Source organism: Lutra lutra, chromosome 10 (assembly GCF_902655055.1).
Source record: "Lutra lutra chromosome 10, mLutLut1.2, whole genome shotgun sequence".
Lineage (NCBI taxonomy): Eukaryota > Metazoa > Chordata > Mammalia > Carnivora > Mustelidae > Lutra > Lutra lutra.
In genome coordinates, this window is record NC_062287.1 from 100,100,532 (window position 1) to 100,164,663 (window position 64,132).

General features: G+C 36.7%; 5 protein-coding genes and 2 pseudogenes across 5 annotated transcripts; all 7 read left to right on the forward strand.

Moving 5' to 3' along the window:
• The first annotated feature begins 569 nt into the window (after positions 1 to 569).
• LOC125079313 (olfactory receptor 5D13-like) lies at positions 570 to 1,514 on the forward strand (annotated as a pseudogene).
• Positions 1,515 to 9,867: 8,353 nt separating this feature from the next.
• On the forward strand, positions 9,868 to 10,818 carry LOC125079378 (olfactory receptor 5D18-like). The gene has a single exon (XM_047692954.1). It carries the CDS (start codon positions 9,868 to 9,870, stop codon positions 10,816 to 10,818), a length of 951 nt encoding a protein of 316 aa, XP_047548910.1.
• An 11,188-nt stretch (positions 10,819 to 22,006) lies between these two features.
• LOC125079388 (olfactory receptor 5D13-like) lies at positions 22,007 to 22,951 on the forward strand (annotated as a pseudogene).
• A 10,259-nt stretch (positions 22,952 to 33,210) lies between these two features.
• On the forward strand, positions 33,211 to 34,182 carry LOC125079839 (olfactory receptor 5D13-like). The gene has a single exon (XM_047693568.1). It carries the CDS (start codon positions 33,211 to 33,213, stop codon positions 34,180 to 34,182), a length of 972 nt encoding a protein of 323 aa, XP_047549524.1.
• Positions 34,183 to 38,398: 4,216 nt separating this feature from the next.
• On the forward strand, positions 38,399 to 41,530 carry LOC125079840 (olfactory receptor 5D14-like). The gene is given in 4 exon segments (XM_047693569.1): positions 38,399 to 38,459; positions 40,534 to 40,769; positions 40,771 to 40,989; positions 40,991 to 41,530. Coding segments are annotated over 4 exon segments (1,056 nt in total).
• Positions 41,531 to 52,631: 11,101 nt separating this feature from the next.
• Positions 52,632 to 53,573, forward strand: LOC125078900 (olfactory receptor 5D18). The gene has a single exon (XM_047692145.1). The coding sequence runs from the start codon at positions 52,632 to 52,634 to the stop codon at positions 53,571 to 53,573; it is 942 nt and encodes a 313-aa protein (XP_047548101.1).
• A 4,504-nt stretch (positions 53,574 to 58,077) lies between these two features.
• Positions 58,078 to 59,013, forward strand: LOC125078901 (olfactory receptor 5L1-like). Its single transcript, XM_047692146.1, has one exon. It carries the CDS (start codon positions 58,078 to 58,080, stop codon positions 59,011 to 59,013), a length of 936 nt encoding a protein of 311 aa, XP_047548102.1.
• The last annotated feature ends 5,119 nt before the right edge of the window (positions 59,014 to 64,132 follow it).

Consider the following 64,132-nt stretch of genomic DNA (forward strand, 5'->3'; position numbering starts at 1 on the left):
CTTCAAATTAGTATTTATGAATCCCTTGGGTAAATACCTAGTGGTGCAATCACTGGATCAGAGTTTAGTTTTATTTTTTTAAATCTTTGAGGAACCTCCATATTGTTTTCCAGAGTGGCTACACTGGTCAGCATTCCCATCAACGATGCAAGAGGTTTCCCCTTCTCTGTTGTTTCCTGCATTGTTAATTTTAGCCATTCTGATTGGTATATATTATTGTAGTTTTGATTTTTATTTCCCTGATGATGAGTGATGTTGAGGATATTTTCATGAGTCTGTTGGTCATCTGTATGTCTTCCTTGGAGAAATGTCCATGTCTTCTACCCTTTTTAAAATTAGATTGTTTGTTTGTGGGGGGCAGTGAGTTTTATCAGTTCTTTATGTTTTTTGGATACTAACAATTTATTGGATATGTCATTTCTAGCTTTAAAAATAAAGGTTGAAATCAAGTATTTTCTACAATACTATTTATGGATAATCACTAAGTTTCTCATCATTTCCTCATTTTAATCTGTCTTATCCAGATTTTGCTTCTCATTTCTCTGAATCAGGTTTCTTGTTTTGTCCACAGGAACCAAGAAAACGAGAGTGTTGAAGCCACTTTCATTCTCTTGGGCTTCTCAGAATACCCAGAACTCCAGATGCCACTTTTCCTGATATTCCTGACAATCTATACAGTCACTGTGCTGGGAAATCTGGGCATGATCATGATTATCCAGATCAGTCCCAAACTTCACACCCCCATGTACTACTTCCTCAGCCATCTGTCCTTTGTTGATTTCTGTTACTCTACAGTAGTTACATTCAAACTATTAGAAAACTTGGTTGTGGAAGACAGAACCATCTCTTTCACAGGATGCATCATGCAATTCTTCTTTGCATGTGTATTTGTGGTGACAGAAACATTCATGTTGGCTGTGATGGCCTATGACTGATTTGTGGCCATTTGTAACCCTCTTCTCTACATGATTGTCATGTCTCAGAAGCTTTGTTCCTTGTTGGTGGGCACATCATACTTCTGGGGTATTGCCTGCTCCTTAACATACACATATTTTTTGTTGACCTTATCCTTTTGTAGGACTAACTTCATAAATAACTTTGTCTGTGAGCATGCTGTGATTGTTTCTGTGTCCTGCTCTGACCCCTACATGAGCCAGAAGATCATTTTAGTCTCTGCCACATTCAATGAAATAAGCAGCTTGATGATCATTCTTACTTCCTATGTCTTCATTTTTGTCACTGTCATGAGGATGACTTCAACAGGGGGACACCACAAAGCCTTCTCCATGTGTGCCTCCCACCTGACTGCTATTACAATCTTCCATGGGACCATCCTCTTCCTCTATTGTGTTCCTGATTCCAAAAGTTCATGGCTCATGGTCAAGGTGGCTTCTGTGTTTTACACTGTGGTCATCCACATGCTGAACCCACTGATCTACAGCCTCAGGAACAAAGATGTGAAGGAGACAGTCAAGAAGTTAATCAATGTTAAATTGTTCTGTGATACAATATAAAGCCAGAAATGTTCATTAGTTCTTTTTTAGAGTACTGATAAGAGTTGTTCAATAGTAGTATCACATATAAGTCTATGATAATCTTTCAATTGGCAGTCTGCAATCTGTTCACTCTAATGTTTAATAAAATAACTTGAAAATTGCATATATTTGGGATAAAAGATCAAACTATTTAAACCAAGCTTTTGATTCATAAATTGGAATACAAAGGTTTCTGTGTCAATATACATGACCACATGATTGCGCAGTCCAAATTTCAGTTCACTTTAAGTCATGTGAAATCTGAAATTTTTGAGATGGTTTGAAGAGTTATGGCTTATCACAATGGAGCTTAATTCTTCTTATAAAAGTAGAACATTAAAAGCTGTTCAACATAAAAATCTAAATTTCTAAAAACAAAAGTTATATTTAATTCCACAAGAACTATCTTGGTATTGGAAGATTCCAAGGAAAACAAACATAAATAGGAGCTATAGCTCCCTTAAAATATACATAATACAATGTAAATTATACTGGTAACATAACCAATTAGAAAATATTTTCTATGTACCAGCACAAGAAAATAATATACGTTTTGGAAATGTATTTTTGAAATGTAGCCTATAATGCTACTTTTTCTAGTTATGTCATTGTGGTTGTACATACTAATTTTTTCAAAATTATGATGGAATAGTTTTAGATTCATTTTAAGTTGTAAGAAATGATATGGAGAGATCCCAAGATTTTTTTACCCAGCTTCCCCTATGATCATATAGAACAACAACCAGGTTATGAGAAATGATATAATGTATATATCCTACCCAGGCACCAATTAGTTATTGATGAAAAGAAACAATCATAAATTCCAGAGGGTTGTAACAATAGCAATCCTTTAGAAGCAGTGACTTGAGTAAAGTAACTCTGCTAAGACCAGTGATACTAAGTGAGGGTCACTAGAGCATCAACATTGAGTTAACCAGGTCAGCCAAACTTGAGTCTACAGACCTATATGTAGGTCATTTTTGTTGGACTAGGTGGCTAATGGTCAATGTTGTAAGTAGAGTCACAATAAAGTATGCAAAAAGAAAGCATATTTTAAGTACCTATTGAGTCTCACCTGTTGAAATTTTATGAGGTAAACAAATCACAAGGCTAAGCCCAAAGTCAAGGTGAGAGAACGGTATCTGCCTCTTGTGAGACTATTAGATGATAAGTCAACAGTCAGGGTATGGGGAGAAATGAAGAATCTGGTCAAAATCTACAAAGATTGATTAAAACATTTACCTCAATGAACACATTCTTCCTTGATAATGCCAGTAACTTGATGGCTTCTAACAGATAACCCATGACGGGGGTATATTTCACCCAAGTTTTCTAACAATTGAGAAGTTGAGTCACTAGATTGTTTTAAGCAAATAACTGATGGAGAATAAATAAAAGAACTTCCCTTTTTTGTGTGTGTCTTACTAATCATGATTAAGGTTTACAAGCGAAGAGAAGGGAGATGTCCATGTGTGGTTGGACTCATTCAACCATTTAAACATTACTTGTTTCCCTCCATTTTTTAGAGTTTTATTTTCACTTGGAAATTACATACTCTATACCATAATGTTTTGTGCTGAATCAGGTATCTTATGTAATCAAAGATATATAACAAAATTATCAATACTCATGGTTTAGCACAACAGTAAAAAAGGATTTACTTTACTTTTTAACTGTCAATCTGGGATCATAAGTAAATAATCCCATCTGGTACTTTTAAAGTGTGTGTGTGTGATTTAAGAAAGATCTTTTTAAGAATACAAAAATAAATTAGGAAGCTTAAGGGGGTATCACGGAATATTTGGTATATTCAGCAAGGTCTCTAAGATTAAAAATTAGAATATATTATTTTAAAATGCTGATTTTGAGGTTCTGTAACTTGGAGTTTGGTATTTTAATTAGTTTTCTGTCTTTTAGTAGAAAATAAAACGAAAACAAGAAAAAGGGAAGAGTTGCAAAATCCTTTTAGAACAGGATCTTCTTTTATTTTGCAAACAATCTTGCATATGCAGTTTATTTACATAAATATAATGCAAAGTCCTTTTCAAAAAGCCTCAGGTTGTACTTTGAGCCTGAAAGTTGACATTCTAACCATGAAGCTAAAGGTATGTTAGGTAATATGCTAGTTCACTAATCGTTGTGTTAAGTGATGGTTATGGGCTATTTTTTTTTCTTCCAGTGGATTTATATGTTATTCTTCTTTAAAATTTTGGATGCAGTAGGAGGCATAAGTGTGACTTCCTCTTCTCCAATGTCTGTAGTAGAACAGGTTAACATTTAATGCTAGTTCCCTCTTTTCTTAATATGTGGCTTAGAAAAAGAGCTACAGGAATGACATAGACGGACTTAGAATATCAGCACTATGAATTTTGTGACGAACTAAAGAATACAGCTGGACTTATAGCCAAGATCAGGATAAGTAACATATCCCACTCTCCCAAACCTCTGCTGAGGCAAGCATATCAGCATATCACAAACAATAAGTCTTTTTTTTTTTTTTCTTTTTCTAAGCAGGCTCCCTGCTGAGCAGAGAGCCTGATGCGGGGCTCGATCCCAGGACCCTGGGATCATGACCTGAGCCGAAGGCAGAGGCTTTAACCCACTGAGCCACCCAGGCGCCCCACAAACAATAAGTCTTAATGGTTGAATGTAAAAACATGCATAGTATAATGCTAAGTATGCTTATATATAAACCCATGTAGGAGAAAATACATAGAACTAAGAGACTAAAAAACCATATCATAGCAACTATAATTATTCTGGGATTATTGGGATAGATAGGACTATAATTTTTTCATGATTCTAATAAGTATAACATCTATGGGATGAATTATTATTATTATTATTATTATTATTATTATTATATTTTACTTTTGAGAGAGAGTGCAAGTAGGGAGGGGCAGAGGGAGAGGGAGAGAGACAATCTTAAGCATACTCCATGCAAAGCACAGAGCCCAATTAGGGTTCCATCTTAGAATCCTGAGATCATAACCCTGAGTGGAAATCCAGAGCTGTACACATAACTGACTGAGCCACCTAGGTGGTCCCAGCACAAATTATTTTTTAAGATATGAAGATCAACATGTCAATGATTTATAAGAAATTATAGCCCAAGTTGCAGAAAAGTTCCCTCTGATTATTTTGCTTGTAGCTCATGACAACACATGTCATCAGGATTCTCTGGGGTCTGGGTCCCCAAGGTTCAGTACTTAGAATAAAACAAACACCATCATGGAGTATAGTTTCCAGGTCTGTCTAGTCCTGAAGGATATCTCTATACTCCCTCTAAAATTTCTTGACCATAGCAAAAATGAAATTTCTTGATATCTTTATTGAATGATATTTCGTAAGAATCATCAACCCTTTGATCAAAGAACTGAAACATTTAAAAAGAAATTTCAATTTTGAGACATAAAGTATATGCAGCTTATTCATACAAGCAAGGAAAACTTCAATCAAAATACATCAGGAAAATCTGGCTTTTGGTGAGTTGATTCAACTTACACCAACATCATTCTGATGTGAGGGACACTGGAATCCAGCACATTGTGGGCAGGAACAACCTACCTGAGCTGAGTAACAGCAATGTCTACTTGGTTTATGTTTCTGTTCAGCTGGCTGCATTCTGCTTGCATTATCCCTAGGACCATTGTCCTGAACTTGAAAATGTGTCTCCAATTGCTAAACTAACCACGTTAGAGGATCATAGAAGAAATGTTAAATATAAGTGTTCTCCTAAAGTAGTGATATTCTTCAGGGAAAAAGCTAATGCATACACACACACACACACACATGCACACAGATGCACATATATGTAGCAAATGTGCAAATGTTTATTTAGCATTGCACAAATATTGTTGTGATGTAATTGGAAAGAACATAGAATAAGAGAAAAACATGCAGATTTACTAGCAGTTTTCTTGGAAGAGCTCCGTGGTACCTCATGAAATGGTGACACAATATAACACGAGGGTAAAGGCGCCATTTCAGAGGGATGAATGGTGGAAGATTAGAAGACACAATTGCTTGTTTTTGTACAATAAAGATTTAAAACCTTACAGTGAATGAAGTGGTATTATAGTGGAAGAAAGATGTAGTTATACAGTGCCTGGAGATATTAAATACATCCGGGCATCAGTGTTTCAATTTGATTCATTTAGTATAAAATGCCCCCAAAATATTTACAGTGTTGCATCCCAGGCTAAGTGAGAGTCAACAAAAATTAATCTTACAGATTGGACTGCAGTTTGACAGCACAGTTAGAAATCTTATATCCAGAGGAATAGATAGTGAATATAGTAGAAATGAAGAGGGAGATATGCTTTGACTATTTCTTTCCACCTTCCTCTGATTGCCTTTCCCACAGTTACAGATATGAGATAGCAGAAGAGTCAGAAAGAGCAGACAGTGTTAGGAAGGCAAAGGCAAATTAAGATTATATGTTGCTGGGTTACAAATAGACACAATTGGGAATCCCAGATTCAATGAAAAATCTAAAATTAATAAGACCCCAGGACATACAATTATTTTCCAAATATGCACTGCAAAAGAACTTAAGAACTCAAAATACATACTATTCTCGTGGAGATTAATTAACAGCATTAGATAATTAAGATGGAAAGAAGCTGGTTTTTGTGGATGCCTTAACCAAGTGCAGAATTTGTTCCCAGATACTTTAAAGTCAGACCTCAGTCAAGACATTCACACTAAACACTAAAGGAACTAACCTAGTATTATTACCCACATTTTATAAATGATAGAATTGAGGCTCATAAAATTAGACAATTTGCTAAAGTTGCTTGTCTGATATGTGACATAGGCTGAATCTGAACTAATGAGACTGCCTTTTTCTCCACTCATTCAAATTAGCTCCTTCTTCTGAATGAGGAGAACAAAAAAGGTGGATAATAGAGTTTTGTAAGAAAAGTTACTGATAAGAAATGGTAAGTATGCCTTGATCAGTCAGTTGGGCAACTGCCTTCAGCTCAGGTCATGATCCAGGGTCCTGGGATAGAGCCCTGTATCCACCTCCCTGCTTAGCGGGGAGTCTGCTTCTCCTTCTGCCTCTTCCCCTACCCCACCTCCTGTTCTCTTTCCAAAAAAAAAAAAAAAAAAAAGTAAGTGGGACATTTTATTTTCCCTTTTTTGTGCTGTGAACAAGGATATAGTTTTTTTATTCAACACCAATCACACTCTCAGATACCAGGCTAAGTTACTTAGAAACAATACCCAGACTGCTTTGATAAAATCATGGCCATAACATTATCTCAACAATTATTATCTTGTTTATGCATTTTTTGTACCTATATACTTTGTGAACAAACAAATATACAATGTGAGCCTGACCCTCAAAAGGATTGTGGAATGGGTGAAGAAGTCTCACATTCATTGTAAGTGACCTTGAACTCTTCTAGGTCATTAAGACATCTTGTGATTCTTTCACTTAAAATTTACGTGGGGTATGTGTTTTGTTTTTTTTTTTTTTTAAGATTTTATTTATTTATTTGACAGAGAGATCACAAGCAGGCAGAGAGGCAGGCAGAGAGAGAGGAGGAAGCAGGCTCCCTGCTGAGCAGAGAGCCCGATGCGGGACTCGATCCCAGGACTCTGAGATCATGACCTGAGCTGAAGGCAGCGGCTTAACCCACTGAGCCACCCAGGCGCCCCTGGGGTATGTGTTTTAATACAACATGTACACTCTTCAGAAGTGGAGGTGAAAGAATATTTACCAAAAATTTAACAAATAGCCCCAATAATAACATGAATGGGATGGGCACTGGTGATTGATAATAAGAACAGAACAGGAGGGCATGCTGGGCAGACAGTGGCCTGAGGAAAGGCAAGAAGTAAGTGTCATCTTTAGCACAGTCTGTCATCTTTCAGTTCAGCTGAAAGTCCATGCCAGCAGTGGAAAGAAGAAAGGACTCAACAGTGCATGAAATTTAATAATAAAGGCACAATCCTCAACTTTGAATATTCCAAGTCTGAGATTTGTTGTTTACTAGTAAATCCTGGACAAAGCTTGGCAGGGCAGTAAATTGACCTAACACAGTTCAACTATGTGACTACAGGACTCCAACATTATTATTAGATATATAGCAAATGAAAGAAGATTGCAAAGTTCATTACCTTTTGGCATGACAAGATATCCCTGAAAAGATTAGCTTAGTTCTTAGTTTCAATAATGGCTCAGATGGGTCAATGCTATACCCAGAATATTGAGTAAGTCCTCCGGAATATGTAGCAATCAGTGAAGAAGAAAATGAAAAACAAACAAAGCACAACAAAACAAAAGACCAACACTAAAAATGTTTACCTAGAGAACACAAGAACAAAAGATCTATTTTAATGTCTTCAGATACTTGAAAGTCTCTTTATATAGAGGGTTAGCCTTAATTTCTGTGAATTCCAGAAAGAGTCAGATCCATCTGGACCTTGACAGTACAAGAAAATATACTAGGAAGAATACTACTCATGATAAACTTTAAAACATAGAATTGACTAGGATGGTTATTGCTTTGGTAAGTTCCACTGACAGACTTGGAAGAGAGATCATGAGATGAGGATAGGAGCTTTAATATGAGGAAGGGGCAGTGGAAGTTATCACTAAAGACAGCACATAATAACACATGGAAATAATCAGGCATCCTCTGCCTTTCAAATGCACCAAGTCCTGTCCTAATCTTGGTTTCGAGTCCTCAGGAAGATGATGTGATGATATCCTCTAATGTTCTAGCAGTAACAGCAGTTCATATCACAGAATTCTTAATGTGCATGAATGTGACTTAATAAAAGCCATCTAAGTTCCTGAATAGAGAAGCCTTTTTTTTTTTTTAAATCAATATATATAACTAAATACATGATGCTCACAACAGGTCGACCCAGTCTTCTATGTAACAGAAAATGTGGTCACATGACTGATGCACTATTCCTGGATTAGTGGTAGCTTTAATGATAAGCTATTGCTCGTTACAGACAAAGCTAAAATTGTGTGGGTTCATGGATGTGTTCAAGATGACACTAGCATATTTACTGTGTCTCCACTTCCACTTCTAGATTTAATCATGTGAAGACATTTTTTTAGATTTAATCATGTGAGATTTGTATTATTTGAACTTCTGCTGGCTTACAGAAACAAAATGTTTATTTTTTAAAATATTTTATTTAACAGAGAGAGAGAGAGAGACAGAGATCACAAGTAGGCAGAGAGGCAGGCAGAGAGAGAGAGAGAGAGAAGCAGGCTCACTGCTGAGCAGAGAACCTGATGTGGGGCTCGATCCCAGACCCTGAGATCATGACCTGAGCTGAAGGCAGAGGTTTGACCCACTGAGCCACTCAGGCGCCCCAAAATGTTTATATTTCTCAATCTAACTCATTGTTTCCATTTTTCATGGACCACCACCCATAGGCTTGCCACATCAGAAAAAGGTGTTTGGTTGTTTTTCTAAAAGGTATTTCTCTTTCAGTACTGTATTTGTGGGTGTGCGTGTGTGTGTGTCTGTCTGTTTTAATCACTGATAAATAAGCAGGCTTCTTTTTCCATGTCAATATAATATGCACTGCAGATTGCATAAGCGACAGATGATACTTGATGTGAAACGTGCAAAACTACTTTCAAAACACTCCCTCAGAAAACAGTTTTAAATCATAGAGTATTTTGAGCCTTAAAAATGACGATATGGTGTGGATGTAATTGACAGAACGTAGTTATCTGTGGAATTTTTGACCACACCACTTAGAGAGCCTCTTAAGTAGACATTTTATGCAATCCTGGTAATGGGATATATCTAGAATAGTAAATAATCTATATATCAAAACAGATTTGTGAGAGTCTGATGATATATTTTCCCCCAAAAAAATTTCCTATTATGTTTTTCTTTATGTATTAAAAGTGTTTAATCTTCCCAAAGCCACTTCTGCCATGGTCATATGACTACTAAGATATGCTCTATGTTTTTTGATTATGCTCTGTGTCTCCTTTGTTCTTATTGAATTCTATTCTATCTTGAGAGCATTGAACACCCTAAGAATCATGTGTATTTACAGATCTTTTGTAGCACATACTACTGGTAAGTTCTATTTTTTTTTCTTATTTTCCAGATGAGGAAACTAAAGTACTGAAGGATACAGCTAATTGCACATAATCAAAAAGTCAGTAAAGTCGTGAAGTAAGATTCCAAAGTGAAGCAGAAGGCTCATGAGTACCCACTGACCGCATTGCCTTTACGGGCTTACACTGACCTGTCCTGATTGTCTTTTACTCTTCCTTCTCAAGTTCTGCTGCTCAATTCTCTTTGCTTCTCCTTTGCTTATTTTTTTAAAATCAAGAGCCATGGCCCTGGGTGAGGGCAATCAGAGCTCTGTGGCCACATTCGTCCTCCTGGGTTTCTCAGAATACCCAAACCTCCAGATACCCCTCTTCCTGGTGTTCTTGATCATCTACACAGTCACTCTGGTGGGAAACCTGGGCATAATTGTGGTCATAAGATTCAATCCCAAACTCCACACGCCTATGTACTTTTTCCTCAGCCATCTGTCCTTTTTGGATATTTGTTATTCCAGTGTCTTCACACCTAAACTGCTAGAAATCTTGGTCGTGGAAGACAGAACCATCTCCTTCAAAGGATGCATGGTTCAATTTTACTTTGTTTGTGCATTTGTGATAACAGAAATGTTCATGTTAGCAGTTATGGCCTATGACCGGTTTGTGGCTGTTTGTAACCCTCTGCTCTACACAGTTGCTATGTCTCAAAAACTCTGTGCCCTCTTGGTGGCTGGAACTTACGCGTGGGGTGGAATATGTTCCTTGACACTCACATATTCTCTTTTGGAACTATCCTACTGTGGTCCCAACATTATAAATCACTTTGGCTGTGAATATTCTGCGATCCTCTCTTTATCCTGCTCTGACCCCTACTTCAGTCAGATGACATGTTTGGTCATTTCTACATTCAATGAGGCTTGTAGCCTCCTGATTATCCTGGCTTCCTATTTATTTATAGTTGTCACCATCGTCAAGATGCCTTCTACTGGTGGACTCCAGAAAGCCTTCTCCACCTGTGCCTCCCACCTGACGGCCATCACCATCTTCCATGGGATCATCCTTCTTCTCTATTGTGTGCCCAACTCCAAAAGCTCATGGCTCCTGGTCAAAGTGGCTACTGTGTTTTTTACGGTCATGATCCCCATGTTGAACCCCCTTATTTACAGCCTGAGGAACAAAGATGTGAAAGACACAGCCAGGAAGTTAATCCATACCAAACTGCTTTCTCACTCAATGTAATTTTGATTTTTACAAACACACACACACACTTGTAAATACTTTTTATACATTGCATTGATGGTTATTCATTTTTTTCTTCAAATAATTGGAAAAAAATTTATTCAGAAAATTAGTTAATTTACATACAACTGTGATTACTAAGTCTCACTGTACTTTAAGAAATCACTTGCAGGGACACCTGGGTGGCTCAGTCTGTTAAGTGTATACCTTCAGCTCAGGTCATGATCCCAGAATCCTGGGATCAAACCCCACAGCAGGTTCCTTGCTCCATAGGGAGCATGCTTCTCCCTCTGCCTCTGCCTCTCCTCTTGTTTGTGCTCTGTTTCTCTCTCTGACAAATAAATAAATAGAATCTAAAAGAGAGAGATAGAAAGAGAAGAAATCTCTTGCAGATTAAAAGAAAAGAAAGAAGGAAAATTCTACTCAAGTTCTACTCTCATGAGTATAGTATGTTAAATAATGGTCCTCTACAGAAGCCTTCATCCTAACTCCCAGAATCTATGAATATGTTACCCTTCCATGTTCCCTTCCTCCCCTTTCTCCTTATTCTTCTCTTCCTCTTTCTCAAATCATGAAATATGACAAACACATAAAGAAGTAATTTTGAATAATTTTTCCTTTCTATGTGTTCCCTTTTCCAAGAAAGTAAAGACAAAACATTATTAGCACTTTTCAAAATATCCATAAGTAGTCTCTAATTACTGCCTCTCTAGCACCACTAGGAGCAGACTTCGTTGTGGTGTTCAGAACTCTTTCTGTTTAGCTACAACTCCTAAGAATTGGTTATGAGATATAAATGCTAACCTTGCCTCCTTTTGGAGTGCATATAAGTGTAATCTTAGAGTATATATTCCATTTTATCTGGCTTTGGCTCAACATTTGTTTTGAATGGATGTTGAAATTATTAGCTGTAACAGTAGTTCATTTTCATTAGTGAAGAATGTTCCATAAAAAAGTCATAGTTTATTTATTTATACTATTAATAAACCTTTGGTTATTTCATCTTCTTGATCTTTATGAAAATGCTGCTATGAACACTTTTGCACAGACATCTGCTTTTCTGCACATAAGCAAGCTCTCATTCTGTGAGATGTGTCCTGTATCTGAAAGTTCTGGATCACAAGGAGCTGATTTCTTCTCTTTTACCAGATGCCATCAAACAATATTCCAAAGTCAGTGGATTAATTTAAATTCTCCCTATATCGTGTGTGACTTCTAATTATTGCCCATTCTTACCAACATTTAATATTGTCACACTAGATATGTTAATATTTTCAATGTTGATAGGTGAGTAGTGGTTATCTCACTTTGGTTATAATTTGAATTCCTCTTATTATCAATGTGGTTAAATTTCCTTTATTTTATTTATTTATTTATTTATTTGAGAGAGAGCGAGAGTAGAAGGAGGGACAGAGGGAGAGAATCTTCAAGGAAACACCCCACTGAGTGCAGAGCTGGACACAGGGCTCATTCTCATGACCCATAAGATCATGACCTGAGCCAAAATCAGGAGTCCGATGCTTAAGGAGGGCACATGTGGTGATGAGCACTGGATGTTATACACAACTAATGAATCATTGAACACTACATCAAAAACTAATGATAATCTATATGCTGGCTAACTGAACATAATAATAGGAAGAGTTCAATGCTTAACGGACTGAGCCTCCCCGGTGAAACTTGAATTTCTTTTAATATGATTATTAGTAGTCATTTGGCTCTTTTTCCTTTGTGACATACCTATTTTGTTTTTTTGCCCATTTTTCTATAGGTTGTTTGTCTTCTGTCATAAATATATAGTTCATTATACATTTTATTTTATTTTATTTATTTTATTATTTTTTTTATAAAGATTTTTGTTTGGGGCGCCTGGGTGGCTCAGTGTGTTAAGCCGCTGCCTTCGGCTCAGGTCATGATCTCAGGGTCCTGGGATCGAGCCCCGCATCGGGCTCTCTGCTCAGCAAGGAGTCTGCTTCCCTCTCTCTCTCTGCCTGCCTCTCTGCCTACTTGTGATCTCTCTCTGTCAAATAAATAAATAAAAATCTTAAAAAAAAAAACTTTAAAGATTTTTGTTTATTTATTTGACAGACAGAGATCACAAGCAGGCAGAGAGGCAGGCAGAGAGAGAGAGGGAAGCAGACTCCTTGCTGAGCAGAGAGCCCGATGCGGGGCTCGATCCCAGGACCCTGAGATCATGACCTGAGCCGAAGGCAGCGGCTTAACACACTGAGCCACCCAGGCGCCCCTCATTATACATTTTAAATAAAAGTCCTTTGTTTGATAAATGTACCATGACTGTATTTTCTCCTAGACTGTGGCTGTCTATCCACTCTCTTGATGATGTATTTAGTGACACAGATTTCTTAATGTTTACTGAAGCAGGGTTTATCAGAGTGTTCCTTTACAGTGATGTGTTTCTAATGTCCTATTCAGGATATATTTATTTCCTCTAAATAAATGAAGATATTCCCATATTTTATGTGCCAACTTGTCCCAAATTTCATACATTATTATCTTTGATATTATATTCTGTTTTCTCTTGGATTCTAGATTTTATTTTATTCCTTTTACACTGATTTTTAAATTTATTCTAAGATCAAACTGGAATTAAATTTTGGTGTGATATGAAAATTGGCTGATCTTATGTTTTAACCTATGAATGTATATTTTCCCAGAAATATTTATTGCAAAATCACTCCATTAGACTGACCTATAGTGCAGTTTTTTTCACATGTAAATGTCACTATATGTATAGCATGCAAACTTTCTATATGCTTCTCTCTGTTTCATAGTCAGAACTTACATAACTAATAAGATACAATATCCAGTAAAGTCACTCCTGAAAAGTTACTCCCTTTCTTGCAGGATAATTGAGATGTCTTTTGATCCTTACCTTTTCAAACAAATTTAAGAATCATTCTTCTTTGGTTTTAAGACTGAATTACAGCAGAAGTATAGATCCATTTTGAAGGAAATGACAATTTGCATCCTTAAGTCTTCCAAATCATGAGAATGTTATATCTATCTGTTTAGATTTGCTTCAATTTTATCATGAAATAATATCAGACATTTTATCACATTGTTTTTTTGTAAAGTTCTTGCAAATATTTTGTGAAATTAATCTCTGAGTGTGTGATCTTTTTCATACTATTTTAAATTTCATTTATAAGATGTGTATCATTTTTAGATCAGAATCTAATTTATTGCTATATTAACTTTACTTTGGGACACTCTACTAAATCTCATGAAAATTTTATAATTTTTTGTAGATTAGTTTGGATTTGCAACATGTACATCATATAATCTCTGATTAAATTTATTCTGATTTTGCTTTTTCCAATATTATTCCTTTTCATTATTTTTTTGTTTTTGTCTAACTAAGAAGTTCAGTGTAATTTTGAATAAACATAGTAAAAGTGGCCATCCTTGATTTTCTCACGTCATAAGGAAAGCATTTAATATTTCATATTTAAGATGTTTTCTAGGGACACTTGGGTGGCTCAGTCAGTTAAGTGCTTTCGTCTCAGGTTGTGAATCCCAGGGTCCTGGGATAGAGCCTTGCATCCAGCTGGCTCCCTGCTTAGTGGGGAGTCTGCTTACCCCTCTCCCTTTGCCCTTCTTCCCTGCTCCTGCACATTCTCTCTCAAGTAAAAAAATAAATAAGTAAATTTTTTTTTTAAGATTTTATTTATTTATTTATTTGACAGAGAGAGATCACAAGTAGACGGAGAGGAAGGCAGAGAGAGAAAGAGAGAGAGAGAGGGAAGCAGGCTTCTTGCTGAGCAGAGAGCCCGATGTGGGACTCGATCCCAGGACCCTGAGATCATGACCTGAGCCGAAGGCAGTGGCTTAACCCACTGAGCCACCCAGGCGCCCCAATAAGTAAAATCTTAAAAAAAGAAATAGAATGCTGTTTCTGATAGGTTTTTTTGTACATTCCTCTTTTTTCCAGATTAACAAAGTTATCTGCTTTATTTGTCCATGTTTTTGCAAATGTTTTGGAGAGTAGATGTGGAATTTCATTAAGCTGCTTTCTCTTCATCTGAGTTACTTTAATATTTTCATATGGAAACTTATATCTTTTGGATTCTTTAATGTTAAATCAAATGGTTATTTTCCTGAGAACATGAATTTTAAATGTTATATAATAAATTATTCTATTAGTTAATTAGTTTGTTCCCATATTCTTACATTGTTGGTAAGGATAGAAATTGGCAGAATTACTTTAGAGAGCAATTTGGTAATAGCTATCCTAAGAAAATACATATAGCAATACCACTTCTGAGAATTCTTCCTAGAGTTACTTTGAAAAGCAAAGGAAAGAGATACACAGTTGGATATTTTTGAAGTATTATTTATAGTAGAAAAAGAATATAGAATTTGAAATACTCATTATTACGTGTTTGGCTTATAAATTGTAGTATTTTTTTAAAAAAGAACATACCATGTAGCCATTAAAAATGTTAAGTCATTTTATATGTATTCATTTGAACCAAATAAAGTGTTCCAGAAAAATTGAGCAAGAACCCCACAGTAGTCCTAATTTAACATCATTTATGTAAGAAGTGCATATGTATGTCTCTCTATATATGAATATATATATGCAATATTATTTCTTGAGGATTCAAAAGAGTCAAACAAACAAGCAAAAACAGGTGGCAAGTGGAAAAGTTGATGGGATGACAGGCAGAAGGGAGGGAAGGAGGGAGATTTTCTTTTTAAACTGTCTTTGGAATCACATTAGGTAAATGTGTCATGTAAAGAAAGACCATTACATTTAATTTATCATAAATGGTTTTAATATAGAAATTGATGACTCAAAATGTTGGCATGGTCTCTCAGTTTTATAATTTTATAATCACCAAGGTATCTGTTTCTATCGTTCTCTTTTTTATATATTGATTGGTATAGATACAAATGCATGTTATACAGATAACAGATATAAATATATATTAATATTTTTTGTGTTTTGAGTATTTCAATATTTATATATTTAATCTATGTATTTCAGATTGTAAATATGTTATATTACAAATATCAGTATATTATTTTGAGAGCCAGATTATACTGAATTTATGAAAATTAATTAAAATTTCATTGAGAATTCATCATCACCCTTTTATTCCATAATTTTAGAAGTGCTATTGCCTTCTTTGAACTGTAATATGATGCAACACTTTGGCTTCAACAATTATTTTAACCATTTCTGACAATGTTCATATTTTACACTCAGCTTACTTCATGAAATTATAAACTTTTGACCTGTTTCCAGGTTTTAGTTATTTTGTTGCTTATAATTAGGTTAGACTTTCAGAAATTTTTCATTGTACTGTATTGTGTGAAGAGTTAAAGGGAGTTTTAAATACTACAGAGAATTAATGGTCTGGGGAATGGTCCAATTCCTTCTTCTAATTAGCAACACAGGCTTGGAGTACTTAAAATAACTCCCAGATTGTTAATATCCAGAATACAATTATCTTTATGAAAATCACATTCTATGACAAAGTAGACATTAGAATCTCATGCTAATTCCATTTTTATTTCAAGAAACAACTGAGATAATATGTGTAGAATTGCTTTGTAAGTTGTAATTGTAATTTGCAAATATAAATGGCTAAAACTATACTATGAGATATTTATTTTCTTCTTTTCATTTCACAAATATTGAATATATAGCTAAGCTAGACACCAAATAAAATACAGATACACAAGGAAAACAACCAAACTGAAGCACCACCTGAAGAAAATTGATATAATGAAATGTCTTTAGTCTGTTGTGACTTTAGTATCTCTTTACATGAAGGGCTGAAATTTGAATCCTGATTATTCTACATACCAATTTTGTGACCTAGAAAATTAGATTTTTTTATGTTTAGTTTATTTCTTTGTGAAGCATGTGCAGTTTTAGAAAATGGTATGTAGGTTTGGATTCACTAAATAAATTCTATTTTTTTAGTAATTAAGTGTTTGGAAATGATAATTATTACCTGTTACATCTCCCACCTCTCCCTCCACATCCACAGCCACAGACATTAAAAAAACAAGTGACAAGAGGTGTAGCAAAACGACTCAAAGTGAAAGCAAATGTGGATGTTGAAAGGCTAATTGTTACATTTATACTATTTCAGGTGATAGTGCCTTGGCAGCAATGGTTGTGATGGTGGAAAGTCCATGAAATGAGCCTATTAATATGAATGTTGATATTTTTTAAAATAAGTTTTAAATTATTAAATAATTTCCACTTTACAAAATAAATTGTAAAAATACTTCAGAGTTTCCGTACACACCTTACTCAATTATCCATATTGTTAACATCTTATACAATTAACATGATGCATTTGTCAAAGCTTCTGCACAGGATAGGAGACAATAAATAATAAAAAGGAAACCTGTAAAATGGTAGAAAACATGTATGAACCATGTATCTGATAAAGGATTAATTTCCAATACTACAATAAGGAACTCATACAATTCAATAGCAAAAACAAACAAGCAAACAAAAAACAACTTATAATCCAATTAGAAAGTTGGCTAAGGACTGAATTTAGACATCCTTTCTAAGATATACAAACAGCCAAAAGGAGGGCCAAAAGAAAAAGAAAAAAAAGTTTGATGTCACTTAATTATCAGGGAAATAAATACAAATCAAAACAATGACTCACCTCAAACTTGTATTTATATATATATATATGTAATGATATATATGTTACATATATATATTGTTATATATATAACAAATGTTGATAAGGCTATGAAGAAATAGGAACCCTTATGCATTGTTGATGGGAATGCAAAATAGCGCAGTTGCTATGGAAAACCATATAGAGGTTTTTCACAAAGTTAAAAATTTAAATAACATGTGATCCAATAACCCTGCATATTGATATTTATCCAAAAGAATTGAACTCAAGATTTCAAAAATATTTTAGCATTCTCATGTTCATTGAAGAACCATTCACAATATTCAAGATGCAGAAATAGCCTAAAATGTCCATGGACAGATCAATGGATAAAGAAAATGTGGTATAGATATACAATTGGATACAATTCAGCCTTAAAAATAAAGGAAATTCTGTAATATGTGACGACAAGGATAAACTCTGAGGACATTATATAAATGAAATAAGTGAGTCACAGAAAATAAATTCCACTTAAACAAGATATATAAAATAACCAGATTGTTGGAATCAGAGAAGGGAATGATAGTTGCTAGGGACTGGGGGAAGGGAAGAAAAGTAGTTACAAATTTGTGGGTATAAAGTTTCAGTTTAAAGGATGAGTAAGTTCCAGAGATCTGCTATATAAAATTATATTTGCAGTCAACGATACTATATTCTATACTTAAAAATCTCTTAAGAAGGGGCACCTGGTTGGCTCAGTGAGTTAAAGCCTCTGCCTTTGGCTTGGGTCATGATCCCAGGCTCCTGGGATTGAGCCCCACATTGGGGGTCTCTGCTCGGCAGGGAGTCTGCTTCCTCCTCTCTCTCTGCCTGCCTCTCTGCCTACTTGTGATTTCTGTCAAATAAATAAATAAAATCTTTTAAAAAAATCTCTTAAGAAGGTAGATGTCACATTAAGTGTTATTACCATGCTAAAATGAAAAATTTGAAAAGAAGCATTAGTACATTACAAGGCAGCTTGGGTGGCCCAGTTGGTTGAACTTCTGACTCTTGATTTTAGCTCAGGTCATGATCTCAGGGATATGAGATTGAGCCCTGTGTCGGGCTCCATATTCAACACTGAATCTGAGATTCTCTCTTCCTCTCCCTTTGTTTCTCCACTAGCTGCTGTAATCTCTCTGTCTATAAATCAAATAAATAAATAAATAAATAAATAAATAAATTTTCTTTTTAAAAAGAAGCATTATGGTTTGTCTCCCTCCCAATCCCATCTTAATCTCACAAAACAAACTGAGGGTTGATGGGGGGAGTGGGGTTGGGAGAGGGGGGGTGGGATTATAGACATTGGGGAGGGTATGTGCTATGGTGAGTGCTGTGAAGTGTGTAAACCTGGCGATTCACAGACCTGTACCCCTGGGGATAAAAATATATTATATGTTTATAAAAAATAAAATAAAATAAAAAAATAAAAAATAAAAAGAAGCATTAGTAGTACATTATGATCACTAAAATCTTAACTTTATATAGATTCTTAATTTTTTTAATTTTTTCCCATCAGTGCTTGCTTTCTTGTCTGAGGTCCAATCCAGGCTTGGATTACAACCACATTGCACGTAATTGCCGTGTGTCTTCAGTCTACTCTGGTCTGTGAGAGGTTTTCATTCTTTTCTTGTTCTTGACTCTGACAATCCTAAGGAATAGTGGCTAGGTATCCTGTGAAATGCTTCCAAATATGAGTTTGCATAATGATTTTCTAATTTTAGGCTGGGATTATGGGTTTGGGGAAAGAATATCAGAGATAAAACCTTTCTCCTTATATCATATCAGGAGGTAAGTGATATCCTCATTATATCACTGATGATGGTCATCTTCATCCTTTTGCTTAAGGTAGTGTTGAACAAGTGTGGAATTTGAAATGCAGTTGAGTTAATAACAACTACTTTTGGATTGTTCTTCTTCTCTTTTCTTATTTTGAACTCAACAGTTCATGTGTTCTTCAATTAATACATATTATTTCAGGGGCACCAGGGTAGCTCAGTCTGTTAAGCATCTGCCTTTGGATCAGGTCATGGTTCCAGGGTCTTGAAATATAGCCCCTCAGTGGGCTCCCTGCTCAGCAGGGAGTCTGCCCCCATCTTTCCCTCTGCCTCCCCTCTCATGCTTTCGCTCGTGCTCTCTCTCTCAAATAGATAAAACCTTTAAAAATAAAAAATGCATATTATTTCAATAATCAGTATCTAAAAGCAATTAGTGGAATAGATGTGGTGATGTAATTATCCCCAGTGCTTTAAAAGGAAATGCACATACTGCAATGACACAAGAGACAGTGTTTCAATTGTATGATTTGTGGTTCACTGAGGAACACTCCAATTATAATTCTTTACAGCTATATCTTCATGGTCTTGGAGGCAGATATAAGACCCAGAGTTTGGCAGAGTTTAGATTGTGGATTCAACTCTCAGGTTTTTTTCTTTGTATTTCCTAAGATTTCTCATGTCCTGGAAATAAAATGCCATTTTACTGGCATACTTATTGAAATATACTGCTACTTTATTTCAAATCTCAAGCCTGTTGCTATTTGAAAGAATGTTTTATTACTAAGAAAAAAAATGCCTGAGATTTATTAATCATAAGAAGAAATTCTCAGTAAATTAAGAACTTCTGGTTTCAGGTCAGTTCATTTCTCTTTTGGTAGCTTTCAATTTAGGTGGGAAACATGGAACACCAGCTCAAATAGATTATTCCAAAAATTATATACAACCCATTTTGAGGTCAGAGATATTTTTACTCATGAAGCATGAAGTGTTTCTGAGAATTAAATTTTGTACTACAGAAACTGGCAGCAGTGAGCAATGCGGAAGTCACAGAAAATTATGGGTTATTTATTAATTTTGTAATCCCGTATGCCTAGTGTCAGTATGAATACAAACCTAATCCTAATCCATTAATTTTCACTGAAATCACTTGAAATTGGTAGGGTTGGGATACCAAGTCTTTTTCTGAGTATTCATTGACCTCATAAGTGTTCCACTAAGCCAGAACAGTGTAGCGATCTCCCTAATAAGCCAAAATTTTGCTAATAGTTTTGAATGTTGGAGGAAGCTCATTTATTAAAATATCCTGAATAATAATGTATATTTACAGTGTATCTGCCTGGTCTCACTTGCTGTTGGAAAGAATATGCTGATGATGGATGCTCTAGGCGTGGGGTTGCTTGTAGTACATGTTTAGGCTCACATTGAGGCTGACACTAGTTCCAGGCAAAGCTAGGAAGATGGGACAGATAACTCATCTAATTCTGTTGCAGCTCATGTCTGAATCTCGAGACTATTCATTTTATGTGCCTATGCCCTTATTTCCTAGTATTGCCCAGGTTTTCCTCATCATAGGAAAGGGCTTACTTCTATTGGTCCAGAAAATGTGTTATTTTCATTGTATCATAGAACGTATTTTGTATGGAGCCATTGTTGGTGATTATGAGATACTTCTGTTCCTCTGTGTATATTCAAATCAGTTACATATTTATAATTTTATAATATATAATGGAATGATGTAAGACACATTAATAAATAGCTAATGAAATGTTAATTAATTAAATTTAATTGGTAAAATAATATATGTTGGGAAAAATGTCAATAAAAGACCTACAAAACTATTCCTGAAGGCAGTATACCCTTCGTGGAAGTTTGATGGAAGCTAGATGATTATTTCAGAAATAAGAGTCTGTAATGCATTCTCAAGCATTAGGTATATGGGATAGACTAGATACATTATAAGGTTTATTTCCACTCTTTTTTTTTGTAATTTATTTTCAGCGTAACAGTATTCATTGTTTTTGCACTACACCCAGTGCTCCATGCAATATGTGCCCTCCTTAATACCCACCACTTAGCTCCCCCAACCTCCCAACCCCCACTCTTTCAAAACCCTCAGGTTGTTTTTCAGAGTCCATAGTCACTTGTGGCTCACCTCCCCTTCCAATTTACCTCAACTCCCTTCTCCTCTTAAATTTCATGGGTATTTAATTCTGTATAATGCCTAGAAAACTTTGAATATATAAAAAATTAATATGAAGATTTATGCGGCACCATTTGCAATGCCAAGTGATCTTGATCCTTTGTATAATTCTTAAAACCATAACAAAGTTCTCTGTGTTTCTTTTCTGCCTCTTTTCCTCCTGCTTTACACAATTACTTTTGGTCTCTAAATTTATATTTCAGTTCAATAGTAATAATACTAATGAGGGTTAAATTTTAAACAGTAGAATGATTAATATGTTTTATATACCAGTGGTTCCAATAATTTAGCAGGCATCAAAATCACCTGGAGAACTGGTTAAGTCAAGAACTGTGAGCCCCATCCTAGAGTTTCTGATTCCGAAAGTTGGTGATGGGGTTAGAGAATTTGCATCCCTAACAACTTCTCAGTCGCTCATGCTGTTGCTGGTTTGGGGACCATACTTTGAGATTCACCATTCACAGCAGCCTATGAAGCCTCTTCTCTCTTCCTCTTTTCCATTCAGTTCTACTTTTCAGAACTAACTGTTGGGTCTTTATTCAACAGGAATCATGATGTAATCTGAAGGAAATCAAAGTCTCATACCCACTTTTATTCTCTTGGGATTTTCAGAATATCCAGCACTGCAGGTTCTACTCTTCCTGGTTTTCTTGTCTATTTATATGGTCATCACTGTGAGAAATTTGGGCATGATAATAATCATCAAGATCAATCCAAAACTCCACAAGATCATGTATTTTTTCCTCAGTCATTTGTCCTTTGTGGATTTTGGTTTTTCCACCATAGTTACACCTACATTGTTGGAGAACTTGATTGTGGAGGACAGAACAATCTCCTTCTTTGGTTGCATTATGCAATTTTGCTTTGCTTGCATATCTGGAGTAACAGAAACTTTTAAGTTAGCAGCGATGGCCTACGACAATTTTGTGGCATTTGTAACCCCTTGCTGTATACTACCATTGTGTCTCAGAAGCTGTGAGCTCTGCTGGTGGCTGGATCTTACTCGTGGAGTATAGTGTGTTCCCTGACACTCACGTATTTCCTTCTTGCATTATACTGTTGTGAGTCTAGCATCATTAATAATTTTATCTGTGACCACTCTGTAATTGTTTCTGCCTCCTGTTCAGACCCCTATATCAGCCAGATGCTGTGCTTTATTATTGCCATATTCAATGAGGTGAGCAGCCTGATGATTATTCTGATGTCCTATATACTCATTTTTTCACTGTTCTGAGGATGTCTTCTGTAAGTGGGTGCTGGAAAACCTTTTCCACCTGTGCCTCCTACCTGATAACCATCACCATCTTCCACAGGACCATTCTTTTCCTCTACTCTATCCCTAATCCTAAAAAGTCTTGGCTCATAAAGTGACTTCTGTGTTTTACACAGTGGTGATTCCCATGCTGAATCCCTTGAGTTACAGCCTTAGGACCAAAGACATGAAAGATACATTCAGAAGATCAGTTGTCCCAAAATAGCTTTGTCACTCAATATAATATTGTTAGATTCATTATTTTATTTCTGAAAAAAACCTGATTTACTATACTAGAGATTGTTCAATTCTTATTGGGCAGTTGATGATTTAAATCACTTTTCAACAGGCTATTAGTTAATATACTTATAGCAGTACATTTTATGACTATTGATATTCTGTGCATTAATTTTAGTGAAATATCTCCAGGCATGTAAACCAAAATTAAAAAATAAAATTATTCGATTGTATTATGTAATATTTGTAAGTTATTTTAGAATATTTTATCACTTAGTGTCATTGTATATGTATGTTTCTAAAATAAAGCTAATTGCCCACTCATCAAATACGTGCAGATCTAGAAAGTTTCCTCTAGAATTGCAATCAGGCTGCTCCTGTTCTGGAGATCGCTTTAACAAGCGTTCCAGCTCACTGCACCTTATACAGCATCAACATTTTGCTATTCTTAGATCGAATGGCAGAAGATGACTTTTATTCAGGAAAAATTTATTTATTTATTTATTATTTTTATTTTTTAAAATATTTTATTTATTTATTTGACAGACAGGGATCACAAGTAGGCAGAGAGGCAGGCAGAGAGAGAGGGGGAAGCAGGCTTCCTGTTGAGGGGAGCCCGATGTGGGGCTGAGGCTCGATCCCAGGACCCTGGGATCATGACCTGAGCTGAAGGCAGGGGCTTTAACCCACTGAGCCACCCAGAAAAATTTAAATGGACCCAAGCACATCTGGTTATTCACATTTCAGCAAACATGTCAACATAATTCAACGGAAAAAGGATGCTTTTCAACAAGCATTGCAGAGACTGGATATCCAGATGGATAAAGAAGGCTTAACTCTTATCTCACACCACACACAGTTATTAACTTGAATTCAATGAAATGGATCACAGTTCTAAGCATAAAAATTAAACCTAAAGAATTTTAGAATAAAACACAGAAAAAATATAGTTTGAAATTTGAGGTGCAATTTTTTTTTTTAGATAAAACACAAAAAGGATGGATTCTCAGAAAACTGATAAAAAGAACTTCATCAACATAAAATTTGTTATAAAAGTGTTTTAGTGGTAAAGGATCTTGATAAAAAAATAAAACTGTAAACCACAAGCTGGGAATAAATATTTTATATATATGTATGTGTGTGTGTGTGTTTGCCACATATATGTGTGTATACACATTTGATAAAGAATTTGTTTGTAGAACATTTTATAAAAAACTCTTTACGCTCAAAACTGATAGACAAGGGGTGCCTGGGTAGCTCAGTGGATTAAGCTGCTGCCTTCGGCTCAGGTCATGATCCCAGGGTTCTGGGATCAAGCCCCGCATGGGGCTCTCTGCTCAGCAGGGAGCTTGCTCCCCCCCACCCCGCCTACTTGTGATCTCTCTCTCTCTGTCAAATAAATAAATAAAATCCTTAAAAAAAAACCCAGATAGACAAATAATCTAGATAAAGGTGAAATCTTTAAGCAGACACTTGACAAAACCAGACATACAAATCATCTATAAACATATGAAAATACAATAAACATTATTAATCATCAGTGAAATTCTTCTTTTTTTTTTTAGATTTTATTTATTTATTTGTCAGAGAGATAGAGTACAGGCAGGCAGAGTGGCAGGCAGAGTCAGAGGGAGAAGCAGGCTCCCCTCGGAGCAAGAAGCCCAATGTGGGACTCGATCCCAGGATGCTGGGATCATGAGCTGAGCCGAAGGCAGCCACTTAACACACTGAGCCACCCAGGTGTCCCAATCATCAGTGAAATTCTGACTAAAATCACAGTGAGCTACCACTGAACATCAATATGAATGACCAAAATAAATGACTGAAATGCCACATATCAGCGAGAATGTGGAGCAAAGAGAATGCTCACACATTTCAGATGGGGATAAAAGGTAAAATGAGTTTGAAAACAGTTTAACAGGGTCTTCTGAAGTTATGTGGACACTTCCCACACACCTGGACAATTCCCTCTTTAGGGGTTCATCCATGAGAAATGAAATCCAACGTACTTTAACTTAAGAGAAATTGTTCTTTATTGCATATGAAATAATACAGGGAATGGAAGAATAAGAAAAGCAGTGTGTAGAGGATATTTTTGCTCTTTTATGAACTTTTTTTTTACTTTGTTCCTTTAAAAGCTGATTTTTAGGGGCACCTGTGTGGCTTAGTCAGTTAAGCTTCTACCTTTGGCTTGGGTCATGATTCCAGAGTCCTGGGATTGAGTCCCACAGCGGGCTCCCTGCTTACCACAGAGACATCTTTTCCCTCTCCCTTTGCCTGCTGCTCCCCCTGCTGGGCTCCCTGTCAAATAAACAAATACAATCTTCAAAATAAATAATAAAATAAAATAAAAAGTGATTTTTCTAGAAGGAGTAGCTTTGCTTTCATAATAAGTTTTTTCTATCAGCCACTAAAAGGTAAACAGGAGATGGCAGGAAAGATATGGGAAGTCTTTGTCACTTTAACATAGAGGAATTTATATTTATATATATAAATGAAGTATGGTACTATATAGATATACTAGTTAATGCATGTAAATCTTGTCTTGCATTGTGCCTTTGATGATCTTCTCATTGTCCCTTTGATGACTTTCTTATACCAAGACTTTGAAAAATGTACTGATGAGGTATAAGTGTTCTGATGTAATTGTCCTTTTGAGAATCAAGGTAAGGGTACAATTTGTTTATAACAGAATGGTTTTCATATTGTTATTAATTCTGAGAAAAGACAGACATGCATATATGAGTAAATTGTCAGGTCAGCCCAAGAAAACAGTTATTTTTGGCTTTAAACAGGGGAAAATTAGAAGAATGATTTGTCATAATGGTCCTAGAAAGCTTACTGATATAAAAGGGAAAAGAGAGGTATTTCAGAAATTAGCAAAGAAACCATTAAAATCAGCCATCCTGTGATTCATCCCTGTTACTCAAGAGTGGTTGGCTTTTGACTGAGACCTAACCACAATGTGCCTCCCTCAGATCTCAAAGTGTGCAATGCTTGTGCTCCCCCTGCCTCCCCAGTTTTGGACTTTAGTTCTTTCTTCTCCTTCCCAATGCACCCTAATAGCCAGACAAACATTGTGAGAGGGGAGATGGGAGATGGTCAAGCCTTTGTGAGAGGTCTCAACTCTGGTGAGATTTTTAATTATTTTTCTTTAAGCACCATGAAATTTCTTTTTTTTTTCCTTTCTTTTTTTTTTTTTTTTTTTTAATTTGACAAATAGAGATCACAAGTAGGCAGAGAGGCAGGCAGAGAGAGAGAGAGGAGGAAGCAGGCTCCCCGCTGAGCAGAGAGCCTGATGCAGGGCTCCATCCCAGGGCCCTGGGATCATGACCTGAGCCAAAGGCAGAGGCTTTAATGCACTGAGCCACCCAAGTGCCCCAGCACCATGAAATTTCTATAGGGCATTTCAATCTGCCTCTCTGGTTTAGATACCCAGCCTCCCACAGCACTCTAGAGCACAACAAATGCCCAATAGGGAAAATGGGTCATGAGTTTAGGGTTTCTTTAGTTTTCAATTTATCACTAAATTCTTAAATTGATCAAATAAATGTCTCTTGTGTCCACAAAGCACTGCTAGATTGTTTTCTCCATATTGTCCCTCTGCAAGGGCCAAACGTGCTCAGCCTGTGCCCAAAACCAACAAAAATGTGATTGTGAAGGAAAAAGCTGGTGACTGCCAAGAAAAGAAGCCATAAGAAGATTTCTTCAAGCAGAGGGAAAACAAGTAGATCTTGGGAAATAACCACAGACCATGGAAAACTCAACCACATAGTTGCCCTTGGCAGAGGAATATGGCTTAAAGCACATAGTAGGGGGCGCCTGGGTGGCTCAGTGGGTTAAGCCGCTGCCTTCGGCTCAGGTCATGATCTCCGGGTCCTGGGATCGAGTCCCACATCGGGCTCTCTGCTCAGCAGGGAGCCTGCTTCCCTTCCTCTCTCTCTCTGCCTGCCTCTCTGCCTACTTGTGATCTCTCTCTGTCAAATAAATAAATAAATAAAAATCTTTAAAAACCTTTAAAAAAAAAAGCACATAGTAGGCAATCATTGATTTGGCAAATGTATTATTTTCCTTTCTAATAAGATTTATTTATTTTTGAGGGAAAGACAAAAAGTAGGGGGAGGGGCAAAGGGGGAGAGGGAGAGAGAGAGAGAGAATCTCAAGCAGACTCCCCACTGAGCAGAGAGCCCAGGGTGGGTCTTCATCTCATGAACCTGAGATCATGACCTGAACCTGAGATCATGACCTGAACCAAAACTAAGAGTTGTATGCTTAACTGACTGAGCCACCCAGGTGCCCCCCCTTTCTAATTTTCAAAGGAAATCAGGAACAATTCACATTTCCTAAGTGCAGAGATGCCAATGGTGAGGAGCAGGGAGAGTATGGAACAGATGCTAGTACAAGTGGGAGAAAATGCAGACCCCTGTGATTCTGGAGAAAGGCCACATCATCTAAAATAAATAATTCTACTCTTTGTGATAAAATAGCCTCGTTTTGTTAGGGATTCCTGGTAGTGTCTGGCAAGAGTTCTTCAGGTTGTCAGGGGCCCAGGGGAAGTGTTGAATGAATCTAACTGGGTGGTATTTGGGCAAAGTAGAACCAATGGATTGCTTGACATCCACTGGTTTTAGAAAGAAACATACTTCCAAAATACGTTTGTCAGTTTTCAGAATGTATGGACACAAAGAGATTATAATATTCAATTATGTTAATATAACCTTGGAAGAATAGATTGACCATATTTGGAAAAAAAACACAAATTAGTTTCAATGAAGTAAATCAGTGTTTCCACAGAACAAAAAAAAAAAGATCATTTTGTGTTAAATGAAAAGGCTAGAATCCAAATTATGTTGTTTATACATCTCAAGAAAACACATTTTGCAGAGAAAAAGAGGAAAATCACACGGCAAGTGCTAACAGCAGTTATCTCTGAATGGTTGTGTATGAGATAATTTATCCTTCCTGTGTTTACTGTAGTCACCATATTTTCTAAGTCAAATTGTATATTTTCTATAATTACATTTTAGAGGAAATTCATGAGGTAGGTTTGATGAAACATTGTCTCTAGTGATTTGGAAGAAATTACATTCCTGTAAAATGCAACCCAGGCTAGAATTCAATCTAATTTCTGAGTGTTTTGATGTCAAAAAAAAAAAAAAAAAGGTTCACTACAAATTCTCTAGGGCCTAAGTCCCTGAGGTCATGGAGTCATACATAAACCCAACACTTTGTTCCTAGGGCTCAGATTCTCCCTCAGATTCTCACTCACCTAGGACTCAGATTCTCACCCTCCCTCTCACGCATGTCTGAGTTTTTCTAGATACTAAGAAAGAAATATATTCCTGTCACATTAATTAAAAATTATAGTTTACTGCTGCAATATTTACAAACATCTTAAGATTTGAATTCTAAAGGGGAACTTCCTTGGATACATTAATAAGAGGAACAAGATCTTCAGGTGAGTTGGTCTCAGACTGGCTGATCTCTTTCGTGTCATCTTTCATTTATATGGGGGACATTGAAGTCCTACAGTCTTTGAGATAGGGAACACTCTTCGTTAGTCTAAATGCCACAATATCTCTGGAGACCATCTTTTGGCAAGCTCACATTGTTGAGCTTTGATTTCTTCCCCCTTCCCTAGGTAGCGTATCATCCTGATTTTAAACTTGAGGATATCAACCATGTGTCTAGCGTAGTGTAGTCACACTGAAAATTTAAGAGGAATCTTATAATATCTGAGATTGTCCTCAACATCTCAAGATCTTATAGAAGGATAAGAATAGTATGTATAAAGTAACAGTAAACACAACAGATTGTGAAACTTTGATTTCCTGAGAGTAATATCTGTAGGTATACCAAGAATGTGGAAAATATTGCTGGAGTGAAAAGAGACAGTTTCTTTGTGATAATAGTTTTCATTTAATTCTTCATATATTGCAAGTGTGGCATCAGCACACCATAAAAAAAAAGGAGGTTATTTCAGGTCAAAGAAAAGAAAAACCAAATAAGCCACAATAAATGAGCATGTGCTGTTGATTATCAGTCAGGAATCCTGGCTTTAAAGAAGGTTGGATGCTAGGAAATGGCTAGGGTCAGGCTTTAGGTAAAGCTAAGCAGAGACACTGAGATTTGATAAATTACTCCAAATTTGATAAAAGAACTCCAAGTTTTCAGAGCTAATGACTGTCCCAATAGCCACAGTAATCACAGGAAGAAGAATTTGATGTTCTCCCAGTGCAAGCTAGCAGCGCTAAGGGAATTTGGCTGTGCCTTGGCTGCTATCGTCCGCCAGAGTAATGATTGCAGTTTGCTAGGTCTCTGCATGTGCCAACCTGAGATTAGATAAGGAAGACAAGAAAGAGTCAGACAATAATGAGAAAGTGAAGGGGGAAACAGAGAGAATTTACTGAAGGACAGTAATTGTCAAAATAAGATGAAGAGTGTCAGAAGAAGATTCAGGAAAGAAAACTGGGCTTCCCCATGTGCCCCAAATGGCACCCACATGTCTATTGCTGCCCACTTTGGCCCTTGATTCATTTTTTATATTTTTAATAATATAAGGGTTGAAAATAATATTAATTAGTCACCGCCCTAAGAATTTTTTTTGCTATGTTTAGAACATTTTATTAAAGTAAAAAATTGTTAGAATTAAGTGAAATAGAAAAACATAGTAAATATTTACAAAAACATTGATAACACTACTCAAGTCACACACATGTAAAAATGCAGAAATGTTTTAAAAAGTTTGTAAATTGATAATTATGGAGATTTCTCAAAATGGATATAACCGCTCACTGCTGAGTATGGATGGCAATGATGTAAGATCTTTGAGTGAAGGTTGCCCCCAACTTTTTTGCAATCCAATGGTCCCTAGAAATTTGATCTTTGGGAGATTCAAAGTTGGAGACAGCCCGAGGGGACAAGTCAAGAATTGAGATGGTCACAACACTAATTTTCTTCACCCTATTGACTGTGTTGAGGTTATATGGACACAGCCAGGCTGTTTTTCTTCAGCCTCTGCTAGTATTCAAAAGGATATGAAGAATATGAGCAATTTCTCATTGCCTGAGCAAAAATTCAGCACATAAAAGGCTGAGTGCGGATTATTTGTACTAGAACCATAAAGTCCTATCTGATGGAAAATTACCTATAAAATGAAGGTAAAACAGAATTAATCATGCTCTATCTCATATTTTCTGAAAGTAGGAAAGGAAGCAGAGGAGACATTTATAACAATTTTAGCTTAATGAGTGGTCAATAAACTATATTATGCTGAAGTGACCACACAACTATCTCCAGAGCTCAGAAGAATTTAAAAGCAGATTCTAAAGACAAAAGAGAAGACACTCCAAACATAGACAAAGCAGAGAAGAAAACAATGCCCATGAGGTGATCACTACCTAGACAGTGTTATAAAACAGTAATAGATACCTGGGCTTGACATACTTCCCTTTGACGGTTCTGGATTAAAACTACCTTCCCCAAACAAAATTCAGAGGAGAAGAAATTAAGGGACTCAGGTAACTCTAAAACCAGTCTTGGGCTCAATATGACCATTACTTAAAATAATCACGTTTTAGAACAGATCATCTTCATCTGATTCTTCGAGGTACTTTATAGGTTTCTTTGCCCGTCCTGATTTGGCCCGAGGAGCCACAGCTGAGTCTAAGTCCAGATGGAAGAGTCATCCCCCGAGTGACCGTAGAGATGAAAGCAGAGACAGAAAAGAAAATTAAAAAGAAAATTAAGAATGAAAACACTGAAGGGAACCCTCCAGAAGACAGTATCGAACCAGAAGGTCTGAAACAAAGGTTGGAGAAAAAACAGAAAAGAGAACCAGTTACCAAGACAAAGAAGCAAACTACATTGTCATTTAAACCAATCAAAAAAGGAAAGAAGAGAAACCCCTGGTCTGATTCAGAATCAGATATGAGCAGTAACGAAAGTAACTTTGATGTCCCTCCACGAGAGATAGAGCCACGGAGAGCAGCAACAAAAACCAAATTCACAGTGGATTTGGATTCAGATGACGATTTCTTGGATTTTGATGAAAAAACTCAAGATGAAGATTTTGTCCCATCATCAGATGTTAGTCCAGTTAAGACCAAAGCTTCCCCAAAACATGCTACCAAAGAACTGAAGCCACAGAAAAGTGCCATGTCAGTAATGGACGTTGATGTTGATGATGCCAAGGACAGTGTACCACTTCCTCCAGGTTCTCCTGCTGCTGATTTCTCAACTGAAACTGAAATCATAAACCCTGTTCCTAAAAAGAAGGTGGTGGTGAAGAAGACAGCGGCAAAAAGTCAGTCTTCCACCTCCACTACAGGTGCCAAGAAAGGGGCTGCACCAAAAGGAACTAAAAAGGATGCAGGCTTGAATTCTGATGTACCTCAAAAGCCTGATCCCCCCAAAACCAAAACTCGCCGCAAAAGGAAACCATCCACGTCTGATGATTCTGACTCTAATTTTGAGAAAATGATTCCTAAAACAGTCACAAACAAGAAATCCAAGGCTGAGAGTGAGGACTTTCATCTGGACTTAGAATTTTTTTTTTTAAAGGTGAGAGTGTGTAAGTCCACATCTCCTGGATTCCACAATTTTTAGACTCTGTGCTAAGTACATGAATATCATTTCCTAATTTAATGCTTGGACACCAGTGCAATATGTATAATTCCATCATTATTATTGACAAAATTGAAGCTCAGAAAATTTGAGTCAGTCACCAAAGATCACATAATAAGTGACAAAACCTGAAATTGAATTTAAATCTAGGTTTCAAGCACATGCTTCTTTCATTAGCTCTTTGTCACTTTCCTACAGATTCTTTTTCTGCACGTAGAAAATATATTTTCAGGAGTATTATCAAATAGCAGTTAGCTATGAATGAAATAATAGTTTCTTTCTACCTTGTTCTGGTCAGATAAAATTAAAATAGTGTCTTTGTTTATGAGATTCATGCTAATAGGGTTTTAAAAAAAATCTAAACATTTCAAACATGTATCTATTTTTATTGTTGAATGATTAAAGATACGTTTTTTTAGGTTTTATTTATTTATTCATGAGAAGCATACAGAGAATGGCAGAGGGAGAAGCAGGCTCCCCCCTTCAGACCTTGATCCCAGGACCCTGGGATTAGGACCTGAGCTGAAGGCAGAGGTTTAACCAACTGAGCCGTCCAGCCTCCCTGATTAAAAAGACTTCTGTGGTTATAAACTGCTTATGAATACAATATGCTTTGGTTTCTCAAAATAACAAGTACAAATAAACAAAGATTATATGACTCACAACGAGATAATCACATATGTAGCTTTAATCGAAACCAATGTCCCTACTAGAAATTTATAGGGTGATTATGTAACCATAGGTGTTTATTGTCATATTCTCTAGCTTGAACAAAACACATTTTAAGTTAAACTTCAATTCAGATACTCTATGAGTATTTAATATTGTGTATGTTTAGTAGTTACCAGGTTAAAAACTAATACAACATTAAAAGGTATAATTATGGAATCTAGAGGAGTCTGCTGAAAGCATCCATGACACTAAGTGAGAAAGTAGTTAAGTAGGAAAGGAAACACAGGAGTGAGGGAACAGCATGACACAAAGGCAAATATATTTATTTTACCAGGTTGTTACATTGTTTTTGGAACCCTGAGGGGATTCTTGTCTCAATTGGATGGAATCAGTAGAAAGTTTACGGATATGCAGCTAGGGCTACGTTCTGTCAACATCTTATGGTGGCTTCTAAAGGCTGTCTTTCCTATAAGTTTCAGTTTGAATATCCCAACTCGAGAGATACTATTGCCTCTAATGTTTTACTTCTGATTCTTCCTTTATAAACTTGATTGCTAAATTTATCTTCATGGTTATGTCAGTACTCTGAAAATACACAGATCTTCAGAATGATGGAGCTGTGAAAGATATGTGTTTTCTACAACAATGTACAGTAATTCTCCATCTGTTCCTGAGCTTAATTTGTGCTCTGTCACTCAGGATCAACTTCTGTACCCAGCTCATCACTAATAAGCTGTGTAACTTTAGTCAAGTTCCTGACCTAATACATGCCTCCTTATCCTTAAGTAAAATATGAGGCCACTTATTTTATAACAGGATATAATAATATCCTGTTATTTGAGGATCTGAATCAATATATTTTAGTTTTAGCACAATGCCTGCCACATGGTAAATGTCATAGTAATGTGCTATCATTATTATCACTGTTACTATTTTTATTTTATTTCAGGCTTTTCTCCAAGCACAGTCATGTTGTTAGCAGAAGGAAATCAGAGTACTGGAGCCACGTTCACCCTGTTGGGCTTCTCAGAATACCCACACCTCCAGATTCCTTTGTTCCTGGTTTTCCTGACCATCTACACAGTGACTGTGGTGGGGAACCTGGGCATGATCATGACCATTAGGGTCAGTCCCCAACTCCACACGCCCATGTACTTTTTCCTCAGCCACTTGTCCTTAGTGGATTTCTGTTATTCCACCACAGTCACACCCAAACTGTTGGAGATCTTGGTGGTGGAAGACAGAACCATCTCCTTCATAGGCTGTGTCATGCAGTTCTTCTTGGCTTGTGTATGTGCAGTGGCAGAAACGTTCATGTTGGCCGTAATGGCCTATGACCGATTTGTGGCCATTTGTGACCCTCTTCTCTACACGGTTGTTATGTCCCCAAAGCTGTGTATATCCTTAGTGGCAGGGCCATACATATGGGGTCTAGTTTCTTCCCTGACCCTCACCTACTTTCTCCTGACATTATCCTTCTGTGGGTCTAACATCATAAATAACTTTGTTTGTGAGCATTCTGTCATTGTCTCTGTCTCCTGCTCTGACCCCTATATCAACGAAATACTTTGTTTCGTCATCGCCATATTCAATGAGGTGAGCAGCCTAGTCATCATCCTCACAACTTATATTTTCATTTTTGTCACGGTCATAAAAATGTCTTCTGCCGGTGGGCGCCAAAAAGCCTTCTCCACTTGCGCCTCCCACCTGACTGCCATCACCATCTTCCATGGGACTATCCTGTTCCTTTATTGTGTACCCAATTCCCAAAACTCGTGGCTCATAGTAAAAGTAGGTTCTTTGTTTTATACAGTGGTGATTCCCATGCTGAACCCTCTGATCTATAGCCTCCGAAACAAAGATGTGAAGGAGAGTGTAAGGAAGTTAATGAATCACTCAATACGATTTTGTCGGAGTTTCTTATTTCAAAAAGAGATTTGATTTATTTTATTGAGAATTGTCCGATGTTTCTAGTAGAGATGATGGACTCAAATTATTTAGTCAATTGACTGAATTTTAAAATCTTTGGTTGTAATAAACCAGTTATTTGATTATTTTATTTCTATTCACCCCAAAGTTTGGTAAAAGAGCTATGAATCATATGTGCAGTAACATAGTATTGCAGATTGAATAGAGCCCCCCACCCCCAAATATCCATGTCCATCTAAGAAGTTCAGAATGTGACCTTATTTGAAGATAGGATATTTGTGGATGTAATTAAGATAAGGTTTGAGATGAGATCATGCTGGATTAGGTCAGGCCCTAAATCCAGCAAGTATGTCCATATACGAGACAGAAAAAAGGACACACAGGGAAGGCTATGTGAAGATTGGTGTTTTGTTACTACCAACCAGATGGCTCTAGGAAGATGTAAAGGATTTTCCCCTAGCAACATCAGAAGGAACATGACACTGACAGCACCTTGATTTCAGGTTTCTGTTCTCAAGAACTATGAGGTAATGTATTTCCACTGTTTTAAGCCACCACATTTGTGGTAACTTACTACAACTTTTCTAAAAAACTTATTTAACAGTAAATATCAGACCATAACATCCAAGTCTCTGGAATTGCATATTGGCATGGTACATCATTTTAAAAACATTCTTCAGTTCAGGGCACCTGGGTGGCTCAGTAAGTTAAGCCTCTGCCTTCAGCTCAGGTCATGATCTCAGGGTCCTGGGATCAAGCCTCACATTGGGCTCTCTGCTCAGCGGGGAGCCCGCTTCCCCCACTCTCTCTCTTTCTGCCTCTCTGCCTACTTGTAATCTCTCTCTGTCAAATAAATAAATAAAATCTTTAAAAAAATGAAAAATAAAAAATAAATAAAAATAAAAACATTCTTCAGTTCTATGTAAGAGAATTTTAGGGTTAAGGAGAAATTCTGAAAACTGATAAGTAACTAAGAATGAAAATATGGAAGATTAGCAATGACTCTGGAGGCACTTTTTCTAAGATCTGGCCAACTTCTTTGCTCCTTCTCTTGTACTTTTATTATAGTATAGGAAATGATGTGAAACATGATGACTTTGAATACCAAATAAAAATTATTTTACACAAGTTTACAAAAGGATTACCACAGGGACCAAAACCAAAAAAATCAGTTGTTTATCTCACATGTCTCACAACCTGGTGTATCAAAACTGATTTTGTAAATGCTATTTACTAATAGAGTGAATATTGTAATACATTTCAAGCATAGTTTGTATAATTCCAACTTTGCTTTTAAAGGTTAATCTTTAGTTAATTACACATTTTACCTGCTGGCATAGCTTCATCTGCCAGACAAATATGGGATGGTTTTAACTATTTTGACTGAAATGTTCTCTAAAATTGATTATTCGGGGCCACCTGAATAATGGGTGGCTCAGTGGGTTAAGCCCTGGCCTTCAGCTCAGGTCATGATCTCAGGATCCTGGAATCCAGCCACTGTCAGGCTCCCTGCTCAGCAGGAGATTGAGGGGAATCTGCTTCTCCCTTTCCCTCTCCCTCTCCCTCTGCTCCTCCCTGGCTTGATTCCTGCTCTCTTTTCCTCTTCCTCACTCTCTCAAACAAATAAAAATTTAAAAAAATTACTTATTCATTTGTTGGTCTTAACCCACTGACTGAATTTTGAAAAAAATCAAAATGTTCTCTGTTTCTTTCTTGCTAATCATTATTTGTATCACACAAGGTTCCTAGGATATGCACAGTATAGATATGCAACATCGTTACTATAATTGAATGATAATCACATCTCCAAGAGCAAGTGTGTTTATCTTAAATATGACTTTTTAACTTCATCTTATGCTGTAAAAGTAACACAAACCTTTGCCTTACATGCGAAAGTAAACAATTGTAAAACATAAAATAAGTAAGTATCCTACTTTTAATTTTCCTCAGTTATAAAATTAGAGATTCCATATAACTTTACCATATTATTCTGACCAATTACTAATATACTATATTGCATACTTTCCAGATAATGCAACTCAAGGTTTGTTCACTCTGGGAAATGAAACAACTTTCTGTTTTAATTCTACCAGGAAGGACTGCATGATTCTCTTTCTCCATGTCTGTGCAGTATTGTGTTTATAAAGGATACAAAATATATATACTTCCTCTTCCAAGACCTTTATGACAAAGTAACCATTATCAATCATTACCCTTCAGAACTAATCGATTTATTACATATGCTGTGGTACATTGGCTTTTGAATGGAGAAAGGGTAAATTATCTTTAGACTTAGGTTGTTTGTGAATAAAAGAGGAAAACGGGTGATCAGCAACCATGAAGAGAAAGGCAGAAAAAATATGTGAGTTTATTCACTTATTTATTTTTAGTTTAGTGGAATGTCTAGCCAAATCACCAGAATTCCCATTAAACCAAAAGTATCAAAACCAGCGATTTTCAAACTTTATTATTCACACAAATTATCTGAGGTGCTATCAAGTGCTGATTTGGATGCAGTGGGCATGTGAGGGGCCCAAGATTCTCCATTTCTAATAGACATCCAAGTGATGTTGGTGATCCAGGCATTGGATCAGACTCTGGGTAGCAAGACTTTAACCAACAGATTTTATTTTAAATGAAGTTGAGTTGGTGTGGACTCATGTCTATGTGTGAAGTCCATAGAGCACCTATAGAATGAACTTGTTTCTCTTTTCTTCCATTGACAACAATTTGAATAATTATTAAAATCATTTTGATCATGTTAAATAAAAGATTTTAATTATGAAATTTTAGTAACTGCACAAACTTTATAACAAGCACAATTTTGTAAATATATGAAACACTTAAAGAAATAAAGTTTTCATCATTCTTGTGCTCCTTATATACTCTCCTTCTAAAATTCTTCTGAATCATTCAAATCTTTGCAGACAAATTTCCTGCAAGAGTGAGCCAGGTGAAGAACAGCAGGATAGGAAGTCAGAAAGACAGGAAGCATGATCAAGCAGAACTTTGTAGTACATTTTAAGAGCTTTGGCTTTTATTTTGAGTGAAATGGGGGAACACCACAGGGGTTTACAAGAGTGATTTGATCTAACAAAAATTTTAAAAGAAAAACTTTGGCTGACGTCGAGAACAAGCTGTGAGATGAGAAAAAGGGTAGAAAAGGTAGAAATTGTTTAGGGGTCTGTTTAGTGGACAAAACGTGAGGGATTCTATTGTTCTCTCTTGTGTCATAAATCACATGCCATTCTCTCTCTCTAGAAAGAGAGAGAATCTTAAGCAGGCTCCATGCCCTAGCGTGGAGCCTGATGTGGGGCTTGATCTTACAACCCTGGGATCATAACCTGAGCTGAAAGCAAAGTGCCCCTGACTGCAGGATTCTTCTGCCGGTCTCACTTTGGCTCGTCATGTGGCTGCAATCACTTGGGAGGTCTGCTGGGGCTTAAAACTGTAAATGAAGTCACTCTTTTGTTGGGTGACTTGGTGCTGACCTGGCTGGAGTGCCTCAGTTTCTCTCACAGTCTCTCATCTGCTGGTAGGTTACACTGGCTTCCTCATATGGTGACCTCAGTACAGCATGTAAAGACTGGAAGAAGAAGCTGTAAGGCGTCTCCATGCCTCTCCTCCAGAATCTACTTGCCATCATTCCCACTGCATTTTTTATTTGATTATTATTATTATTTTATTATTTTTGGAGGGGGTTAAAGAAGTCACACTTCCAGCTTCATGGATCCATCGCTGTGTTCCCTAGTAGAAACATTACTCCTCTAAACTACAGAGGCTCATGGTTTCTTACTGGAAACAGAGCCACCTTCATTTCCACCCTGGACCCTCCAGTTCTGGGTCGCACAAATTATTGGAGAAAAAGCAATGTTTCCTGGTTTCAGATTTAATGCACACAACACATTTTGGAGGTGATTCTTCTATCCCTATAAAGTATTGACAACAAAGCTAGCCCATAATCAAGTATAAAAAAAAAAAAAAAACTATTCCAATGTTCCAGGCATACTTTTTTGAATTTTCTAAATATTAGATGAATTTTCCTTCAATGCTGTTTTTCAGGAACACCCCAGGGCAGGACTATAGAGCTATAATGGTGTGTGTGTATTCGTATATGTGTGTGTGTGCGTGTGTGTGTGTGTGTGTGTGTGTGTGTGTGTGGTGCCAGCATGCTGCGTAGAATCATCTGAAAATAAGGCCCAGAATTTTCTTCCATATATGGGTTGTCATGAGGCTACAAGCTCAAAGCTTTGAAGGAGAAAGCAATACAACAGGAGTATGGACTGTAGGTATCTGGATCACTTGCTCCTGCATTCACTTCTGTCTTCAGGAACAGGAGTGCTGTTATGTTATGTGTTGGTGAGTCAGAAAACATCCAGTTTGTGATGACGGGTGTGGACTGCATGGTAACTTGGTAGCCTATTGTCAGATCATTCAATCTCCAACAGGGTCCATGAATAAACCAGAAGCTCTTTTTAAGAAGGTGAATACTTATTTGCAAAGGGAGTCAATGTTTTGCTTTAAAATCCCAAAAAGTCTGATTTGTAATTCACTATAAAGTCTCATCCAAAATTCTACATAATTCGTTATTTGCAAATATACGCCAATGACAATTACATATGCTGGGTCATATGGCCCAAATAGAGCAGCAGCTGGCATGGAGGACTGGACTTAATAGAATTTTCTCTTGATCTGGGATGTACTCAAAATGGACAGACTTTTGGGTAGCTTTGTAGATGGGTTTTTGTAACTTGCCTAAAATTAGTATATGTGCCCTGCAAAATCAAGGAGCCCACTGAATTTTGGTGTAGATGAGGCAGGATTAGAGAAATAATACCTCACCTTAGTTTTATTCATTCAGGGGGCATTTTAATTACCTGCCACCAAAGCCTGGTAGTCAATTTGAAGCTACAATTTTTCATGTAATTTTGAGGAAATTTTAATCATTAAAAATTGTACATGACACATGGCATTTGCCTTAATTACCTGTTTTGATGATTGTGAGGAATGAGTTGCTTGTGATTCTCCAGAGTCTGAGTCCCTAGGGCTAAAGTGTTTGATACAACAGCCTTGGAGGCCCAGTCATACTCAGCGTAAGGAGAAACAGGGGGGTAGTGGCCTGTTTCTCTGTAGTAGGTAAGTTTATTCAGGTTTTCTATGAAACTGTGGGATTATTATTTTCCTGATATGGTAGTCTTCTTTTATTTTACTTTTCATGTTAAGTCACAGTAAATGCTATCCAATTGTGAACCCAACAATATTAAAGAAAGGTTAATCCTCATGGAAATATTCAGCTTTAAGTCAGTTTCCAGCCATTTTACAAAGAATAGAATGAACTTACCACCTGGAAATGGATATTTATTCATTTCTTCTTTAAATGCACCTGAAACTGGCATTTAAACTTTCACAAATGAGTTGGTTTTAAGAGATTCCTACCTAATAAATCTTGGGAACCACAGATTTATATACATAATGTCTGGGCTCTAAAGGAAACTAAGCCTTCGGGTGTAAACCTAATAAACCTCTGTTCAGAAATCAAAAGGAAGCATTGTCCTTCTGAACCCCTCAGGAGCTAATCCATTCAGCGGAGAGAAGTAGCCTTTACTAAACAAAAGGTGTTAAAAGGTGTTAAAAGGTGTAATGCTGATTTCCTAGATTTCTCTAATATTTTGCTTTGACCTTAGAATAGAAACATATCTTCTTAATGAGTTTATTGATTTGTGTATACAAGCAAGTTATCATAGCAATGTAAGTTCTGGGGCAACCATTGCATGTTTTTTAAAACTCTTTCACTAGTTTATGCATTTATATGCAAACATTTACTCTCAGTTACATACATGTTACCCCACTAGCTAATGTGTGAATGTATGTACTGCAATACAGTATTTTTTTTTCTTTTTTTAAGATTTTATTTATTTACTTGTTTGAGAGACAGTGAGAGGAAGAGAGAGAGAAGGAGCATGGAGAGGGGCAGAGGGGGAGGGAGAAGCAGGATCCCTGCTGATCAGGGAAACCATTGTGGGACTTGATCTCAGGATCCTGAGACCATGCCTGAGCTGAAAGCAGACACTTAACTGGCTGAGCCACCCAGGCACCCCTGGTAATTATTTCCTAAGGAAACACGAAACGCAGTAGAAATTCAGAGACATTTCAGAGATTCAACTCAGAGACCCAGTTATATCCTTAGGAAATCTGCATGAGGCATGTTCTGTATGGAAGGAACTAAGACTGGTAACTCTAGCTTCATTCTCTTTCTCTCTCCCCCCCCATTTGTGTGTGTGCGCGTGTGTGTGTGTGTGTTTGTATGTACCATAAAGCATCATGTATTTTTGTCACTAACTCCCCAAAGCTTCTCTTTGACAGAAACAACCTCTTCCTGTACCCTGCCCCCCTCACCGCCTTTCGAGGGCACTGTGGTGATGGCGGTAAGAAATCTGAGTGTGGAAACAACCTTTGCCCTCCTGGGTTTCACTGATTACCCAGAACTTCAGATACCTCTTTTCCTCGTGTTTTTGATCATGTACATTATCACTGTGGTAGGAAATCTTGGGATGATAGTAATCATCAAGATTAACCCCAAATTCCACACACCCATGTATTTTTTTCCTCAGCCACCTTTCTTTGGTCTATTTTTGTTACTCTTCCATCGTGACTCCCAAGCTGCTTGAGAACCTGGCCATGGCGGATAAAAGCATCTACTACTTTAGCTGCATGTTGCAATACTTCCTGTCCTGCATCGCTGTGGTGACCGAATCCTTCCTGCTGGCAGTGATGGCCTATGACTGCTTCGTGGCTATCTGTAACCCTCTGCTGTATACAAGTGGTCATGTCCCAGTGGCTCTGTGCCCTACTGGTGTCTGGCTCATATCTCTGGGGTATATTTGGTCCCCTGGTACTCCTCTGCTATGCTCTCCAGCTAAACTTTTCTGGACATAACATAATCAACCATTTTTTCTGTGAATATACTGCTCTCCTCGCTGCCTCGAGCTCCGACATATTCATTCCCCATTTGCTGCTTTTTGGCTTTGCCACTTTCAATGAGGTGAGTACACTACTGATCATCCTCACTTCATACATTTTTATTTTTGTGACTGTACTTAATATCCGCTCTGTCAGCGGGCGTCACAAAGCCTTCTCCACCTGTGCCTCCCACCTGACCGCCATCACCATCTTCCACAGGACCATCCTTTCCTTCTACTGTGTGACTAACTCCAAGAACTCCAGGCACACTGTCAAAGTGGCCTCTGTATTTTACACAGTGGTCAACCCTATGCTGAATCCTCTGATCTACAGCCTGAGGAATAAAGATGTGAAGGATGCCCTCCGGAAATTAATAGACACAAAAGTCCCATTCCACTGAACTAATCTCAACAGATGTTTTTAATCCCAATGAACAATGGTAACAGAGGCTTGTAAAACCTTTAGCATACATTTGCACGAGGTTTTTTAAATGACTTTAATGTTACTATATTGTGAATTGGTAAGCTCAAATCCCCTGAAGATGCAAGGTAATTCTAGATTTTGATTCATAAAGTTTCTATTTCTTCAAATTGCCTAAAAGCAAATACATAAAATATTACAAAGCCCAAGAGATGATTCTGTGTGGGGAATAAAGGTACTAAAGGATCATGTTAACTTGCCATAGAAAATGCCTTTCTGATTTGTTACTTCATATGAAGACTAGTTACTTGTCTTTTTTTTTAATTAACATATAATGTATTATTTGCTTCAAGGGTACAGATCTGTGAATCATCAGTCTTACACAATTCACAGCACTCACCATAGCATATACCCTCCCCAATGTCCATAACTCAGTCACCCTATCCATCCCCCTGCCAAGCAACCCTCAATTTGTTTCCTGAGATTAAGAGTCTCTTATGATTTGTCTCCTGTCCCAGTCCCATCTTGTTTCATTTTTTCCCTTTCTACCCCCCACAACCCCTGCCTTCCTCTCAAATTCCTTATATCAGATAGATCATAGTTACTTGCCTTTAAAGTTATGTGTGTGTAGTCACTAAAGCACTGTCTTTTTGGGGAGATGCAGATGGATATAATGTGTGATAAAAGGAGAGGGTGCTGATTCTTTTCTGACACCTTCATTCTTTGGGCTTTATGAATTCTATGAATGGATGGTCTTACACTTCAAGCAGGTTGTGTTGAGAAGTACACAGGGCAAGGACAATTATATCTATTGTATAGATAATGACACAGAGTTTCAAGAAACTAGTCTAGAAATGACTGAAATGATTGATCTATGATTAAAGGGTCTCAACTCTGTTGACTATAAATCAAGTGTCCTTTCACGGTATTATCAAGGCTATTAGTCTGAGAGGTCACAGAAGTTCATTTTCTCCTAGATTGTCTGGGACAATCTCTAGAGTCATTTCAATATTCTTTCATTATGCTTGGATAGGATTACTCAGAAGGCTGCATTCTCAGTATTATCAGGTCTGGAAATCTCTACAAGCATTATTTAGTCTAGTTCATATGTATTAGGCCTGGGATGAAGGCAATATATGTTCTATTTGGGCATACTGAAGAATCATATTTCGAAGTTTCTGTTCTAATGTTTATATGAATGACCAAACAAGAACAAATATCTGGTAACAAATACCTTAAAAATTAAATGGTAATAGGAAGACTAAATTTAAAGTCATTATTATTAAAAGCAGTGTCATATTGGGACAAATAGAGAACCATATGAAGAAAAAGATAAAACTAGATCTCTTCCTTATTTCACACACCAAAAGAGAGTTCTAAAAGCAAGTTTGAAACTTGGATTACATGAATATACAAAACTTCTTGGCAAAACAACATAAAGGAAATTAAAATGACAAAACTGAGAAAAAGTCACTACTTATATCACATATAGTAGAGAAGAAAATGACAGTCTTAAAGGAAAGTTGACATGAAATATAATTAAGTAGTCTATATAAAAGGAATAAAAAATACCCTTTAAATATTTGAGGATGGGGCGCCTGGGTGGCTCAGTGGGTTAAGCCGCTGCCTTCGGCTCAGGTCATGATCTCAGGGTCCTGGGATCGAGTCCCACATCGGGCTCTCTGCTCAGCGGGAAGCCTGCTTCCCTCTCTCTCTCTCTCTGCCTGCCTCTCCGTCTACTTGTGATCTCTCTCTGTCAAATAAATAAAATCTTTAAAAAAATAAATAAATAAATAAATATTTGAGGATTTTTTTTTTTTAGCCTCAAACTAATAGAAATACAAAGGATATCTGCCCTGAGGTATCACTTCTCACCTATTAGAAGGACAGAAATCCTAAAGTTTAATGATATATCAGGTAAGTGAATCTGCAGGGAAATAGACATTTTATGCATTGGGGTCAGGAAAATCACATGTTTCACATGATAGGAGCTATAAGCAACCTTACATACACACTCCTCCTCTTCTAACATTGATGGTTCTAGGAATCATTCCCAAAGACAGAGTAGCAGATAAACTGTAAATAATATACTCACTGGCATTATTTATAATAACAACATACTGGATGCAATCCAGCATAAAGGTGGCTGAGTAACCTACATGTCACAATAAAAAGTATCTGGTCATGAAAATGGAAAGAGGAACATTTCTATTTATTGCTGTGAAGGACATTTTCCATGTTCTCCAGTTCATTTTCTTAAAGGAATAAAGACAAGACGTAGAATACTTTTTTATAAGAGGGAAAGGAAACAAAATTAATAAAGATAGGAAGAGGTGAAAGGAAACTTTGAGGAATGTACTTTGTATCTTTTTAATTTTTTTAAGATTTTATTTATTTATTTGACAGACAGAGATCACAAGTAAGCAGAGAGGCAGGTAGAGAGTAGAAGGGAAGCAGGCTCCCCGCTGAGCAGAGAGCTGGACACAGGGGGGTTGGGGGGGGCTTGATCCCAGGACTCTGGGCTCATGACCCCAGCCGAAGGCAGAGGCTTTAACCCACTGAGCCACCTAGGCGCCCCTACTTTGTAGCTTTGTCTTAGGGGAAATTAGACATTGGACATGTCTTAAAAGGCATTATTTAGGTTAAAAGGTAAAAATAAATATTTAAAACTTGAAAACAGATAATAACGAATCTGTTTATAATATCGGAAACATGATCAAATGGTGTAAACATTTTTTCTAAAGGACATTACTTTGAGTATACCTTCCCACTATATACGATGTTTATTTTAGTATACATAAGTAACTATTAAAACACCATTGAAATAAAAGTTATCAGCATGAGGGAAAATTACAGCTCTAAAGTATGAAAAGGTAAGTAAAAAACACTTTTCATCTTAATTTGAATTAGAAATCTAGATAGAAACTACTTTTTTAATTTTAATTTTTATTTATTTATTTATTTTTGCTCTTCTAAATAATACCACCAATAATGACAACTCAGTAGCAATGAGTGTCCTTATTCCCCAAATTTCTCTGAAAGGAAATATTTGCTTTGTAAACAGAACTGTTTTTTTGTTGTTGTTGTTGGTGGTGGTGGTGGTGGTTTTTTTTGTTTGTTTGTTTGTTTGTTTGTTCGTTTGTTTGTTTAGACAAATAGCTGATCTGAAGTCTGAGGCAGAGATTTAATGAACGTTGAGCAAGTTGATTTTCCAGAAAGCAAGAATAGTATTAACAGCTAGTTGGATCATTTCAAAGAGACATAGGAGACAATTTGAAATGGCTCCAACTAGCTTATAGTTGACATGCAAATAAATATTGACTGCAATTAATTTAAAGCCATAAAATGTGTTTAAGCCTAAAAATTAAAATCTAGATACTTAAAAAAAAGTCATTGACTACTATTAAGGGTTGTTGGGGGGTTCAAGGCATTACTCTTAAAACTGGTAAATAGAGAGATAAATATTTATCCTGTCTTTCCTTTATGAATTGTATTTTGGGGTCACCTAATGGTCTATGAGGGGAAATTCAGAAAGAATGAAAGTAGAAAATAGGATGGAATTAGAAAATCACTATCTCTGAGCTCTGAATAAAAATTATGGATCAAGGCAATGGCTTCAATAAGTATTAAAATCATTAAGCAAAATGTTGGTGGGAAATGCTAAAATGAAGTAATCTAGCTAACACTACCTGAATTCAGAGATCACACTGAGAATCACTAGGAGTCAGACAATCATTTAACAGGTGCTTTGAAATTTGATGCAATGGGAGTCATCAGAACCACATATGAAGAATTCTTGCCTAACGGAAACTACAAGAGTGACCTAGAACTAGTAAGATTTCTTGGTGTATCAGTTTTAAAGAGCTGGATCAGGAACAAGTCAAAAGACACCAAACAAAGCAGTAAACCCAATGAGGGACATGCAACATTCCACAAATGGTCCAATTTTTGCACAAAATTACCTGAACACACATACACGTAGGTGCACATGTGCCTGAACACACACACACACACACACACACACACAGAACTGTTACATAATATATGGAACATAATGTTACATAATATACTGTTTTCATAAGAAAGGGAACTTATTTATAACAGCTAAATGTGTGTGGAATTTTTAAGAATATATTTTTGTGAGGTGCTATTTGGCATGGGTACATATTTTCACATTTTTGTTTCCTTGATTATTTTCAAAAAACTTAATTTTTTAAGATTTTATTTATTTATTTGTCAGAGAAAGAGAGAGCACTCACAAGCAGGGGAGCAGCAGGCAGAGGGAGAAGCAGGCTCTCCACTGAGCAGGGACCCCAATGCGGGACTCTATCCCAAGACCCTGGGATCATGACCTGAGCCAAAGACAGATGCTTAATGGACTGAGCCTCCCAGGCGCCCCAAAAACTTAAAGTTTTAAAATTTCACAGATAAGTCTTTTTAAAGTTTTATTGTGTCAGATTATTTCTGCAGACCTGAAATTACTCAGTGGTTTTTTTTTTTTTTTTTTTTTTTTAATGAAAATGTACTACAGAAGTACTCAACAAATGTCATCTGAAATTTTATCGTTCTAAGAAATACCAACATAGTGGCATAAATAGGGCTTTAAAGGACACCCACAGATATACCCAAGTAGCTTTCCTTCTTTTTCATTCTGCCATAAATAATGTCACCCTGAAATATCCAAGTTATAATTTTGAAAGCAGGTTTAGACAGCAGAGAACATCACCTCAACTGCAGAATTATTGAAGATGCATAATAAAACTGAGTGTATGTTTTTTAAAGTTTTTATTTTAAATCCACTTCCATACAGTGTAATTTAAGTTTCAGGTATATAATTTAGTGATTCTACATTCAAATAGACTACCCAGAGCTCATCACAAGTGCATTCATGAACACCCATCACTTACTCACCGCCCTTCCCAGTAACCCTCCGTTTGTTCTCTATAGTTAAGAGTCTGTTTCCTGGTTTGCTTCTTTTACCCCCCAACTGTGTCCCTCTGTTTTGTTTCTTAAATTCCACATATGAATGAAATCATGTGGTATTTCTCTTTCTCTGGCTGAGTTATTTTGATTAGCATAATACCCTCTAGCTTCATCCATGTCAGGATGCAGAGAAAAGGGAACCCTCTTACACTTGATGGGAATACAAACTGGTGCAGCCACTCTGGAAAACAGTATGTAGGTTCCTCAAAAAGTTAAAAATAGAACTACTTTATGATCCAGTGATGACATTACTAGGTATTTATCCAAAGGATACAAAAATATTGATTTGAAGGCGTGCATGCACCCTGATAGGTATAGCGGCATTATCAACAATAGCCAAATTATGGAGAGAGCCTAAATGTCCATTGATTGAAGGGATGAAGAAGATGTGGTATATACATAACTCTGTGGTCAACTAATCTTCCACAATGTGGGAAAGAATATCCAATGGAGAAAAGGACAGTCTTGTCAAAAATAAGTGGTGTTGGGGAAAATGGACAGCCTTATGCAGAAGAATGAAGCTGGACACTTTCTTATACCACACACAAAAATAAATTCAAAATATATGAAAGATCTAAATGTATGTCAGGAATCCATCAAAATCCTAGAGGAGAACACAGGCAGCAAACTTTGTGACCACAGTCACAGCAACTTCTTACTAGACCCATAGCTGGAGGCAAGGGAAACAAAAGCTAAAATGAACTATGGAGACTTCATTGAGATAGATCTGCACAGCCAAGGACACAATCAAGAAAACTAGAAAGCAGCCTATGGAATGGGAGAAGATAGTTGCAAATGACATGTCTGACAAAGGATTAGTATCAAAAATCAACAAAGAACTTATCAAACTCAATATCCATAAAACAATCTAGTTTAGAAATGGCCCAAAGACATGAGTAGACTTTTTTTTTCAAAGAAGATACACAGATGGTTAACAGACACATGAAAAGATGCTCCACATCACTCATCATCAGGGAAATACAGATCAAAACCATGATGAGATAGCACCTCACACCTGTCAGAATGGCTAAAATTAACAATACAGGAAACAACAGATGTTGGTAAGGATGCATAGAAAGAGGAACCCTCCTGTGCTGTTGGTGGGAATGCAAACTGGTGAGGCCGCTCTGGAAAACACTATGGAGGTTCCTCAAAAAGTTAAAAGTAGAACTACTCTATAATCCAGCAACTGCACTACTGCATATTTATCTAAAGGACACAAAAATATAGATCCAAAGCGGTACATGAACCCCAATGCTTATAGAAGCATTATCAAAAATAACCAAACTATGAAAAGATTCCAAATGTCCATTAAATGATGAATGGATAAAGAAGAGGTAGCATATATATACAACGTAATATTACTCAGCCATCAAAAAAAAAATGAATCTTGTCATTTGCATTGACGTGGATGGAGCTAGAGTGTATTATGTTAGGGAAAATAAGTTAATCAGAGAAAGACAAATACCATATGCTTTTACTCATATGTGAAGTTTAAGAAACAAAACAGCTGAACATTTGGGAAGGAAAAAAAAAAGAGGGAAGCAAACCATAAGACACTCTTAATGATAGAGAACAAACTGGGGGTTGATGGAGGGAGGTAGGTGGGGAATGGGCCAAATGGGTGTTGGGTACTACAGAAAGCACCTGTTATGATGAGCGCTGGGCATTACATGAAAGTGATGAATGCTAAATTCTATTCCTGAAGCCGGTATTACACTATATGCACACTATGTGTTAACTAACTAGATTTTAAATGAAAATTTGGGGAAAAAACGATGTGGTATATCTATATAAAATTTTACCATGTGGTACATGATCTTGAAAATTTCAAGATTTTTGTTGTAATAAACCTGACTAGAGATAGGAAGTTCAGTGGAGTGGACATTTGTTTAGGTTTGTTTATGTTTTGTTTTATTTTGACTGCACAGTTTCAATAATTACTTCTGAAACATTCTTATTCTTTGTGAACTATCTCCTCTCTGTAGTGAAATTCCTCATAGTTCTGGTAGTTTGGCTTTATTTCCAGTTCCTTTGGAAAGTCATATTTATTATTCATTAAAGATTCATGGTACACTGACTTTATGTTGGTCATTCACCTAGGAGCTTGGAATATATTAGTGAACAAAGCAATGAATGGTCTCTGCTTTCCTGAAAGTTTTATCTTAGTAAGGGGAACCAAACAATATACAATAAAAGAAATAAATAAGGATTAAAATATATTTGAACTGTGTGAAGCAATTTAAACACTCAATTAGGTAATAGAGTAGGTCCTGCAGGAATATAGTTAAGTTCCTGGAAGAATTCACTGAAAAGGTACATTTCAACAAAAACTTAAGGGAAAGCATTTCAGCGTGCAGGAAATGTGAGTAGAAAAGACCATAGAGAAGGAGTGGGTAATATTCAAACAACAACAACAACAACAAAAAGCAAGGGACGAAAGCAAGGAGGTCAGACTAGCTGCAGGAAGCAGAGGTGGGAAAAAGCAATAGAATAGGACAAGATTTCAAAGGGGCTAGGTCATTTTCTCAACTTGATACTTAACCTTGTAAATATTTCTGCTTTAATTCTCAATGAATCTTAAAGACCTAAAATATAGATCTTCACACTTACCCAACAGGTTAGAGTGGATGGTAGAAAGAGGCTTATGCCCAGCATATAGTTGTCACTCAGTATTTGGTAAAGATGATTTTTATAATTCCATAATATTGATAATTGTAAGATGGTATGGAAGTAATCAGAAGTTGAGGACGGGTGCCTGGCAGGCTTGGTTAGTTAAGCATCTGCCTTCGGCTCAGGTCATGATCTCAGGGTCCTGGGATTGAGCCCCATGTCAGGCTTTCAGCTCATTGGGAAGTCTGCTTCTTTCTCTCACTCTCCCTCTCCTCTTTCTCTCTCTCTCTCTCTTTCTCTCACATTAAAAAAAAAAAACTTTAAAAAATAAAAAAATAATAAATTAAATAAAATATAAATTTTTATCTGAAATGTTCCCAGTGCTTCTCCAGGTTTGTAAGAATTACATCAGAGAAAGGTGATTAATTTTAATTGTGGATTTCATGACATCAAGAGAATGGGCAAGTCATAATCCCTAGAGTTTGTATCCCAAAGGTTGTACTACAGATATAAGCATATGTCCATCAGTCCCAGCCAGGAGAGGCCCTACATGTGCCGTCAGCAGGTTTGTTTTAAGATTCTAGAGACAGATGGGTATTAACTTCAGGGTATATTTTTTATATTTTATAATTAGTTATAAATATAGTTATATTTTATAACTTCTATAAAACAACATGGGAAGTGGAAATTTATCCTTTAGATATAGACAGTTCTTGAGAAATATTTAGTCACTGCAAGAGTATATCTAAACATGCAAGGAAGGGAAAGTGCATTTATTCACACAGTTTTGTGTTAGAGGGGCTCGCTCAGATGAACAAGGAGTACCTGTGGTGGGAGAATAGAAGAAATGTGAAATCTGGGGATGTGCATTGTCTTGTTTCTATAATTTACTGAATAAATAGGCAAGGTAGAATAGAGAAGATTTAAATAAAATGAGAATAGCAGAGTTGGAACAGACTCTATTGTGAAAAAAATTGAAAGGGACCAGCTTTAATTAAGATTATAAAACAGGAAACACATGTGTCTAAACAAAAATTACAACAAAATGTGAGAAAAACAGGTAAGAAGATTACAGCTCTTATGTTTCTTGGATTCAGTGATACAGGATATTTTTACCAACAATTTAATAATAGCATTTGGGATACCAGGAGGATCACATTAAATGTAACGTTGGTTTAAAATAACTTCTTTTTTTTAAAAAGATTTTTTTTATATATTTTTGACAGACAGAGATCACAAGTAGGCAGAGAGGCAGACAGAGAGAGGGGAGGAAGCAGGCTCCCTGCTGAGCACAGAGCCCCTGTGGGGCTCGATCCCAGGACCCTAAGATCATGACCTGAGTCGAAGGCAGAGGCTTTAACCCATGGAGCCACCCAGGTGCCCCGTATTTTTTTTTTTTTAAAGATTTTATTTATTAGGACATCAGTCAGAGTCTGATGTGGAGGAATGGACACATGGCTAGGATTCCAATCAGGGCTCTAGTCACAGATGTGTAGACTGATCCTTATTTACATGTCTTAGGAAAAGTCAAGATTTCTCCAGCTTCTGTTTTGTCATCTCTAGAATAAAGACGTAGACATTATTATATTTATCATCTATTCTAATTTTATTATTCATCAAGCAATGCAGAAGGATTGACAGGAGCCCAGCAGTTAAGAGAATTACTCTGGAAAAACTAATTAAGATTTATTTTGGATATCAGATTTACTGAGTCAGAAGGAAAAAGATTAAAGTGTTATATGAAACGAAAAGTAAAGGCAAAAATATAAATTGTTAGGGGTGTTTATTCTTATTTTTTTTTAAATTTAAGTTCAATTAGCCAACATATAGTCCATCAGTTTTTGGTGTAGTGTTCAACAATTCATTAGTTGCTTAATACCCGGTGCTCATCAGATCACTTGCCCTCCTTAATGGCCATCACCCAGTTACCCCATCTCCCCACCTCCCTCCCTTCTACAACCCTCAGTTTGTTTCCTGGAGTCCAGAGTCTCTCATGGTTTCTCTCTCTCTCTGTCTCTGATTTCTTCACATTCAGTTTTCATTCCCTTCCCTATGGTCCTCTGTGCTATTCCTTATATTCTACATATGAGTGAAGCTAATTGTCTTTCTCTGCTTGACTTATTTCATTTAGCATAATACCCTCCAGTTCCATCCATATCAAAGCAAATGGTCAGTACTCATCCTTTCTGATTGCTGAGTAATATTCCATTGTATATATAAACCACATCTTATGGTTTACATATATTATATATATATATATATATATATAATCATCAGCTGATATGGACATCTCAGCTCCTTCCATAGTTTGACTATTGTGGACATCAATACTATAAACATTGGGGTACATGTGTCCCTTCTTCTCATTACCTGGTGTAAGGTGGTATCTCATTGTGGTTTTGATTTGTATTTTCATGATGGCAAGTGCTATGGAGCATTTTTTCATGTGTCTGCTAGCCATTTGTGTATCTTCTTTGGAGAAGTGTCTGTTCATGTCTTCTGCCCATTTCTTGACTGAATTATTTTTTTTTGGGGGGGGTGTTGAGTTTGAGAAGTGTTTTATAAATCTTGGATACCAGCCTTTTATGTGTTATGCCATTTGCAAATATCTTCTCCAATTCTGCAAGTTCCCTTTTAGTTTTGTTGACAGTTTCCTTTGCTGTGCAGAAGCTTTTTATCTTGATGAAGGCCCAGTAGTTTATCTTTGCTTTTGTTTCCCTTGCCTTTGGAGACGTGTCTTGCAAGAAGTTCCTGCGGTCAAGGTCAAAGAGGGTGTTTATTCATGTCACAGTATGAGCCTATGACAAAAAATTAATTTTTTTGGAAATTTTTCATTTTTGTACTGTTTTTAGGACCAGCAGAATCAATCATCATATTATGCTAGCCATACCATTTATGAATTTATAATGTTCAAGGACAGTTAAATGTGTTATAAGAAGATTTCATTTAAAATAACCACAAATCCTTTTATCTCATATTCTTCTTTGTAAATATTAAACATTACAGTTGAGAACTTACAAATTTTTAAGTCAGTAATTGTATTGCTTTTTTACCTAAAGAAAATTTTTAAAATGATTTTCATGTTTTAAAATCTTAGACATTGGGGGCACCTGGGTGGCTCAGTGGGTTAGGCCTCTGCCTTCAGCTCAGGTCATGATCTCAGGGTCCTGGGATTGAGCCCCGCATGGGGCTCTCTGCTCAGTGGGGAGCTTGCTTCCCCCTCTCTCTCTGCCTGCCTCTCTGCCCACTTGTGATCTCTCTCTCTCTCTGTCAAATAAATAAATAAAATCTTTAAAAAAAAATAAAACCTTAGACATTTAGCATACCTTGCATAATAAACACATAGCACAGAGAAACTGTGAAAAGATATTTTGCTTCCTTTTCTACTCTTGCTAAGGGGTAGCTAAGCAAACTTCTCATATCCTCACTCTCCTTAATAATTTTGTTTTCAGAACCAATTCAGATTCTGACAAGCAGAAACCATCATGTTACTGTCAGAGAGAAATAAAAGTGGGGCTACATTCACCCTCCTGGGCTTCTCAGATTATCCAGAGCTGCAAGTCCCCCTCTTCTTGATTTTTCTGACTATCTATAGTGTCACTGTTGTAGGGAATATTGGGATGATAGTCATAATCAAGATTAACCCCAAACTCCACACCCCCATGTACTTCTTCCCCAGCCACCTCTCATTTGTGGATTTCTGCTACTCCTCCATCATTGCTCCCAAGGCCCTGGAAAACCTGACTGTAGAAGACAGAACCATTTCATTTCCAGGATGTGTAGTACAATTCTTTTTCTTTTGTACCTTTGTGGTAACTGAATCCTTTTTATTAGCTGTGATGGCCTATGATCGCTTTGTGGCCATTTGCAACCCTCTGCTCTACACAGTTGCCATGACTGGGAAAATCTGTGCCATGCTGGTGGTCGGATCATATACATGGGGAGTAGCATGTTCCTTGATACTCACATGCTCTGCTATCAAATTATCTTTTCAGGGTTTCAACACAATCAATCACTTCTTCTGTGAGTTCTCTGCATTGCTCTCCGTGTCTTACTCTGATACTTATATCAACCAGTTGCTGCTTTTCATTTTTGCCACCTTCAATGAGGTCAGCACACTGCTCATCATTCTCTTGTCTTATGTATTTATCATTGTCACCATCCTCAAGATGCGTTCGGCCAGTGGTCGCCGCAAAGCCTTCTCCACCTGTGCCTCCCACCTGACCGCCATCACCATCTTCCACGGGACCATCCTCTTCCTCTACTGTGTGCCTAACTCCAAGAACTCCAGACACACAGTCAAAGTGGCATCCTTGTTTTATACCGTGGTGATCCCCATGTTGAATCCCCCGATCTACAGTCTGAGAAATAAGGATGTCAAGGGTACAGTTGGCAAGTTAATGGGCACTAAAGTCTTTTCTTCTTGAGCATATGATTTTAGTAGCATTTATCCCTGAGATATAAATACAGTGTGCCCATAAAGGTTGATTGTAAAGGTAACTTTAAAATTAATGAAGAGTTAAGGTACAATGGGAAGGATGTGGATTTTGATTCAAAGAGACTACCCTTGTCTCTTGCTCACTGGAAAGAAAAAAAAAAAACACCAACAACAGTCTCTCTCAACTTTGGTTTTTAATTTACACAATTGTAACATAATCTAGCTCTTAATCTGATTGTGAAGACCAGAAGATAATATAGATACCATGTGGAATACTTTATGTGATCTCAATAAAGATTCATTTCATTGCCCTTTCCTTTTTTTTTTTAAAGATTTTACTTTTTTATTTGACAGACAGAGATTACAAGTAGGCAGAGAAGCAGGGAGAGAGAGAGAGAGAGGAGGAAGCAGGCTCCCAGCTGAGCAGAGAACCTGATGCGGGGCTCCATCCCAGGATCCTGAGATCATGACCTGAGCCGAAGGTAGAGGCTTTAACCCACTGAGCCAACCAGGCGCCCCTCATTGCCCTTTCTTATAACATACCTGCAGTACACTTGGCTCTCAATAAACATGTGAATTTATCTCATAAAAATCCAAGTAGCAGTTAAAATGAGACACAGTCTCCATCTTCAAGGAATGCAAAATCCAGTGTTGACTGTAAGGCAGTGAAGAAGGAGGCCATGGTGTTTGAAAGAAAGAAAAGTACAAGTCCATTTCGGGGTTTTAGAGTAATGCCTTCAAAAAATAGCTTTTGTCTGATCTTGGCTTTGGATGACAGGATGGACAGAGTTTTAGGGTGTGAGTAGTAGGTGGAAAAGACACCCAGAAAAATACCTCAAACTCAGGGAATTATCAGATGAATCCATCTTAGGAAAATCCATGTAAGATAACGAAAATTTGAAAAATGATTATCTGTAACTAATTACATCCATGGAGTTCTTGAAATGTGTGATTATATGCAAGAATACAAACACAGGCTGTGGTTTGTACCCCGTTGGGTTAGGAGGCATTCTACAGCCAGTAAAGGAGCAGAGCTAGGGGAAATCCTTGTGCTCATTCTGTTTAATGGCATCTGGCATCCAGCAGGGAGATGCTGTCCCATCATGGTCAGAAGCTCTGCTCTTCCTTACATGGTCATATTGGTGCCACAGATCAAAAAGCAGCATATGGCCTCATTTTATCTGTGACTTTTGGGTGTGACTTTGGGCAAGTTAAAACAGTCTGGGCCTCAGTGACCTTATTGTAAATGGGCATAACTATACTGATCTCACTTACTTTTATAAACAAAATGTGCAAATAGTTGTATTCAGAACAGTACCTAAGACATAGAAAATGTTCAGTGCATGTGAGCATTTATTACTATTCTCAGTAAAGGAGGCTTGTTATTCCCACCCATTTCTGGCATTTGGCAGAATTCTGGTTTGACTTCAGACCACACGCATTCCAAGAAAGAGCTTTTGAGTATAGCACAGGCAAAGTTTCTAAGGCCTGTTCATATATTTCATGACTACAGCATGATGCCCAGTTCTCAGAGCAATGCTTAGATCCAGCATGCATTTCTCTGCAATTTATCATGAACTCTGGAAGGAACCTTACTGAATTATAATATGGGATATTACAAGCTGGGATAGCCTTTCTCCTTGTTAATACTTCATAGAGGTCATTAGTTGTTTGTCAGGATAGTACGGTTTTCTTGATATCTGATTTATATGCTATAGATATCATTAATTACTTTGGGGACCTTAAGGAACATGAGTCCCAGAGATACATACACACAAAAGCATAAACCTTCCCATGATAGCATCTTCAGAAAGGGAGGAAGCAATATTTACACAAAGATTAGTAGCACTCCACTAAATGATATTTTCTGGAAGCTGGAAGATTTTTCTTTCTTTTCTTTTTCTCATAAGATAAGTTATTATAGCCATGTATATGAGAATGAGGAACTGTAGAGGAGGACACTAGTATTAAACATATTTTAAAAAACCTGTGTTAGACAGTGGACTCTGAGGAACTAACTGAGGGTTTTGGAGGGGAGTGGGGTGGGAGGTTGAGTGAGCCTGGTGGTGGGTATTGTGGAGGGCATGTATTGCATGGAGCACTGGGTGTGCTGCATAAACAATGAATTCTGGAACACTGAGAAGAAATTAAATAAAATTTTTTAAAAAAATGTGTTTTGCTCTTTCTTAATTAGAGAGTATTTTAAGAAATGCCATGTTTGGATTATTCCCTTATGAAAACATTTTTTTTTCTTTGTGTATTGAGAAACAGTCTCAATGAGGAGTGGAAACAGTCTAATCTGCACGACCAAGTACCTTGTAACAGGTGCTAGAATAAGAGGGAAAAGGGTATAAGCAAGTAGGGAAGAATGTCTGGCCCCCTCCTTTCTTTTTTCCCTCGCTCACACTGACTCCATGGAATCTGGCAAAGACTGCATGGAGATACCCCTTACAGTCACTCTGATGCTGAGAATAGCAGGAAGGGGTCCTCCGGACTGTTTGTGGAGGGACACAGAAGTAGGGACCACCTCTGAAGCAGAAAGGAAAGGAATTATTTCATTCTTGGGCACCACACTTAGCAATGTCCTTCCACAGCAGGTGTCCTAGCCTTGGAACTATGGACCTTTTGAGCCACATACTATTTTTGTGTTTGCATGTGTTCTTGGTATGTGTGTGAAGGGAGGCGGGGTTTGGGGCTGCCTTGGGCATCTTAGCATGGCCAGCAGCAAGCCTGGTCTCTAGCCACTAGATGTCACTAGCACTCCTTTCTATAGTCAAAACGAATAATGTCTTCAGAGAGCCAAATGTCCCAGAGGGATCAAAATCGCTTCTGGTTAAGAGGCACTTCTCTATAAATAGTAATCAACTGCCTGATTTTTTCACTTTTAGTCTTGAAAATGAGTGGGGTTTTCAAAATTATATGCTATGTTGAACTGAGAAAGAGACAACTGACTTCTGTCGGCTATTGAAGAGAGAAAACCATATTATCAGAATAATTATTTGTTTTCAAACTGGGATTTCTTAAGGCACATATGCTTTACCTCTTTGAAATCGTTTGAAAAAAAATGATTTTAAATTTCAAACCTTTTTTGAAAAAAAAAAAAAAAAAGAAGAAGAAATGCCTGACTTCATTGAATTTTAGTGTAGACTCTGTTTGCTCCAGGAATAATCAATGTGTCTCCATGTCGTGAATTAAGGCAAGTTTCTACATTTTTTTTTCAAGTGATTAGAATAAAATATTTAGGTTTCATGGATTTCATGAGCGATAAATACTCAAAACAACTTATGTATACATGTATATAATGTTCTATCTGTGCCATCTGGCTTACTGTTCTTGTTTTTTTTTTTTTTTTAAAGGATCAGCCCTTCCTTTTTTTTTTTTTTTTTTAAGATTTTATTTATTTAATTGACAGACAGAGATCACAAGTAGACAGAGAGGCAGGCAGAGAGAGAGAGAGGGAAGCAGGCTCCCAGCCGAGCAGAGAGCCCGATGCGGGGCCCGATCCCAGGATGCTGGGGTCATGCCCTGAGCCAAAGACAGAGGCTTTAAACCACTGAGCCATCCAGGCACCCCTGGTTTACTATTTTCTAACTTGCCATTTTATCATAGCTATTTGTCAGGTCATTAAATGTTCTTCAAAAATATCCCCTTAATATGCATAGTTTTGCATAATATATAGGTACCATAGCTTTGACCATTTCCCTCTTGTTTGACACTTTCTTTATGAGTTTTACTATCACAAATAATGTTGCAATGCACCACCAAACATTTAATACTTTCATGGTACATCTCTGATTAGTTCTTCAAATAGATTTAAAGCAGTGAACGTATTTGTCAGAGGTCATTATAAGACTTCAGAGTCATAGTTATAAGAAGTTTGAAACCAGGGCCAATTCCCTGAAAAATGGCTGGCATTGAATAGCATAATTAACAAAATCACTATGTTAATTTTACAGAAAAAATGCCTGTAGGACCATAAAAGCTACTTCTCCATTTAAAACATAGTGATAAAAAAATGAACACTTGTGAATTAACAATCTTAAATACATAGACTTTTTATTATTTCTGTGGAAAACAGAGAATTCTGTGTATTTTAAAAAATTATTTCCTGAGATCTCAATATTCCCAGTACTCATTAAACATTCTGCCAGGAAAGAAGGCTTTGAGTTTCATAAAACAATATGGCTATTAAATAATGTTTGATGTCTTTCCAATGATTCAATTTCAAGCTCTCAATTGTGTAGGCCTCGTTTAAGGAGTCATATAAACTGTTCAGGATGTGAATGTTTTTGTGTAATCTGTGAATTAAACTGGTGTCTTGTGCATCTTTGCCACAATCCCTGCAGGAAAGCAATGTCCTATTTCTTCACTGAAAACATTACCTATCATATTTGTTATCATATTTTTTTTAGAAGACAGTCAAAAATTGAATTTGGGATCATATAATGGAGAGTAACTATTAATATTTTCTCTAACCTTGATAAAGTGGAAACATGGAGAAGGAAAACTGCACCAATGTGACAGAGTTCATCCTTCTTGGATTAACAGATGCCCCTGAGCTGAAAGTCTTCCTCTTCCTGCTGTTCCTTCTCATCTATGGAGTCACGGTTTTGGGAAATCTAGGCGTGATTGCCGTGATTCAGGTCAGCTCTCAGCTTCACACTCCCATGTACTTTTTCCTCAGCCACTTGTCCTTTGTGGATTTTTGCTACTTCACGATCATCGTGCCAAAGATGCTGTCCAATATCTTATACAGGGACAAAGCCATCTCCTTCCTGGGATGCACGGTGCAATTCTATTTGTTTTGTACCTGTGCAATCACTGAGGTCTTCCTGCTGGTTGTGATGGCCTATGACCACTTTGTGGCCATCTGTAACCCACTGCTGTACATGGTCACCATGTCCCAGGATCTCTGTATGGAGCTGGTGTCTTTCTGCTATCTTTCTGGGATGGTGTGTTCTCTGATCCACTTGTGTTTAGTTCTTGAGATCCCATCCTATAGATCAAATGTGATTAACCACTTCTTTTGTGATCTACCCCCTCTCTTATCACTTGCTTGCTCTGATGTCTCTGTCAATGAACTGCTGCTGTACATCCTGGCCACCTTCAATGAGATCACCACCATCGTGATCATCCTCATTTCCTACTCACTTATTCTCATCACCATCCTGAGGATGCGCTCTGCAGAGGGAAGGCACAAAGCCTTTTCCACCTGTGCCTCCCACCTCACAGCCATCCTTGTCTTCCATGGAACTATTCTTTTCATTTATTGCCGGCCCAGTTCTGGCAACAGTGTGGATACTGACAAGGTGGCTACTGTGTTCTACACCATAGTGATTCCCATGCTGAACCCCCTCATCTACAGCTTGAGGAACAAGGATGTAAAAGAAGCTCTCAGAAAAGTGGTGAGCTCCAAAATATTTTCCTAGAAAATATTTTCTTAGCAAGACTCAGGGTCCCAAAGTGGAGGCTGGTGGAGGGGTCAATGTGTGGGCTGTAGTGCTCGAGTGGAGGGAAGAGCCAGGAGGTAGGTGTTTTTGAGTGATTCTTTTTGATTCATTTGCCTTTGTGCCTCTTCAATTGACCTCAAGGGTAAGACTGAGCCCATTTCAAACTTGAAGCTTACTTCTTTGCTTTCCTTAAATCTCAAATGTCTTAAATGAATATTTGTAATGGAGCTTTAAGATACATTTAGTTTGCTGTATAACCTTCATGTATTTTATGAAGAGCACTTGAAAATCACACTTTTCTCAGTATCTGTTGTGGAAATTTCGATTCTTTCCAAAATTGGATTCTTCCTATTTTATAATATTATTTTATAATATTATTTTATAATTTTTGTCCAACAGTTTATATATAGAATGAGATTTCTACAAAAGTATGTTATTTTTTTTTATGAATTTATTTATTCATTTGACAGAGAGAGAGAGAGAGACAAGCAGGCAGAGCAGCAGGCAGCGGGGCGGGGGGGCGGGAACAGGCTCCCCACTGAGCAGAGAGCCCGATGCGGGGCTCGATCCCAGGACCCTGAGATCATGACCCGAGCCAAAGGCAGAGGCTTAAACCACTGAGCCACCCAGGTGCTCCTGTTTTTTACCTTTTTACCTTTTTTAGATTTATTGCTTATTTCTTGTTTTCCTTATTCTTGTTGTTGTTACTGTTACTGTTACTGGGTCCAGTGATTTTGGAACTTCAGATATGAAATCAGCTGAAAAAAATGGAGATAGTATTAATTAACTCCCATGAATGTTAGGAAAATTAAATTACATGTCATGTGTAAAGAGCCTAGAATGACCCCTGGCTCACAATCTCTCTCTCTCCCTTTCTGTCCTTTTCTCCTCTTCCCTCTCTTATATTGTATTTATATTTCATATCTACTGTCTATCTTATATATGTGTGTATATAGAATATATATACACACATACACACATATATAAACGTGTAGTTATATGTAAAAACTCCACAAACACACATATAGTTGACATAGTGAATAAACATTACTACAAACACAGGCATCTCTGACCTAGGTCACTCATTATATTGTGTTTTTTTGTTTGTTTGTTTGTTTTATACTTCAAGTCTCCACTCTAACTCTCCATTGGAATAAAACGCTGTCACTTAAAGTTGAATTCTAAACCTACTTGTAGAACACATAAATGTTTCATCATTAAGCCAAATTATGGAAGGAGCCCAAATATTCACTGACTGATGAATGGATAAAGAAGATGTGGTTTATATACACAATGGAATATTAACCAGCCATCAAAAAGGATGAAATTTTGCCATTTGCAAAGATGTGGATGGAGCTAGAGAGAGTTAAGCTAAGCAAAATAAGTCAGTTGGAGAAAGAAAAATAGTCTATGATTTCACTCATATGTGGATTTAAGAAACAAAGCAAATGAACATAGGGGGTGGAAAAAGAGATGCAAACCAGAAAATAGACTCTCAACTATAGAGAAGAAACTGAGGGTTGCTGGTGAGGGGTTGGGTGCAGGATGGGTTAAAAGGGTGATGGGTGTCAAGAAGTGAGAGAGAGAGAAAGAGAATCTCAGCAGACTCGTCACTGACTGCAGAGCCAGTTGTGGGATTCCATCCCAGAAATCTGAGATCATGACCTGAGCTGAAATCAAGAGTCCATAGCTTAACCACCCCAGGCACTCAGGTACCCCTATAGAGTGGTTTTAAATTAACTGTAATTTTTAATTATAACTAAACAAAGAAGTAAAAAATGTCTAGATTATTGTGCTTATTAGGAAGGATTTTTTTTTAGTACTAGCAATTTTTATTATAAAATGTCTAAATAGATATGGGTTCTTAATTTTCAAAAAATTTATGACATCATGTTTATCTGTCTTCTACCATTAATTTTGCTTGGATGACTTATATATTCTTTCTTCTGTACTCCACTTATGGATAAATCTCAAATTAGTCCAGGAAACTATTGAGAGAAAAATACTAGCTGTTTTTGTTGAGGGTAATGTAAAAACTTCACCATAATCTTATATTTGTTCATGAAACAATTTGGAAGAGTGATATGATTTTAAACTTATAGTAATGAATTAAAATCAACTTGATTTCACAAATTCGGATATATAACTATATCCCACACTATTTTATATAATCATATATTCACATACATGAAACTGCCTTCCTTTACACATTGTCACTTCCTTGATTTGAACTCACCTGGAACACTTGTAGAAAAGTGGCAGAAATGTTATGTTACTCTTGATTTAAGTCAATGAAGAAAATGAAAAACAACCTATGAAATTTTAATAGATGCTTTTTAGTGTTTACAAGGAAATTTAGGTCTTCAAATAACTATATTAGAAAAGAAAAAAACTTTTGAAACTATAAACATATCTTCCACATTAAGAAAGTAAAACAAACAAACAAAAGAATAAACAAAGGAAGTTTATAATAGACTAGAGCACAAACCAATAAAGTAGGAAGATGAAGATCAGAGATCAGTGAGTTTATACTGTGAAAAGATTAATATAATTGACAAAATTGGCTAGAATTAATAAGAAGAAAGGAAACAAGAAACAAAATTAATGCAGTCATTGAGGAGCGTAATCCTGAGTAAATTAAAATAAGTATAACGAATAGTATAAACAGTTTTATACTATTTATACTAACATATACAATTATATACTATACCAACAATTTAGTCAACTTAGGTGACACAAATCTGAAAAACATAAATTTACCAAAACTGACAAAGAAATAGAAAATCTGAATAGATATGTAGACAATAAATTCAATTTATAATGAAGATATCCCTGCCTCTCCCATCAATATCCAGACATAGATTGTTTTGCCAGATGTTTTTACTAAATAAATATATAAGCAATAGTACCAATTGTTAATTAACTCATATAGAAGATAGAGGACATGATGCTCTTTTGAGTTCATTGGATTTTGCCAGTATTCCCCTGATAACAAAGCAAAACAAAGACAACATAAGAAAGAAAACTCAGGGGTGCCTGGGTGAGTCAGTTGGTTAAGCAACTGACTGGTTCAGGTCTGATCCTAGGGTCTTGTGATTGAGCCCTGCATCTGGTTCCCTGCTCAGTAGGGAGCCTGCTTTTCCCTCTTGCTCTGACCCTCTACCCTGCTCTTGCTCTCTGTTTCTCTCTCAATTGAATAAATAAAATCTATAAGAAAAGAGAAAACACAAACCAATATCTCTCATGGATATAAACACAAGAATTCTCAACAAAATACTATATCCAATAATGAAATAAAATAAATGCAAAAAAACATGTTTTATTAATAGGATTATGAACCATGATCAAGTGAGATTTATCACAGAAATGCAAGGTTGGTTTAACATATGAAAAACAATGTAATACATCACTTATATAGAATAATAGGCAACACAAATCACATGTCCACCATATAGATACAGAGAAATTATTTGACACCATCCAGCAACCAATCAAGGTAAAAATTACAAATTAAGTAGAAGTAGAGGATATTACTTCAATCTTACCAAAGCTGTTGCTATCATCCCAATTAATGGATAAGGAATGACTGATTTCCCTATTGTTAAAAAACAATGCAGAATGTCTACTTTCAGTAATCACAGATTGAAATATTAATAGATTGATAAGTATATATAGAAAGATGGATAAATAGATTAATAAATTAATTGGTCACTAGTCAGTCATCCAGACTTGACGTAAAACTGGTTTTATTCACATTATACATGATCTTTTAAGAAGAAAATTCTAAGCAATCCACACACATACACACGTGTGTGCACATTTTAGAACTATGAGTATAATCAAATTCACCATGATCACAAAATATAGCTTCAGTATTTCAAAATAATCTTATTTCTTCATAGTACTAAAATAAAATACCAATGTAAAACTAAGAAAATAAATTCTTGAACACATCAAAATATTGCAATAATTAGAAATAAATAACAAGAGACTGCTGAGAAACTGAAAATTAAAAAATATATATATTGTAACTGGTACTGTTATATGGTGAACATATACTAAAGCATAATAGAAGTGAAGGTCCAAAAGTAAACAGATTTATGGTTGACTGATTCTGACAACCTACTGAGGCAGTCTCCTGGAGATGGACAGTCTTTTCAATAAATGGCAATGAGCACCTGGATAGTCGTATGCAAAAAAGATAAATTTCAACTTACCTCACACCACGCACAGACATTAGCTCAAAACAGACCATAGACTTAAATTTGGGAGCAAAAAGTGCAAGTTCTACAGCTGAGAAGGGATGTGTGCCCATAACATATAAAGAATACTTACTAATGGAACATAGAAAACCAAGTAAGCCAAATATTTGGCCAGACATTTATAGACGTTGTAATCTGAAACAGAAATTGTTTAAGATGGAAAGAGGGAGAGATGCATGCCATGTGTTGCAGGTGCCCTGAATGAGGAATTAAAATATGAAAAATGAGGGTGCCTGGGTGGCTTGGGGGGTTAAGTCTCTGCCTTTGGCTCAGGTCATGATCTCAGGGTGCTGGAATAGAGCCCTGCATCAGGCCTCTCTGCTCAGCAAGGAGCCTACTTCCCCCTCTCTCTCTGCCTGCTTCTCTGCCTGCTTGTGATCTCCCTCTGTGTCAAAAAAATAAATAAAATATTTAAAATAAAATAAAATATGACAAATGGCCTTAAGAACACCAATAATCACAGCTCTCTCTTTCTTTTGGCCTACAGATTTCTGTTCATGGGGGCAACTAAAAAAAAAAAAAAAAAGTTGGTGAGAGCTTGTCTTCTCTTTTGTTAATTGTGAGAGGTGATTTGGGAATAAAGAACCAAAGGGAATATCTCCTCAAACTTGGGTGTTACCTTTGGTACAGCAATTTTAGGACTATATTATGTGGTAGTTGAGAGTGTGCAAATTTATTTACTTGAGATTACTTGTTGACTACATATACCTTTAAAAATATATATGTACAGCCAGTGAATCTGTGGCCTAGAATGATATTATAAAGTCAGAAGAAGAGGGGCGCCTGGGTGGCTCAGTGGGTTAAAGCCTCTGCCTTCAGCTCGGGTCATGGTCCCA

What these genes read in the sequence shown, in the direction of transcription:
- LOC125078901 (XM_047692146.1), top strand. Translation starts at nt 58,078, where the DNA reads ATGGAGAAGGAAAACTGCACCAATGTGACAGAGTTCATCCTTCTTGGA.
- LOC125079839 (XM_047693568.1), top strand. Translation starts at nt 33,211, where the DNA reads ATGTTGTTAGCAGAAGGAAATCAGAGTACTGGAGCCACGTTCACCCTG.
- LOC125079378 (XM_047692954.1), top strand. Translation starts at nt 9,868, where the DNA reads ATGGCCCTGGGTGAGGGCAATCAGAGCTCTGTGGCCACATTCGTCCTC.
- LOC125078900 (XM_047692145.1), top strand. Translation starts at nt 52,632, where the DNA reads ATGTTACTGTCAGAGAGAAATAAAAGTGGGGCTACATTCACCCTCCTG.